This window comes from Anser brachyrhynchus, assembly GCF_964034855.1.
Source record: "Anser brachyrhynchus genome assembly, chromosome: 5".
In the NCBI taxonomy this organism is placed as follows: Eukaryota; Metazoa; Chordata; class Aves; order Anseriformes; family Anatidae; genus Anser; species Anser brachyrhynchus.
Window position 1 is genome coordinate 55,479,353 of NC_137699.1, and position 70,229 is coordinate 55,549,581.

Genomic DNA, 70,229 nt, shown 5'->3' on the forward strand with positions numbered 1-70,229 from the left:
GTGCTTAATTTACAGTGAGGGAGATTCTGACAAAACCAAGCAGAGATTTTTGTTGGTAGAAGCAGGAAAGAACTGGAGCCCTGAGCTGAGGCACATGGGTCTCTGCCTCTGGACATTTAAGAAGAGGTAGTTCAAGTACCTTGAGAAACAGCACAGGTATGTCACCCAAAATAACAAGCTGTCACTGCCCCTTCCAGCCCAGCTTTCTGTGATTTTGATGGTGGGTGTCAGTTTTCTCCAACAGCTCAGGAAATTACGACTTTTAAAAATAGCTCCCGAAAGGCTCTGAGCTTCCTGAAGACACCCAGACCTTCTCTCTTTCTGAACGCCTTTCCCACTGCCTCGTATTTCCACTGGCTTCAGTGAAACGAGGGTTTGCCGGCTGCGGCTCTTGGACCACATCAATGACTGCTCACATCGAACGTTTCATTTCCCTCCCAGCCACACTGGGAGGCTCTGGAGTGAACAGCTATTTTTAAAGCCACCATCCTGCCACACGGAACATTTGCTCGGCAGTAGAGAGTGTGCTCGAAGAAATAATGACTGCCTTTTTATCCAAAGACTATTATAGCTAATGTTTAAAGTTCACTAAAAAACATGTTTCTGTATATTTGTATGGAAGGTATATTTAAGGCAAACCTCCCTCAAACTCCACTCAGTAAGCAAAGAGCACACAGCAATACTCCACTCTTGACATTTTAAAAAGCCCTCTGATGTTCTTTTCTTCCCTTAACAATGGGGCCAATTTTCCCTCTCCTGGCTGCCAGCCTGCCCTAGCTTTTTCTTTTAGCACCTCTCGAGATTAACTTGACCTCACCTTTAAGCACGCTATTCTCCAGGACACCAAACTCAGACGGGGTGGGAGGTGTTGCTGATGGAGCGATGAAAGATCAGACATTAGCGTAGCCGTGAGGATATTATCAGCACTCACCGCTTCCTCTAACGAGGACCCAGCAACATCCTGGGCCATTAATATTGATCATAGGTGTCCCCTGTGTCTGTAGGTTCTCCAAGGAGCTGCTCAGAGAGTCAAGCTGAGAGTACAGGAAACTAAAGATAGCAACTGAAGCCAGGAAAGAAAATGAGCAGGGCTTTATGTTTGTTCCTGTTGACATGGGGCTGCAGATCTTTGATGCTTTCTGGCCATTGTTCTCCATGAAGGACTGACTGACTGCAGTACAGACACCTGTGGTTTGGAGGGGGAAGCAAACGTACCAGGATAAGTTTAAACCCCTACTCAGCCATCACCTTCATGATGCAGCTTGGTTTCTTGCTGTTTTTCTGCTGACCTTACAGAGACAGATGTCGACTGCTGCTGCCACACACACCTCTGCTCCAGACCGGAGGCAGCCTCCTCTCACAGCTGGAAAACAAGCGGTTTTGTCACTTAGAGGTTTAAACACCACCAGGAAGAAAAAATATGAACCTCTCCCTGGTAAAAATAGAAAAGCCATCAACACAGAGGAGCCGAAGGCTGTGTGTGTGTCTGCTGGAGGAGGCCCAGTCCCAGTTCACAGCCGCGGGGCCTACACTGTCAGGCTGTCTCACGTCTGAGAGACAGCTGCCATGGCTGTCTCACTGGAGGCCAGGTCTGCTACAGGCTTGTTGCTGTCCCAGAGCACCTGGGTGATGGACCAGGTGGTGGGCTTTGAGACCAGGGAGAGGGAAGAAGAAGCAAACAGCCATGCTCTACCCATAACAGTAAAGCACTGCAATTAGGTCCCTTGCTCATTAGCAGGCCCGACCGCACCTAAACATTGGCTTCTAAAAAATGTGATATAGCCCTTCAGCTGGTGAAAGGCTTCTCCTTCACCTTCCCCATGAGTGAAGCCCTCCAGTTATGTCTGCACCACCAACCCAACTGGGGTAACTGTCTCCAGAGGCTCTGTAGCCCCCAGCCTGTCTGCTTGGGCCATGCCTGCAGTTGACAGACAAATCACTTTTAAGTGGGGGGCTGATTTTACCTGCAATCCCCATTATTAAATACCTCAACTCCTCCAAAGTGCGTGTTACACTAGAACAGAAAAGGGCATTCAGAATAAAATCCATTGCGCATAAAAACAGATACCTACCATGGAAAAAACAGCCCTAAATTCCTCTAAACAGGCAAGCCCTGAGCATGCCAGTGAGCTCAGAAAATAGCACTTTTGTGAGGTGTTGGCCTGAAAGCAGATCCAGCCCATATTCGCTAGACAGAAACAACTTTTTGGCCTGGAGGAGAAAGACTCTGCACCCTGTTAGCAAGCAGCCAGCACACTTCTGAAGCTGCTCTCCTAAAGATAATTAGCAGCTCCCACCTTCGTTAGGCTCTGGCAAACAGGTTATCCACTTTTGCAAACACCCCGGCCCTTCTGGAGAATAACCTTGGGGCATCTTCTGCAGACACATGCTACGGCGTGTTCATAGCAGGCTGCTTCGTCACCACCAAGCACAGAAAAACACAAACCCAGCATGTTAACGAAGCTGTAAGTGTGCTTACTGCTGTACCTGAGAGTCTGTGCAGTGCTGTTGAATGTGCCCCACGCGTTGCCCCAGGGCCTGGCGCTGGCGCTTTCCGGCTCCCCTGCAGCACAGGCCATGGCCCCGAGCAACCACCCTGCCTTACCTAAATCCTGCTTTACCTAAATATGCTCCTACTCACTTATTTCACATGCCACGACTGATTCTCATGTGTGGCATGTGCTTATCCCATGTAACCCGTGCAGCTACTTCTGCTCCCTGAGATGGTCATGGATGGTGGGCCGAGCTTTTGTTCACTGGTGCTCCGCTGCTTTGGCTGCTATCTCATCCACATCATCTCCCAGGTTTGTCAAGCCCAATGGCCTGAGTATGATGCTGTTGACGTCCTTCCATGTTGTTGTAGATCCCTGTGTCCTCATTACTTCTTTTTCACACAGCACTAATGAGTCCCACAAGGATACATGCACAGAAAACTCACCTCTTCACCTTTTCGAGGCTGGGACCCAGCAGGGTAGGCACTGTGCACAAGGCAGCACTGGTTTAGAGACTTGTTGGCTTCGTGGGCCAACTATGGCTAAAAAACTAGAAGGCATGAGCTGACATAAGCTGGATTCTCAGAGTGCAAGCATCAGGAGTGAGCACAAATAAACCAGGTTTCACCACATCCTCAAGGCCAGAGATGGAGGCAGATCTACAGGGCGGGCATGATTTCCTCCAGCCACAAACAGTTTCTGGAGCAGATGTAGGGTTTAGATTTTTTTTTCTTTTTCTTATTCTAAATTTTCTGCTGTAATCACAAGCCCTGTAATTTTGGCTTAAGGCTGTGGGCTACTTGTGGTATAAAACGAAGCAGGAGGAACGCCCAGGCTGATGGTGATGGGGGGGGTTAAGGGGGGGGGGGGATGAAACACTCTTAGTAAGTGCCAGGAAGAGACGTGAGCATGTCTGCCTGTCAGCTTCAAAGTGAGTCAAACAAGCAGGGAAAAGCAGCAAAGCACACTGCTTCATCTGGTCCTGCAACAGAGGACATGTCAGCAGTGGATTAAGGTGTAACCATCTCCTTTCTAGAGGATATTGTTCAAATACCTGGAAGCAAAAAACTCCTCCGGGGTTCTTACTCCTTCCTTGTGTCCTGGATTCACCTTTCAAGCCCAGGTTCATTTAATCCTGCTCCGTGAGCTAGAACAGCTAGATTGCAACCTATATCCCGTCTGTCTCCCAAACATTTTAAAGCTTGAATAAACACCCAGGATCCTAGTAAAGTGCAGTACGCCGTCGCACCATGGACAAAACACCCAACTCTCCTCCCAGTGCTGGCTCTCTCCTACAGTGAGCTTTTACTGCACAGGTAATGTGTGTAAGAGCTGGCAGCAAGCTGTGGCCAGGTCTCTCCTGCCCACCTGCATGTGCAGCCACCCCATTTCTCGACAAGTCTTTTCCAGCATGAGCCACTCCAGCTCCTGAAGAGCCTCATTTTTGCTTCCAGGAGAGAAGTACAGGCAGTTTGTGCAGCTGCTGGCAGCGCAGTCAGAGCTGGGCCATGAAGCGACTCCATGCCCGGCTCTGCAGAAGAAGACAGGAAGAGGTGGGAGGGAAGACCTAGGGAAGGACAGAAGACAAGTCTAGAAGTCACAGCTGTACCTTTCCTATACCACGCACCCCGCTCTCACAAACTGCTCAAGATTCAAATGTAAAAGCAGACCAACTTGTTCAGACTCAGTAGTCTCGCAGATGCTGAGAAGGCACAAACCCTAGAGAGACCCAGCAAATCTACACAGGATGTGTGGTGTGGGGTAACGTTACACTGTGGGCAACGGCAGAGACATGCTGGGGGGAGATTTGAACAATGAGACATTTGCGGCTTGGTGAATCGTCTCTATTTCCAGTAGACTGAGCCAACACTGCACTCCACAGAGCTCAAATTAGGGCTGTACAAATACCTGTTTTTTTTTTTTTTCAGCTTTGATCCCAAATCAAAATATTTAAAAAAATCAGAATCAGAGCAATCTGCAAAAATCATTTTTGTTATTCTTTTGAGCAACATAGACTGGTTTGAGCCACCCATTCTTCTTCACTTGAGTGACACTACACTGAGAAATACTCACTTATGGACACATTCATTTTGGGACACTGGAAAAAAAAAAAAGAAAGGCTGTCTTCTCATCTGCTGCAAATAACTGTGGGAGCATCCCCTCCTTGAGCTCTTCATGGCACGTGGCCGGTGTCCTGGCCTCTTGGCCACATCAAGGTTTTTCCACCATGCAGATCAGAGTCAGGATCACTAAAGCCAGGGCTAAACTCACAAGTACATGGGAGGTAATGGAAATCTTGGAGGGAGACCACAGAAATGGAGAAATCAAGACTGGGCCCATGCCTGGAAGGAGGCCCTAATCTCACTAATCCAAAGACTGATGGGATTTGTATGGACTTGACCCAGGAGTTGCTGCAGGGTGATCGTATGGGAGTCTGTGGTGTGAGGAGGTCAGCACTGGGCCACCTAGGGAAGAGAGTTTGTCAGTAGTGGGCAGTTAACCAAACATCTGCTTTGTAGCAAATGCCCTATTTTAAAATCTCAAGAATGGATCAGATTTCAGTCAAAATTTTGAGTAAAATTTTTAAGAAAGATTTTTAGGACATTCATTTTGGTATTAAAAAAAATAAAAATTGAGTGCAAGGTTTTCTGAACCACCGTGCATCCTCAGCAATTCCATTCTAGTGATATCAGTTAGACTAGTAAAATAATATCTTTTCAAAAATATCCCTGACAAAAATTCAAATTTTCTGGTGGAAAATTGTCTATTATCATTTTTTTCAGCTTGGCATAGTGACGTGAACTATTTGCTGTTCTACATGATGAATGTACAGCACAAGTGGGGACACATGACAAATGCATGCATATGGCCTAGTCAACAGAAGAATATTAGTTAGAAGAGGAAAAAGCAGATACAAATTTTATTTGCATTATCCGGAATTGTAGTTATTTTCATGGTGTAATAGGAAGCTAACAATCTGATTTTTTTGAATTAAAACCAAAATTGGTATTTCAGAAAGCATCCTTTAACTGGCGTGCTTTAGAATCTGTTTCAAACTCCTGCAAATTGTAATTGAGTTTTCACTTCCTCTGCAGATCCACAAGTGTCCTCAGGATGGGAGAAGCCACGCTGGTACTCAAATGCCCCAAGGAAGCAGGGAAGAAGGAAAACAAACAAACAAACAAAACCAAACACCACACACTAGAAAAAGGAAAACTCTCCTTACCTGACTGGCTTTCAGTTCTAGTTATGCTGAAGGCTGAAACTAGAAAAATAAACATTGACCTCTTTCACAAAGCTCTTTAAGGTCTCTCAAGGAGGAAAAAAGCCCTATTAAATCTATTTTCACTGTTTCCAGAGCAGCATAATTTCTGTCTCATCAGCAGGCCCTTATGCAAGTCTTGCTTCAGGTGGAGTTTCACAGCTGTGTCACTTAGGAGCTGAGAAGGACCGGTATCTTCCCCTCTCACCATTCAAGTGACATCAGTGGTCACTTAAGGCTTTTTCTTCCAAACACCACCAGGTTCTGGTGTGGCAGCATGGTGTGGGGAGGACAAACACCTCACTCCTTTCCCCTAAAGCATTTCTGGTCCCTTTGCATAAGACCACTTAGGACCTTTCTTAATTACAGGCACATCATCTCCTCTTCTCCCAGGCGTTGCTTGGGACAGCTTTTAGTGTCCATGCACCTTCTCCCTGGGCACCGAAACGCCTTCCTGGCTGTGACTTGCCTCTCCCGGGACCCCCACCTCACCCTGCATGGACCTGGTCCATCGTTTGCTGTGCCTGGGACCACCGAAGGGCTGGGGCCACCACAGCTCCTGGTGCCGCTCCCCTTCCTGACACGGGCAGCATGTTGCGAACGTCTTTATATCAGGAGTCCCCCACGCGCGGCAGCAGCTCAGCCTGAATTACGGATAATTTCAAATTACAGAGGGAAGAAAAACATTTAGCAAAATTATGTAACTGAAGTTCAAAAATAGTCTATTGCCATCTGGTTGTGCTATTTTGAAGACCAAAAACCCTCAAGTCTTTTTCAAGCTAACTACACTGTTTGCAAACTCAGCCAATTTTTTTTTTTTTTATGAAACCTTGAATTTCACAAGCTTGATTTACCTCAGGAATTATTTGAACCAGCTTTGCTTGTGCACAAGTCATACGGCTTTGTTCTACTTCTGCCATGCATATTTTAAAAGGCCCATCACATTCCTGTGAAAGTGTGCACACAATGTCAGGAGACCAAAGAAAAGCAAAGTAATAAAAAGAACAAAAAAGAAAAAAAGGAAAAAAAGAAAAAAAGAAAAAGATAAAATAAATAAAATAAAATAAACCCAAACACTATGGATTAATCTTCTACTCAGACTGAATTTGTCGGACTTTGCACCTGAAGTTATTTGTGCACTAATGATTTAGGTGGATAGCTAAATGTGCAGAGTAGAAACATCTTCACAGCCTAATTTTTGGAAGAAATTTTTTCACCAACCTGTGGTCATAAGGCACAAGCCACCATATGGGCAACCTGCTCCCATGCACAGAAGGGCTCTGGGTCACGAGCATTAGAAACCCAGCAGCTGAGGTCCCCAGCCGGGTATCAGGAGAGAGCTAGAGAAGTGTACTGCCTTTGAGCCTAATTACATAAGGTTAATTTTTTTCTAATTTGCTGCCTCTATATAGACTGGCATTCGCATCTATTGCCTGCCCTGATGCTTTGCAGTCCTGGCACATTTTCACCCTTCTCTTCCAAGGCAGGGAAATGGGGCAGTCTCCCAGCACAGACCCTCAGCACCTCTAGAGATATCACCTGCCTCCGCTGAAGCCCACAGGCACCCAAATGTAGAGGGAAACCTGGGGCGAGGCAAAGCCTGGGATCGCCCCCTTTACCTCCAGGTGCCTGGCTGAGGCGCTCCTGCAGGAAGCGTGGTCATGGAGCTGCGCTCACAACTGAAGGCAAACATTGAAAGCGCATTATTTAATAGCTCTATTATACTCTTACTCTCTTGGAAGGAGCCATTAGCCAATAGTCAGGAATTCATAAGGTTGTTTCTTCACTGGAAAAACTGAGAATCTAATTCAGATGTGTCCCAGGTGCAATTCTGTTTATTTACAGTGAATGAGTACAAAGCCCAGCTTTGTCAAGCATGGAAGAACAAAACAGGCAACAGCAACAACAAAAGAGCAGATTTCTTTCCTCCTGTTTGCCAGAGGTGCTGTTTTCCAAGGCAATTTACAGTTGCCTGAAGGGGGGGGGGGGTGCTGCCACCCTGCCTCCCCCCATCCTCAGTCCCCAGCTGGATGCTCCTACCCCCTTCTGTGGGAGGTGTAGGATCTGATTGGGCTACCAGGATGTCCATGGAGGAGGTGGAAAGGATGCCAGGTTGCCACGGAAATATCAGTTTCAGCTGCCTGGTGCTGCACCCCATCAGCAGGTCTGGCTGCTTCCAAGCACCCCTAGCCCTGATGGGCAGCAGAAGCACCTCATCTGCTTTCTGCCTTTCTCAGCCACACCAGGCTAGGACCAATTAATCCCTCTCACCTGGTGCTTGCAGTCCCAAAGAAAAACCCTGCCACTCACCGCTGCCCTGCACCAGGTTCTCACCAGCCTGGGCTCGATCCCTGCTGTGCCTGATGCTCCTCTTGGCCACCTGCCGACAGCACCCACCTGCGCCCACCTTCCAGGGGGGACAACGGTGCTCAGTGCATTTGTCACCCTCCCCAGCTGGTGACTAAGGATGACAGACCCACTCTACTACAAATCCTGCAGCATGGCATTTTTTCAGCCTCATTTTCCACATCTCAGCAGTCCAGCACCCTGCTCGCCACGTCCTTGTCACTCCTGCTCGGGGAGCCAGCTCTCTGCAGCAGCCTGCCAGGTTGTTTGCTCCTTGGGCCGTCACAGCTAATTGGGAGGCTCAATAAAGTATAAGCATTTCGAATTAATCTTCTGAAGACCCATTAGTTAGCCTCTGTCAACACTGAATTTCACTTGAGTCTTACTTGGAGCCTCGCTAACCTAAGCGCAGAGCTCAGCTGGCTCCGTCCTCGCCCTCCCTTGGAGGTCACCGATCGATGATGAATGCGAGCCACTGCGGCACTCGCTCTCCCTCTTCTGTCATCCCGAACAGCAGCCGCCTGTGCTGGCCGCCTGCCCTGGCTTGCTGCACACCCGTCCCCATCGTCCCGGGGCAGCTCTGCTCACCGTCCTCATCGGCCTCTTGTACGGGGCAGGTTAGTCAGGGTGGGTCAGGAAAGCAGTGCTTAGAGAATTGGAGGCTTGGCACGTTGTGCTGCTCCAAACAAAATCACGCTGAGGTCAGCTAACAGGTCCAGATGAAAAAAGAAAAAAAAAAGAAAAAAGTACTTAAAAAATCTTTACATCAGCATTTCTGACAAAAAGCATCTAAATGGCATTTTCAGTTTGAAATTGCTTGTTTCTTTTGTGTGTGTGTTCAAAAAAGAAAGTCACCAGGGGAAGGAGCACACGGCCAGCCAGAAGTTTCCCTCCCTCCTTCTGTCTCCATACCATGCAGGCTTCGCAGTTCATTGCCCTGCTAGAGGGAAGGGGAGAATCTGAGCTACCCATTTAGAAAACATACGATCAAAACCTGACCAGGCACTTGGGTGCAAGTGCTCCACCACCAGCTGTGGCTCCTGAATTTGTCAGGGAGTTTTTCCTGCAGTCCAGGGCAGGATTTCCCCTAAAACCAGCAGCTCTGTGACAAACCCTCATCCCACTGCTGGCAGAGCAGGCGTTTGCACCCCCCCGTGGAAAATCCCCACCATAACCAGGTGTCCGACTGCCTGGGTCCAGCTTCTCTCAGAAGCTCTTCTAGCTCTATCTGCCTTTAAAGGCAGGATTTTGGTTTAGAAGGGAATTACATTTTCTTTCTGATTTCAGGCTGGATCTCGTGCACATCAGCTGTGCGCTCCTGACCAATTGCTTCCCTCTGTAAGGCACCATCATCGCTTCCACTGGTAATTAGGATGGATGAGAGGCAGTTAACAGTGCAAAGGTTAATGGCAACGCAATTCACAGTACAGCACGGGCAGCGCAATGGCAAGTGGACTCATGTAGGCACGTGCTCGTCTGTCAGCTCCCCCACCGAGCACCCCTCCCTGGCGAAGGTCTGTGGGTGTGCGATGCCATCTTCCCTTAACCACCCTGGGAGGCACTCAGCAGGGTGCCCCAGCCAGAGCCCTACCTGCCCTGCACCCCCTCAGCACCCCGAGGGGCTGAGCTGCCCCTGGAGGGACCTCTCTCTTAACCAGCTGTACAAAGAAAGCCTTGAGACCCTGTTTTGGTGCCTAATATTAGGTGGGGTGATCCCAGCCATACACAAGGCTCAGTTTCCCATCTTTCCTCACTACCCCCTTCTCCCCCCCCCAGGTAGGTAGGACAAAGGAGGAAACCTTAGCACATGGGGGCTGGATAAAGCATCCAAACAGCAGCTGCAGTGCCAAACGCAGGTAATGCAATCTCCCTGCTCCCACCCACTCCCTGCTTTACGCACCAGAGAACTGTGTAAGCTCTCAGCCATCAGCACAGCGTGCCCCCACACCCCCTCATCTTACCGTCCACCACGGCCTCCCCCTCTCTCTCTCCAGAAGCTTTCAGAAGCACTGGCTTTCATGAAACCCCCTCCCACACAATGAGCCTTGCCCCCACTTTTCACTTCTGGATGAGGATCGTTCTGTTTGGCTGCACTGACACAACCAACCTACTTTCTTCAACCTAATGTACCAAGGGGCTCCAGCACTGGGCTCCTTTTGTGAGCTACCCATCTCCCAGCATCTACATCTGCAAGCTGTCAAGGCTTTCTTTGCAAGCCACAGAAAATATTAAATAGGATGGGGGCAATGTTCCAGTTCTGGAGGACTTTATAACGTAGTTACCAGAATGATTTCCAGAGAACATTGAGCTCAGAAAGGCAGCAGCCACCACCTACTCTGTAACCTCCGACCTGCAAACCGGAGCTTTGGAGAACATCTGTGGAGAGAGGCTATTTCACCCACCTTCACCAAGAGGCACAAGAGTCCTACCCTGGTGTAAGCTGTTAATAATTGGGAGAAATTTTGCCTGTGCTTTCTAAAGTAGCAAAATTTCTGGAGAGATCTGCTTGTTCAGCCTGAAAGCCTTGGATTGGGATACAGGATATCCTGAGACAGTCTTGGGAAACGTGGCATGTTCAGCAGGTTGCACCACTGGTCATGGGAAAGTTGCAGGAGAAGTCAGGCTTGAAACAGGTTTCACATGGTGGGACCATGGGCTCGCAAATGGTATTTTGGGGAAAAAATAAAGTAAGAAAGGGGAAGAGCAGAAAATACTGATATTTCATTTTCTAGCAGTAGGAGCACTGTGATGTGGGCACATGCCCAGTTCATGGACACGCCAGGACTGCATTCCCTTGCTCACCACATGCTGAAGCTTTCATTTTGCTTTGCAGCATAGGAAGAGAAACTCTCATGGTGGTTTGATGGACTCATTTCTTTAAGAGTTACCTGGAAGAACTTGTATTTCTCAACCATCAGCCCAACTACAGTGGCAGTGGCCCTCTAAGGGGACAGTCACAATAAGGAGATTAGAAGGCTAATCCATTGGTGTGCATCACAGGTTTCTCACACAAAAAAAAAAGCCTCTTATGACATCCTTCAGAATGTATAGAGATGGAAACCAAGGAAGAGGTGAGCCTACCTACCACACAAAACTGCTTTGAGTTGTCTGGGACCATCCACCCAGATTTGGCTGAGCAGTGCCAGTTATGCAGCCTGAGATGCCAGAGCTGCTGTTCTTCTGTGGCTGCCAAAGGCTGGAAAGAGGTCATCTTGGAGGTAAAGCATCCTGTTGAAAAATGAGCTCTTGGAGGTCCTCTGTGCCGGTATTGATATTACCTGCATGTCAGTGTGGGCAGGATTTAACTTTTCCCTCATGACAAGAAGGAAGAAAGTCTGGCTGCTGTCAGTAGTTCAGAGATTGCAGTGAAGTTTCCCAGATGGTCAGCAGGCTTAAGGGAAAAGAGTTTCTAAACAATAAAAAATAAGCAAAGTAGGCTCTAGTATTCCCACTTCCCTTCCACCAGCTCTAACATGGTGTGTGTACAACCTGCTCCTCTAAGAGTGCCCGGTGACCCTGGCGCAGCCATCGCCCCACGCCAGCCAGGAGCTAATTGCACAGGGCTCCTTCAATTGTCCCAGACTGGACCTCGCCCACAGGTTGGCCAAAAGCCCAGGCATGGAGCCTGCTCTGTTTTCTTTGTGCTGACTTGGCCCACAGAGGGGTGAGAAGCCCATTTTCCAAGGCCTCGCACAGCCTGTTTTGCTCCAACACAGCCTCTCCCCAGTGCTGGCAGGTGACCACGGAGCAGACGCCCTCTGCCTGCCACCTCCTGGGCAAAGCCTTGGGAAGCCTGGCCATGCTCTGCTTTGGAGAAAAGCTTCCACACCTACAAATTGCATGAGAAGCAGTTAATGACCGAAGAAATGATAACTGCAAGGGAGACACAATGTCCTTACTGTGAGCTGATGGCATCACCAGACAGTTTGTTCCGAGCTGTCAAAGACAAGATCGCATTTGCTGCCAAATGCTCAGGGGCTTGGGAAAGTCCTTTTTTTTTTGGGTGCCTGCCTTGTGGAACAGGATCATATCGGAGATGGCCTTGATATTACTCCTGCCACAGAGACATAGCGAGGTCGGTGGGCAGAGCACGCGGCAGAGGGCCTTGGTTGCCCCTGCGAGAGGAGATGATCAGGAAATATGGGAAGGGAGGCAAGTTGGACTCCTGCCCTGTTCTGATTCTTTGTGTATGAGAGGCTGGATGTGTTTTGTTTTCTGCTTTTTCTTATACAAAAAATACCAAACATCAAGTTGTGTTTTGGCAGAGGTCTACGCGGAAGATCTAGAGAAGCAGAGTGGGAGGTTTTGCAGCTTCTAGTGAAAGGGGGAAAGGAGGAGGTGTTGAACTGCAAAGATTTTTCTCTTCCAACTGTTGGTTAGGAATGGAGTTAGATAAATGTTAGCTAAATACAGACTGCTTAAAACATTTTGTAGGAAAAGCAATTCTACTCGAAATTCGTCAGCTTTTACTTGCACTGTCATAATACTATTAGTTCTCCGGTGAAGAAAAAACAAACAGGGTAGACAAGACATGAATTGCTAATGTAAAAAAGAAAAAAAAAGATTTTTTTTTTTTTTTTTTACCATTCTCACACAACAAAGAAGTTGACTGAGTGCCCATTTCTCCTTAGCTTTCTACATTCTTTGCTATTTCTTCCTCTTGCCATAGGAGAAAGGAACACATGTGACTTACCCTTACAGGGCAGCCTCACCATCCACATACGGGCAGCACACAGGACCATGGGGATTTCTGGCCCTGACATTGACAGGCATCTGGGAGATTCAAGCATACAGTCCTATCAGAACTGGTTTCTCAGCTCTAGAAATGGAGAGGAGGATTGGAGCCTCTTAGATGGAAGAACAAGAAAGTAATGAACCTTCGAGGCAACCTGGCTGGAGGAAGAGGTCCCTGTGTTTGAGGGACACCATGCAAGAAAAGACCAGAAATAGATGCAAGACTCTTGACGTGGATTATGCTGTTGAAAATCATCCAGCATTATCCCTAAACAAAAAGGGTGCAATGAAGAAGATAGAGACAGGTGCTACTATGTCCTCAGAGACATCGTTACAGCAAGGTCGTAATAAAATACAACACCTCTCACAAGGAAGGTGACTGTGCAAGTACAGATAAGCATGAAATAAGGAACATCACTGGGCCACAAGGAATTGCTTTGTGAATTAAAAATAAAGACAGGAACTTTGCCAACAAATCATTTTATGTTAAAAAAGATAATTCTTACCCTTTTCCCCAAGAAATGTTAGAAGTGAAACATATTACCAGATGAAGTTTCTCATAATTATAAAGAGCTTGTGAGCATACAAGGCCTCTCAAGATAATATTGCCAGGAATGCAAATATTCCCCCCTCCTCCCTTCCCAAGTAATTTTATTAAAAAGACAAGCAAGCAAAACCCTTCTAGCACATGCAAAAAAACTTGAACTTCAGCCCCCAAACCACTTATCCACGTAGGAACCAGTTCTTGGTAACGTATGCCAGGCACACACATGTGAATACTGCAGAGTCTTATGATTTCCTGAAGACAGGAGGTAAAAGGCAAAAATTATGTCAAAATAACATAGGAGAAGCCCTCGTGAAAATAAGCAGGCTGCTCCGAATGTCCTCACTATTAATAGATAGGAGAAAAAACACTGATGAAAATGTGCATCCAACTGAACCTGTAAGAGATCAACTTGAGAAGGGCTGAGCATTATTGACAGGTTTGCCCAGGAGCGTGAGGTGGCAAGCACAAAAAGCTACGTGAGAGCTCTTCCAGACCTCAGAGACCTACAAGTGAACCGGCTGCAACTGCAGTGACTCAATCAAAACTGACACAGAAATAACTCTCTAGCTGTGAGGGACAAAGCAAATATTACTTAGACCTTTTACTTATTATGTTGAATAGATGTCACTTGAAACAAAACTCACTTTTGTCAGCACAAAGATGGAATTCGGTATTATTCACAACCTTAGAGGGTTTCAAAGCAATTTCCAGCACAGAGAAACATACCAGGATAAAATTCCTTCTACTTTCTTCCAGCAGCTCTGTAAAGAAAGTTTCAGAACATTAATACATCTCCACAGCTGAGCCTGGGAAAGGAATCTAACCCTAAATATGGGAAAAATATGTTCAAATTTTTCTCTGTACAGAGATTTAAGCTACTATAACAACTGTGATGGAAACATGCAGTTGCCTGTTTCAAGGCAATTTTTCTTGCAAAACAGCAGAGCCCACAGCACTGTCAAGAACAGGCTTTCAGTGCAACTTGGGTTTTGTTCTATTCTTGCATTGACTGTGTTTTCCACGTCATTTAAACAAATGGAAGAACAGCAACTATCATGTGTCGTTATTACATTAGCTTTTAGGAAGTCTTTGACAGGGCAGATGGAGACTTTCCATGGTAGATATTCTCCAGCTTTAGAGCAAACTGGGTCACACTGAAGGTCCATCTAGTCCTACGTCCTGGCTCCAACAGCGGATGCTCAGGGGAAGAGCACAGGAACAGAGCATGCATACAGTGATTTCTTTTCCCCACCAGATATACTTTCCTCATTCCCTGCTCCAAACATCTGTGGATCAACATCTCCTTGAGCCAGAACACCATCTTTGTAATTAACTGGCATCAATGGAATTTAATTTTCCGTGGCTATCTACTCACTCTGTGAACTGTCGTTAACTTCCATCACCTATAACATCCTCTAGCAATGCAATCCACAGCAGAACTGTGTGGCAGGGGAAAAATTCCAGCCTCCTGATAATTACACCTGATGATCTTTAGTTCCTGTACTAATAGAAGGGTATGATCATCCTGCAATTGACTCTTCCACTGCCTCGCATGATTTCATAGACCTCTACATACATCTAGAGAAATCATCCAGCCACCAAATGTGGTCTCCATTCATGAATGAAGGAGTGCTCAGTGCTACCACTGGATATAAAAATCAAATGTTTCTCTTTCTCTGAGCTGGAATCAACACTTCTCTGAAAGAAGTGGTCTTTTTCATGTCCACTAGTTCCAGGTTTGAACTAGGTCTGAACAGGGTCTGGAGAACAAGTCTTACGAGGAGCGGCTGAGGGAGCTGGGCTTGTTCAGCCTGGAGAAGAGGAGGCTCAGGGGCGACCTTATCGCTCTCTACAGTTACCTTAAAGGAGGCTGTAAAGAGGTGGGGGTTGGTCTGTTCTCCTACGTGCCTGGTGACAGGACGAGGGGGAATGGGCTAAAGTTGCGACAGGGGAGTTTTAGGTTGGATGTTAGGAAGTACTTCTTTACCGAAAGGGTTATTAAGCATTGGAACGGGCTGCCCAGGGAGGTGGTGGAGTCACCATCCCTGGAGGTCTTTAAAAGACGTTTAGATGTAGAGCTTAGCGATATGGTTTAGTGGAGTACTTAGTGTTAGGTCGGAGGTTGGACTCGATGATCTTGAGGTCTCTTCCAACCTAGAAATCTGTGATACTGTGAACTACATGGGCAGTAATCTGGGCTTATCTAATAGCTTCTAACTCCTGAATGATAAACAGGATATAACAGCATGCAGGCAACCTAGGTTAAGCCACTTAGGAGCAAACAGATCTTAAAATCAGGAAAAAAAAAGCCAGTATGTCCTCAGATCTCCTAAAAACAGGATTCCTTGAGGATTTCTGATGCATTTACTTACCTGGGCAGCAACTTTCCTAAATCTGGTGGCTTCATTCTCAGTATAGAGGGCACTTTTTTTTTTTTTGCTAGATCAGCAGAGTCCAGCACCCCCAGGGCACAGCTACAGCTCTTTAGCAATAGTGCAATAGGCATAGGTCAGAGCCTTAGAAGAGAGGTGAGTCTAGCCAACAGCTGTTAAATAGCTTTTATTGAGAATGCCTGCAGCAGATGTTCAGAATAAAATAACAAAAGCTGCTGAGATTTTAGAGTGTGTAAGTACTCCACTGCTGTGCAAACAGCACCAGGGAGAACTGTCATGGGTACACCCTGCAAAAGCTGGATAACAGGACCTCTAAACCAACCCCATTATAGGCAAACCCCAATGAAAATCAGCCCAGTGTGATCCTTACAGCAACAATAGCAGTGGTTTTATAAGGGAACACTTCATTAAAATTAAAAGAATTGGGTCATTACAAAGCTGGCTGGAAGGAACAAGCTCTGCCTGCTGCCCGTGGCAGGTGAGACATGTAAGGATGACAAAAGGGTAGATTGAAACTTACCAGGAGCATCAGGACCAAAAAGATCTCAAATATCACGATCCCCACAGTTTGAACAAAACGCTTAGACACTGCTTTATTTTTCTGGCTTGCTATAGCCTCCTTATTAGATTTTTGGGCTTTGGCATGCCCCAGACCTGTGTCCCATCTCATGACACTCACCAACAGAGATGCTGCAATGAAAAGCATCTCAGCTGTTCACACAGCTGCTTAATCCATATAGTCAGAAAGGCTTCATTTTATTTAAAATCGAAAGGAAACAAACAAAAAACAACAAACAAAAAAACCAACACATTAAGTGTAATCTTAAAAAGACACCTTTCTGAGATTGAAACAGTGCATTAAAGCTACTTTTACTTTGATTTATACTGCATGATACAGCATTGGAAAGGAAAGGGATACAAGTGTTAAAGCAATTTCTACTGGAGACTTATATAACTTCACGGGGTAACATTGCTAGACAACTTCATGCAGTAGTTTACAGACTTGTAAGCTTTTTAATAGCAATCCAAAATTATTGTCTCTTAATATCTCCTGACTTTGGAGGAGCCTTGCCAGTTTTTAATCAGCCAGGAAATCTGTTCCTTGGGCTCATTCACAGAACATTTTGAGCATCTCTGGCAAAATATTGGCTTCAGCAGGAGTAGAAGAGTTTACTCTGAAATAAACTCAGAAGTAAACATATAGACAGCAGTAATGAAAATTCCTGGAAAATTTAGTTTCTGTGGGGACACAAAACAAAAGAGGAGGTCTTGTTTCTCTGCAAACGGTCCCAGAACTGACCAATGAAGAGTTGGTGCAATGGGTCTGCAGCAGCCTGAGCAACACATAAATAAATAGAAAGAAAAATAAAAAGCTGGGTTTTTGTTTGTTTTTACTTCCTGAGGATGTGACCCTACTCTAAAATAAGCACATAGAGCATTTGGGGCAGGGCTTCTTGCTAGCAGCACCGCTGAGCCAGAAGCCTGCTGCGGCCACATCTCTGTTGCTGCTTCCGCAGGTACTTGGTGGGGAGGGAAATAAATGCTGGAGACTCTAGAGCAAAAGCTGCTTGAAGGAAGGCCTCAAAGCCCAGGTATAGAAGCTTGGGGCCCCCTTACATGGTCTGACGTGAAGAACTGACAAGAAGGGCATCAGACCCAACGTGCAGCAGCCGTCACACCACACAAATGCCTCTACAGCCAGCTGGGGAAGAAGGCTCAGGCCTGGCTTTGAAGCACTTCAAAGTTCCAGTAGTGCCAAAACCAAGGGGTGCAAAAACCATAAGTTCTCAGAAAACCAGGAGATTAAAGAGTAAAAGCAAGCTTCCAGCATCTCATCTAATAACTTCAGACCCCTGCAAATTCAGGCTACCGCAGTGAGGGTGCTTCCCATCTCAGGGGGTCCTGCCGCAGCACTGCGCTAACAAGTCTGTGCAGCTCTGATCCCAGCTCAGCCTAGAGTCATCTTCCCACCCCAAGGCCCTCTGCTCCAGCTGCCCTCTCACTCAGAAGATGTTATGAGCGCTGTACGCTTGCACACACCCACATTCAGCTTCAGCGCCCCTTCCCTCCAGCTTTCCTTGCCCCTGCAGGGAAACAGAGAAGCATCACCCACCTGGGAACGAGGGATGACACAGCTCACTTCACCCTAACGCGTTCCCAAAGCACAAATTCAGTGTTTCAGAGATGCCTTCCGGTTGGTTTGCTTTAACAATACCACATACAGCTGTGGAAAAAAACAGCACTCTGGGCTCTGAACCTCTTTAAGGAGTTTTGTTAGCTCACATGCTCCAGCTGGAAGTCATTGACTGATCAGCAATGTTTTCTTATCATTAAGATCAGCTTAGCAAATAGCCTTCAGGATCGCTCAGTGGCACAAAAAGAAAAGTAGGGAAGGGATTTCACCTGCTCCGTATCACTTCTCACCTTCCCAAAATAACAGGGCTTTTGCGAGCCCTTTCCTGTGGGGCCCTGTGCTGCTTGCTGTGGGTTCCCACTGTGCTGTTTCACAGGTTCCCCATGCAATGAGAATAATCCTAGAATAATGATTTCTTGCTGGGAGGAAACGAGGAGGTCTCTTGGCAGGGCTGTTTCACGGGTTACCCACCCAGCAGAAGATCACCCACCACAGATCACACCCTGCATCTCCATCCAGAGGGGTGAAACCTCACTCGCCTCTTGGCTTTGGACACAGCTGGGTTGTCTGTGCCCTGTTCCCTGCCCCCTGTTAGGGAATAACTCAGCAAACAGGGCCAAGCTTCCTTCTGTTCACCTCCCACGCCACTGCTTTGAATGACGGTATGGAGGGACTCTGTTAGCCCCAGACTTTCTTTAGAGAACAGATAAAGCAAGAAGAAAGTTCATGCAACCACTGCTTTTCCCTTTTGAGAGCCCATTTCTCCAGTGCTGGCAGCAAAGATAAAGGGAAATCTACGGGGAAGAGATTTGCGCTGAAGAATATTTCTGAGTCACTGATCAGTGAAGGAAATAAAGGGCCTTGGAGCATCTTGCTCACTTTAAAGAAAGAAAAAGGATCATTGATTTTATTGGGACTCCCCTAGGCAAAACAGCTACCTAAAGTACAACATATTTTTATTGTGCCACTAAGGAATGCGTGCTAACATTTATAAATTTTCCTTTGAGGAGCCTATCACTCAGCTGCTTTAAGTAACTTTGTGTAATACAAAAATCTTTAACCCAGACACTGCTGGCATCTAGAAGATGCCTGCACAGAGAAGGGGGGCGTTTGGGTTGAAAAAGCTGTCACCAGTGAGCCCCCTCCTCACCATGAGGCTCAGCCGCATGGTCCCCAGCTGGTCCCCAGTTTCTCGGTGGGACTGGGAGCTGCAGCGTGGTGGCTCAGGGCTGCTGGAGCCCCCTGTGCTGAGCTTTTGGACCACTGCATCCTCTGCACGGAGCAGCTGTGCTGAGCTAACGGCGGGGTAAAGCTGCCAGAGAGGTAAGCAGCGCAGGAAGATACATCTTACTGCAGCAGCTGACGTGTTGGAAGGAGAGGACAAACCCAGGCCCAGAAGGGCTCTGTCTATTTTCTGTGATTGTGGTCATTTTTCTCACAAGGATGGAGCCTGCGGAGGCTGCGGAGAGCACGGAGAGCTGCTGTCCGATCTGCTGGGCACTGCTGAGCTGCACTCCATTACACTGCTGCTGCAACAGGAGAACTCACTTGTCAGGCCACACGGTCATTAAAAGCTGTCTTTTGAAATACTTTTTTTTTTCCTGTAGACTGAAGGAAAGATTCTCTGTCTCTTTCAGTACAGGAATTAAAGGCAGGAAATAAAGATTGCAGCACCCACCTTCAAAAGAAGCAAAAGAAAGTGGTTCTTCAGACACCAGGTGACTGTGTGGGACTCCTCGCTGCATGTTTTGGATGCATTCAAGAGGAGCCTGGAGAAGTTCCTGGAAAAGAAACCTGCTGGGGATTGCTGCATGCTCGCTACAAGCCCGGTTTAGCTCAGGAAGCCCCCGAGCAGAAAATGGTTGGAGGCTGGAGAAGTGTCTGATGCTTTCTTCTTGCTCTCCTCTCTGCACATCCCTTCATGATGGCTCTCAGGGACAGGATGCTCGCTAGATGGACCCATGGTCAGATCCTCCATAGCCACATTTATGCTCCTTTAAAACAAGCCACACTGATCCAAATCATCTTTGCACCAGCATGACAGTGTCTGTTCATTGGGACCAAAATAAACTACGTGGGACCCGTGTAAAGGAAAGGCTGAGGAATGCAGGAATTTAAAACAAGCAGCGAGCAGAGAAGCCAGCTCCCCAGAGCAGCCATGCCACGGAAAGCAACGTTTTCCTGTGATTCTGTGATTCTCTGCATGATCCCTGGCCACCCCTTTGCCCCTGCACCCCGGTGGGGATGGCTGCAGCTGGCCAGCTCCTGGACCAGGAAGGACGCTGTCCCAGGAGGAGACCCATCTGCGGGGACATAGGAATGGAGATAGGAAAGGACCAGATGCTGCTGAGGCTGAGGGCCTGCTGTCCCCTCCTGATGGGAGCCCTGTGTGTGTGCACGGTGCCTTTCTCACCCGTTTCTCTCGGAGCAGCAGCCCGGGTGGAGGAGCAGGGAGCGGGCGGATGCACAGAGTCCAACCGTACAGCCAATCCCAGCCATAAACACTGACAAAATACAGCTTCAGGATGCTTTTTCCCCCCCATGTTTTGTTAATAGCAGCATCAGCAAGTTTCTACTGCTGTCCCATGCGCTGCCCTGCAGAGCCAAGCTCTCCTGGCCCCCCGAGGCAGCAGAGCACTGTGCCCATGTGGAGGCACAAAGGGAGCATGGTGTTTGAGCATGGGCACATCAGGGACAGCTTGCTCGGTCCTCAGACCTTTGATCCTCCCTCAAGATCTTTCAGAAAACCCAAGGAACAGCAGTGATTAACACAAACCACTGCCTGGACATGATCAATCGAGTCGTGCTGACCTGAAGGGTGTAGCGGAGGAAGCCAGCCACCGCTCACCCCAGTGTCAGAGCGGCACAGGTCTGTCCCTGCGCAGTGGTGAGTCCCACCAAGGCCACCGAGCGTGAGAAAAGCACAAAATCCAGCCAGCAACAGGCAGTCAGTCACAAGAAAGCATCTTCCTGGGGGCTGTTGACATTATTATTCTAGATCAAGAAGCAAATCCTACGTGTTAGTTACTTAGTAGATGAAGTTACCATGCCAACTCATATACTACCCTTTTTTTTTTTATTATTATTATTGCAAGAGTAGGCAGCGCTCCCTTGAGATTTCACAAAAGGGGAGGAAAAATGTCAAAGTGCCAAGAATATAATGGAATTTCTAGTCTCAGCCCTCTTCCCCATAGATCTGTTTTTCAGCACACATCCCTCTCCTTCTCATGGCAGCAGCGAGGCTAAGCCAAGAGACTCCCCGAATGGTAATTTAGAGGCCAGCCCACTGTATTGTGGTGCTACACTTCAGCAAGGCACAGCTCTCTGCCCCCGCTTTGCACCGTTTTCAGGGAACTAATGCAAAGAACTGGTGCCAAATGATTGCACAGCCTTCCCCCAGCCTCTCCTCAACTTCTCCGCACTTCTTCCTTCCTTCAGTCTCTTTCCTGTCTTTCCATTTGTCTTCTTTTCCTCTGCTGGAAAGATTCTTCTTTCTGCCATTCACCTTCATTTTCTTCTCTTTTGTCTTTACTTGTTTTCCCTCTCAGAATGGATTATGTTTCAGAGCTGAAAGCCTGCCCGAATTTCATGAACTTTGCTTTCTCCCTTGGGATTAAGAGCCCCCAGCTCCAGGAAGCGTGGTGCTGCAGCCTCTCCTGGGGAGATGGGGCTGTGAAGGATGTCAGGATGGAGAGGGACTGCGGGAAGAGGCTGCGGGGCAGAGGGCTGGCCCCACTGCCCTCTGTGATGGTTGTGTCCCTGGGGGCCCCTCCGCAGCCAGACCTGCGTGCCAGCCAAACATCGCCTTGGCTTACTCCTGCCGTGGGACTGGAATACAATGGGGATTTGTGGTGGGATGGGGGCAGGGCAGTGCCAAGGCAGGTGCCGGCAGTGGATGGCTCCCTCTTCCCATCCCCAGGACATCAGGTGGCTCCGTGTCCACCCTGTGTGTGCAGGAGATGCCACCACAGCCAGGATGGGGACCCTGTGTGACGAGGATGCTGGTGGTTGCTTCCTACACATCTGGGAACCTGCGTATGGGTTTGTTTGCTGAGGATCATGGTTCATGAGAGGTTATGGAAGAAAAGAAGAAAGGTGTATTGAGTGAAATGCAGCCACTGCTGGCACGGCCTCCTGGCACCAGCCCGTGCGTGCTTGGCACAGCGCTCGGCTGGAGCAGCGCAGGAGCCACTTGTGCCCGTACACCCGATGGCTGGTGGTGTCAGCACTGCCGCTTGTTTGGGTGACACAGGTCCTCACCAGGGTGGCGAGGGGGTGAGGACAGCTGGGGGAAGCTGTGTGCCTGCAGGGGAGCAGTGGGAGGACATGGCCCCAGCTGCTCGCTGCTCTGGCAGCCGCGGTGAGCAGGGAGCACTGCCACCACCTTCCCGTCTTGCTCCAAAACTCACACCCCTGGCTGCAAGAAGATGCTCTGCTCCAGGATTTACTTACCTTCATCCTCCAGAACCCCAAACATTTCACGCAGACCTTTGTACCAAGCAGAGGTTCTCCTAGGACTCACCTTGCAGCTTTTTACCCCGCTTATTCGTCCACAGCCCTGGTCAGCTAGGGTCAAGGCTGTGATATGGGTTGTGACTCAGCAGCTGGCCATGGCCAGCACCAAACAGGATACATTAATTTGTCCTGGTCAACATCCAAGGCCAGGTCCTTTTTCTTATCTTGCTAACAATCTTGGCTGCTGACCATTGTATTCAAACGCCACCAGGCGCGGTGCAGCCAGGCCACCCAGAGGTGCTCCTCGGCTTTCCACGGACAAAATTATATTCTAATTTATTAAGTTCTAATATCATGAGATGTATGTTGAGGCTTGGCTTTTTGTGATCAGCTTTCCCACATCCACTTGACCTTTGCTGTTACCAGCAGACCCCACAACACATGCAAGTCCGAATTAACAACCCATAACGGGGCTTCTTCAAAGTGCCTGGTGGCCACCAGCTCTGCTCCCCCTGGGGCTGGTGGGTGTGCAATAAATACACAGTGATTTCACACCAGAGTACAAGGAAAGTTTTAAAAGTATCAGCCTCAAGCAGGAGCAATCCTTAGGCATCGCTGAGTTTGCGCATGGGAACGAGGACTGTCCCCACACAGAATGCTGCTGGATGGAGGGATCGGAGGCGATTTGAGGAATTACACAAGCACTATTACTGGCTTGCACATAATGACCTGAATCACAGCCTGGGGGTGGGCTGGGGTTATTTTCACCCCCTCACCGTGCCCCAGCGTGGTGGGTTGGAAAATACAAGGCAATGTGTAGCAAATCTGAAACCGAACTGCCCCTGCACTGAGTAACTCGGAGCCATCGCAGCTGAAGAAGGGGGTGAATTGTGTTTTGGAGTACGGTCTTGAAAAGAAAACAACAAAAGCCCAGAAAAGTTTAATGCGGAAATTTGAACAGGCTTGCTGGCTGTATTCTTTCACTCTGATCAAAGTCAATAAAACACTAGAAAGAAGTGCTTAATAGGTCAAAGAAGAGGAAACGACTGATGTTCCTCTGTGATGTGGTGCAAAGATAATTACCACCAAGCCAAACACACTTCAGCATCAGTTTAGCAGATGAAGCCAGAGAGAAAATTAAAATGCAGGAGGCAAAATGCGCAATAGCCACAGAAGCAATACAAATTTGGCTTCGTTGTTTATCCCTTGATTCTTTAGCAGGCTGGGGACGAAATTTGTGTTTGGATTTGAAATGAGAGCTCTCGGTCTGATTGCTACTTTGCAGTCAGAGAGGGGGAGGATTTATACACCTTTCCCCCTCAGTGTCATGTTCTCTCATCCTCATTCTCCCCTTCCAACTAAAGGACTCCCAAATGGCTGATTAGAAAACAAGGAATGCAGAAAGATGGAGGAATGTCCTTGGAGCTTAGTTAATTCAAACATATCCAAGTTTGCTTTTCTGGAGAAATGCTAGAAATGGCCTAAAATGCAGGTTTCTCTCTAAGGGAGGGCTGAAGTCTGAGTCAGCTGGAGCTGCTTGGTAACAGCACCTATAGATTCCTGCAAAACCCTGGCTTTTTTGGTGCAGAGCAGCAAACCAAGAGATGCAGAGTGGGAATGCCACTTTGTGTGCTGCTGCTGGGACAGCACCCCGTGGGGAGGTGATCCTCACCACCCCAACCTGATCGCAGACGGGGGCTGGATTCTCCAAATAGCTTCAGCCGGGGAAAAAACAATTGCGTTTTAGGGCTGGGCTTGGTGAAGTTGTCTCCTGCATTTTAATCGTCTCTCCGGCTTCATCATTGCCCGTCACCTCCTGCCCTCCACTTCTGCCTACAGGTAGCTGAGAGCAGAACAGAGATGCGCAGGAAGATCAGCCAACATTTCACATATAATATTATTATTATTTTTATTTTTTTTAAGAACAAATGAAAATTTTCAATCTGATTGAGTCACAAATGGATTTTTCTCCCAAATTTCTAGCTGGGCAGCCAGGCGAGTGGGCTGCCACATGATGTGGTGCCCACCTGCCATCGGCGCTGTGGCTCCCTGCAGGGAAAGGTGTCCCTCCAGGAAGGGACGGCGCTCAGAGCCACCCAGAGCTGGGGCAGGCTCCATGGAAACAGGCAGAAAACTCAGCTCACTCCCGTCTGCTGATTTCACCGTTAATTATTTTTCTTTCCCTTCCCTTTCTGCCCCTGCAGCAGCGGTGGGAAGCCCATCTGGTGATGGCTGCGTCGAGAAGCAGTGAGGGTCCCAGACCTCGCCCTGGTGAGAGGTCCTTACGCCTGAGGACTGGGATGGCAGCAGGGTCTGCTCCGGGCTGGCAGGACACAGGGACATGGGCAGATGGCCCTCTGAGACCTCCACCCTGCCTCTGTGAGTGCTGGGTTCCTCCCCTCCTGGCTGGGCTGAGAGGAAAGCTGGGTCTTCAGTCTGCGCCATCGTTCACTTCCATGCCTGCAACATTTGCTGGGCAGGGCCAGCCTGAGTTTCAGACCCAGCAGTAGGTGATTTCTCACCAACATGACTCAGAGAGTAAAATAAAAACGACTGTGTGCTTTAATCCTCCTCAGCTCGCCAGCACTAGAGCCTTGCAGAAGGAATGAGAGAGGGAAACACTAGAGGAGGATGAAACCTCTGCAAGGCTTCGTAGGAAGGGAGCAAATCTGCTTACCCCATGTACGTGCACACGTGTGAACACACCTGCATGTCCATGCAGACATGTTAAATTACAGCAGGCTTTGGGGTGACACAGTGGCAGTCCCAGGGAGGGGACACCCCGCCCGGCCACCCCACCAGGGCATCCCTCCTCCCAGCTCCCTCCTCTGCAGGCTTTTGTTGGCACATGGACACACACGACTGATGGTTACATCCAGTTTTTGATTATTTACACCAAAGCTTTTACAAGCTTTTTTTTTTTTTTTTTTGGTTACATCAAGCTTTTTGGTTTTTCCTTATCCCCTGGGGAAAGCCGATACATGGGCTTTCTTAAAGGGCTGCGTGGAGCTTGCAAATGTCACTGGGAACTGGGTTTTGTGCGGCAGCACCAAAACACCTGGGTATCCGTCATGGTACGGCAGCAGAAATTTCACCAGTGCTGCTGTGCCAGGATGGGTCTGCAGCCCCCACATCGCTGGAGGAAGGCAGGACCAGGGATGCAGAGGCAGGACCAGGGATGCAAGGACAGGTTTGCCAGAGGGTTTGCAGAATGCCTGCCATCCGAGTGATGCCAGAGGAACCGTCCTGCTGCCTGTGCTGGTTTTGCACCCTGGGGACACGGGCAGGAGGGGCAAAATCCACCAGTGTGTCCACGATTCATTGTGTCCCTGTCAGTGCTTTAAATCAAATTAAACTCTGCGAAAGAAAGAAAGCTGCATTTCTATAGCAGCACCTGTTATGCTACTGCAATTGGAGTTCCTTTACAGCCCTGCACATTAGGAGGTTTCAAAATACGGCTGTATAAATACCCTCTGAGTATAAAAGCCAAAATGCCAGCCAGCCAGTCCTCCTGGGGAAGGCTGTGGGCACACACAGCCAACAGACGCCGCTCGGGGCCGGGATCCCTGGGGTACTGGGGCTGCACGCCCGAGCTGCTTGGTGCAGAGGGGGCACTGAGCGGGGTGCAAGCGAGAGCCATTCCCACCGACCTCCCCAGGAGCTGCTCCAGGGGTCCCAGCATCTTTTTCTACAGGTCTCCAGTTTTCCATGGGGATTACACATTAACAGAAATGAAGGACGAACCAGCAGGGCTTGTTTGTAATAGCATAATTAAACGGACTCTGGTCAGCCAACAGCTCTGCGGGGACAGCCCCGCACCAAGGAGCCCCTGCAGGCGCTCCGTGCCACAACAGATCGGAGCAGTTTCAGAAGGTTTGTGGATTTAGGGTTTATGGAGTCATTGATATGTGAATTAAGCACTGACTGACTGAGACTAACACTTCAAAAGGAGTCATTATGATCTCTATAGAAATATAATGATTCCAGTGACAACATCTTCAATGAGACTTCAGAAACACTTATTAAAAAAAAAAAAAAAGTACAGAAATATATATTTAAATAAAGCACTCCTTCTCAGTTGTTCCCAGGCACAAAGGTAAGGAAAATCCATCCTTCCAGAGGTTCAGCCCTGGGGATACAAAAGCTATTAACCAGGCACGGGTAAAATTTTGGAGCACGGTGGGCTGGAGGTGCAGTGAGGCAGACCTTTGCAAGGGAGAAGAACAAGCTCTTCCCAGCACTGACATTCCCATCCCCTGTGGCAGAGGCAGCACCAAGCCCCCAGCTCAGCCCTTGGCCTTCCTGATACGTTTGCAGCACCCAGCGTGGGGCTGTGGCGGCGTGGTAGGGGCCTGTGCTCCAGCAGTGGTTTGCTCTTTGCCCCCTAAATGAGCTATGGAGTGCTCTAATTCTGCTTGAGCTGCTAGGGAAGGCTTTATTCCTGCTCAGACTGTGGTCATCTCGAAGGAGAAGCTCTCTGGAGCCAAGCACGGGGCTGGTCCTTTGCTGATGGACCAGGCTCCGTCCCACAGAAGCCCCAGCTTTTCCCAGTGCTGTCAAGCCAGTATTTTTGCAAACCTCTAGGGCAGGTTGTGAAGGCAAGCACAACCACTGCAATAAATCAGCAGGTCAAATTAAAGCACAAATTAAAGGACAGCAGCTTCTTCCTGGGGGCGATAAGCTGTGGCACTGCAATCCCGAGGCTGCTCCAAGGCTCAGGGGCTCTGCCGCTGGCCTCGCACGCTGATGCCCCCCCGGCAGAGGCTGAACAGCTCATGCTGGGCTTTTCAGCTTGAGGGTCGGCCCTCCCACATCTCCCCACACGCCCTGCGATCAGGAAGAAAAGTACTGCAGGTGGAGCAATATATTTCAGGAGGCGATACCCACACAGGCGCGTGCAGCCTCTGTGCGTGCCTTTGCCTCATCCATCACCGCCGAGGCTGCAAAAAACACCCCGGGCTGCAACAAGTCTCCTCTGCTGGCACCCCTCTCTGCGGGGAAAGGTGACCTCCTCCCAGGGCAGCTGCCCCGCCACACACTGCGGGCCAGGGACTCGGCAGCACCTGATGGGATTTTTTTCATTATTTGTGCAGGACTGGCTTCAATTACATTATCTTTTATCTTCTGGGATTGCAGCGTTGCCTGTGCTTGGATTTCCCAGGGCAGCATCTCTGCTCACACCCGAGGCTGGCTGCGAGCCCTGGTGCTTACCATGACTCCTGCAGTGGGTTGGGGCTTCTTTTTTTCCCAAGTTCCAGCTCTGGGAGGAAGCCGATGGGATAAAGCCATGAGCTTTCCCTCCTGAATAACTCCACACTTCCAGGGAGAAGCGCAGCAATGTGACCTGTGAGTCTGGGAGCCTTAAAAAGCAGAGGGAAGGGAAATGTAGGAAGTGTTTCTAGTTTTCAACATCGTTTCTTAAGGAACTGAGGCTTCCATACGCTTGTAAGCTGTATTTTATGTCTAAATGTGTCTTCACACTTGCTCTCCCACCTCCAATATCGTTTGTGCCTTTTAGCCTCTTTAAGGGAAATTTGACCCTGCTTTGGGTACAGTCCTTAAACCCAGATTGAGCCAAAGCAAGGACAAAACAAACCTGGGGGCCAGGGCATCGGGCACACATACCTGGGCAGAGAGCTGCAAGCTCCAGCAGAGGAGGAGGAGGAGGGAGAGGGACCCTGTGACTCCTCTTCAGCTGTGGTGCTGGAGCAAGAGGATCCCGGGGCACCCTAAAGGGCTCAGTGCAGCCAGGGCAGGAGCCCCCACCTGAATCACTGCTCAGACACGCTTCCAAACCTCTGTTCCTCTCCAGCTCTGCTTATGGTCGCCTGTATGCACCTGAAACTTTGCAGAACTCTTTGAAAGAGCCACGTGGAGAAGCATGAGTGGGTAAAGGAGGACTTTGCTGCTGCAAGACTCAAAGCTCACCAAGGGTAAAAGGATTGGGGTTGTACCACTTGGACAGGGCACTCAGGAACGCCAGCAAATGGGAGATTCCTGCAGCTTCAGTTGGGCACATTTCTTGGACGCGTTGGCACATTAGCACCTGAAGAAACTCCAAATGCTATGGATGGGAGGGAAAAGGGTGTTACAGCAGTCATGCGTGAGGTGACCAGACCTCTTGTGCTGGCCCCACTCTGCTAATAAACACCAAGGGAAGGGCTTCAGGTGCATGGTCAGTGAAGTTCCCCCCAGCTACAGAGCCCTGACCTGAGCTGTGCTGGAAGAAGGGATGAAGCAGCACATGGGGAGGAGCTGACCTCGCATTTTGGGGAGATTTTGGTGCTGTTGGCAGGCACAAAGGGCTCTGCTTGTGATCCTGTATGGGATCTCCCCCTGGGAGAGGGCGGCGCAGCCAAGGTGCGGGCACAGGAGCCCAGGGGTAGTGGGGATGCAAGAGCACTTGCCTGGGAACCAGGGAGAAACGGGTTGGACTTGAGCACGGATTCACCTCGAGGAGGCAAAAAGAAAAATCGCTTTTCTCTCCGACTGAACAAATCGGATGGGTAATCAGGCTGGGTCGCCATGGAAACCCCCGAGGCCGGCTCGGTTGTCACTTTTTGCGATGGCACCATACTTTGCGAGGGGAGAGCCAGAAGTGCTCGAGAGCCTGTGAAGTGGGAGCTCGGGCTGTGCGTGCAAAGCCTTGCAGGGAGCACACAGAGAGCCTTCGCTCTGCCCCAGTCCTGCGCTGGCTCCCTCCTCTGCCACCGTTTCCAGAAATATCCAGGTATTTAGGGACACCGTGCTCGGATGTCATTTCCTAAGCTTTACTTCGTGCCTAGATTTCCCCCACCACCTCTGCATCCCCATCAGCCGGGCATCGGGACCTCAGCACCTCCTCACCATTAGCACCCAGTACTAATTGGGCTGATCTTTGTAAGGTAGAGTGAAAACACTATAAATTTAAATACCATATATACCATGTATATATACCATATATAGATATATATACACCATATATATATGCACCATATATAAATACCATATATATATATACACACCATATACAATATATATATATATACCGTTTATATAAATACCACTGCATGGTGCATTAGGAATCAGAAAAAAAGAGCCAGGTTCACACAGCCAAGCAGCTGAGAACAAACCTGGTTTTCCATTAAAGCCAGGCTGCAAATCTCTCCTTGACCCATAGTTTACAAGAATTGGCTACTGAATTGCAGCAATCGCTTGCCACAAAATCCCACAGCCCTGCGGCACCTGGTGCTGTCACCTGAATTTACTGGGCTCTCTCTTCCTTATTTCCCAACCCTTTTTTGCCTGTTTTTCTGTTTTCTTCTCCCTGTTGACTCGTCCTGATGGGAAGGTCCCAGCCTCGCCTGGTCCACCAGGCTGGCAGCACCCACGCTCAGGTTAATCCGTTCTCACCGTTGTGCCTGGGGGCCGGGAAGGAAACCAGGCTGGTGCTGCTGGGTGGAAGGTAATTTCACAAAGCTTCCTCCAGATGGCAAAATCTTGTTGGGAACACGCGTTCCTGCTGATGGCAGGGCTGAACAACCAGGACGCCACGTGGCCGCTGCTGTGCCAGGGGGTGGCTCAGCAGAGGCTGAGCAGGAGACATCCCAAAGCACTGCTGGACATCCTCTGTATTTTCTTTCCTTTCCCAGTTCACTTTGAGCTAAGAGCACGGCTGTGGGTTAGCCTCAGGGGGCTGGGAGGGAAGGAATAGCCTCACAAGGTCGCGACGATGCCTGGCAGGGCTGGCCCACAGCTCTCTGGGGACAGCTGGGATGTGGTGCTCATGGCACCAAGGACCACAAGGGTTTTAGTGCAAAGTCCTCTGAATGCTCACCAATGTTTCTCGGCCGAGAAAAACATCCTGCTGATAAAGAAGGGCTGCTAAGTGTGGCTTGTAAGGGAGCAGGACTTCTTGAAGACTTCACTCTCCAGGGGCTAGGGAGAGTAGGAAGGGTTACATGTATTACAGCACTACCCAGCTTCACCATTTCATCAAACTTCATGACAATGAGCACTTTTGTTCTTTGAAGACCCTTCCTGGCACAGGGAGACCTTGAGATTTCCTTTTTAAAGAAAATGACCCCTCACAGATAGCTTGAGGGTTATTACCCTTCAGCAAAATCGAAGGAAAATGGCAAACAAATCCATAACACTGTAAATTTTTAAAATCTCACGAGCTTCTGGGGCAGACTTGGAGTCAGTGCTGCCCTGAGGGCATGCCCAGGAGCAGCCAGCAGCGGTCAGAGCATCGCAGAGAGCCGTGGGGAGCAGGCTGACCTAAAACAAGGCTGCTGATCTCCCCAGGGCTGGGTTCAGCAGCAGCCCTGCAGGTCCTGCTGCTGGATGTGTTTTGGGGTAGCTGGCAGCTCCTGGGGAGGTCCTGCCCCACAAAGAGGGGCTGCACGCTGGTGGGAGCAAACCTGCCTGTGCAAAGCGGCACCCTGTAAGAGCCTGGCAGGGTAAGAAATCACCAACCTGGATGAAAAGATGTGTGGACTCTGTGTCAGAAGGGGCTTTCCACACTCGGGCATGCGCTGTTCAAACAGCTGCCTCCCTTTGTCCCCATGGTCACCGTGCCAGAGCAGAAGTGTCGCCCCTCGCAGCTTTCCCCAGCACAGCAGGACCACCTCCTGCTTACACGGGGCTTCGAAGGGGCTGAGGACGAAAAGCTCAGTGCTGGGCTGTGCGGATGAGGTTAGGAGTTCACCTCCACCGCTCAGTGGCAAGCCCCGAGGCTGTTTAATGCAGCTGAAAACCCCAGACACCCTCACGTCCTTGTCGCGTCATGTTGAGCTCCCTCTGACGTGCCCAAATGCTGCCGGGAAGGAAGAACCAGTGCCAGCATCCCCATGGAAATAAGGGCCCACGGCAAGGCAGGAGCAGGGGGCGAACCTAGAAATATATAACCAAGGGTCACAGCACTCCCGGGCCCTCACCCACGCCTGTCAATCATTACTTGGGGCCGACTGTGACCTCCAGAAATGGGCCAGAACAAGGCGAAATGGGCAGCCGTGCCCACGCACCAGCTTTTGAGCCCTCGCACCCCAACCCCACGGGGTTTCGCCCCGCTGAGGGCAGGGCCAGGGGCCGGATTCCTGCTCCCCCCCTGCCCCGTTCAATCCCTGTTTCGCCTTCAGCACAGAGGCTGCCTTGCCCTCCCCACCCCTAGGGTAAATATTAACCCGGGAGGATTTCTGCCCCTTCCTTTCCTTCTCTTCTTAATTCCCATCAAATGAAAGTGAAACAGTGAAAGCCTGAGTCTCTCCCGGGGAGCAAGCAGGTGAAGCTGACGGAGGCTCTGGGCAGGAGGGGCCAGGACTTCCTACCACCTCCAGGAGCCCTTCTGCAGAGGGCAGAGCCCGATGGAGAGAGGCGCCGTGCCCGCAGGGAGCCCCCCGGCCACGCAGGCAGGTGGAGGCAGATGAGCCCGCCCTGACAGCCAGCCCGTCCATCCACACGTCCCCTGCACGGAGCCGTGGACTGCATCCAGGTTGTCCCAGCGGAGAGGATCGGTGCCGGGGTGTGTATCCCTCCCTTCCCTTGCCCATGGGTTTGCTCTAGGTCCCGCTGCCCTGTCTCCCTGCCCTTCCACTGCTGCTGGTCCACGACGCAGGGTGTGAGCCAGGAATTCAGTTCCTTTCCCGCTGAACCCCTGGGAACGGGGTACACCCCCTCCCTCCCTTCTTCCCTCCCCTGACCAAACATTTCCTCCGAAGGAGGATCAAGGCAGGGTCCAAGCCCCGCTGTGCCAGGAGCTCAGCCCGCCCGCGGGAAGATGCAGACCTTGCAGCTCATAACCTGGGCAATAATTGCGCACAAGGGAGTGGAAATCTGGCCAGGCTAGGATCAGGAAGGGCTGAGAAGTATTTTCAGAGTCCCAGCAGGTCTGTTCTCTGTAATCGTATTTCAATCTCTGGCTCCTGTGAGCTTGACAGACCTGAGACAGGCCAAGGTGACCTCAAAGCATAGCTGCTTCTAATGATTTAAACTGATTGCTTGAGTCTGCTCCGGGGGAACGTGGCATTTCCCATCCTCAGACCTGCAGTGCACAACGTCCCCGTGGCCTGGCCGTGCTGGCTGGTGACCTGGTGGCAGACGGGGATGGAAAGGAGGACACAGCCTCCCCCACCGCCCCTTCCCAGGCAGCCCTCAGCGGGCAGAGAGGAGCTGGTCTGTCTGCTGCAGGGTGGGAGCCAAGCAAGTGCAGGGGTGCCACTGCTGCCCAGGAGCGCTTGCAGGGGTATTTCTGCTGAGATCTGGGTGCCCTGGGCTCCTGGAGGCACAGCACCCCAGATCACCCCCCTCAGCTCAAGCAGGAGCTCGGCTGAGATACCCAGCCTCCGCACCACGGGAGGCAGATGAGTGATGTGAACCTTCAGGGCATCGTACAGCCTCCTGTGCTGTAACCATGACGATCTGGGGAGGCGAGCTTGCGGTGGTTGGGATGGAAGGGGCAGGAGCAGAGAGGGGAGATCCACTCAGCCCCCTTCCCCAGGGCAGCGCGTCGCCCTGGGCACCCCCAGCAGCAGCCAGCTGGGGCTCCAGCAGGGCAGGAGCAGCTGCACGGCCCACACTTGCCACATCCACGTCGGAAAGTGGGAATACCCCACTGAGACACAGCCTACGGGGCTGGAAATCCACCTGGAAGAGGGGAAGTGAAAACATGCCTTGTTACCAGCTGAAATGGTATGCCTAGCAGCTTTCAGCATCCTTGGCATTCAGCGATTGCTTGGTGCTGGAGGAATAGCTGCCACGTGCCTGATCTAAGGAGTTAGCTGGAGCCTTGCAGGGCTACAAGCAGGCCAGCACGTGCACAATGTGGGTAGAGAGACTGTTTTGGTGGTGACAGGCTAGAACCACTTTCCGTGTCCTTGAATCAGGTATGGACCAGATTTTCCAGTCCAGGACAAACGTCGGAAACATCACTAGGCCGCTAGGCCACTAGGATCCTCTCATCTCACTCTGTGGTTTTGTGTATTTCAGTGAATACTCCCTACTTTTTGGAAAACCTGTTGTTGAAAGACAAGATGAGTATAAAAATGAAATTGAGTCCAACAACAGAATCAGCTGGTTCTGAACCAGCCTCTCCAACAAAGAGTGAAGGGAAGGAGATGGAGGTCACTCCAGAACTGGGCAGCCCGACTTTGCACGAGGAGAACATAGGACTCTTTGAAAGAGGTCTTAAAACAATGCTAAGCATCCGGAAATCCAAACAAAACCTGAAGAAAGAGAAAGAACAGGAAGGCACTGGCACTTTGAGGAAAAAAAGACTTTCTTTTCTGTCCTCCAAGAGCTATGAAGAGAAAAAAACCACAGTCCCTAACGATTTGGAGGAGGTCGTTGATACAATAGAAACGGAGCCCATTGAAGGAAAGCCTCTTTCAGGTAAGAAGCAAAATATATGTAACCTTCAAGCAACTTACACTTTGCAAGTCTTGGGCCCTACAGAGATGCTAAAGAAAGAGGTACCCCATTATGGGGTAGGGATAACCATTGCCCCTTGCACAAACTCATCGGGGCAGGTCACCTGCAGCCTCCACTGTGCTGTGATAACCTTACCAACCACCTTTGTAGGATCAGTGCACCAACCCGTTGGTTCACGTGTCAGTGGCCATAGCACGCACCACACATATCAGTCACCAATCTGCCGAGCACGGTTTGGGAACTGCTTGTCTGACAGCATCTACAAGCACAGTGTGGGCTCTTCCTACACTGTTGCCTGCGTTGCACTTTTGGATAATTTCTGCTCGTCAGCTCTCAGACTGATGATCCCCAGCCTGCACTCGATTGGTTACTGCAAGGCTTTGATAAATAGTCCCATTAAGTAAAGTCCTAAAATAAAATATTTGGATGAGAGGCACATGTGGCTGGCCATGAGAAATGCAGTGAGTCAGCCACATTCGCAGACCCCAGATTTTCCACTCTCGCTGAATGCAGAGCACTTCAGCAATAAGTGCTGTTGGTTAGTCCAGTTGGGGCTGGGAGGAAAGGCTCCTTCCTCTGTGATGGGAAAAAAGATGGTTTGGATGTGGTCTGGGCTGGCACCTCCACCTTGGTTCTCAATCTTACAGCTTTGCAAAGGGACTTTCACAGAGGTTTTTGCTCCCTTATGCTGACTTTCCATCTATTCTCACAACTGTGGTGCTGCAAGCGTGTGCTTGGTTTGTTTTCCCCAGGCTGGTTTCTCTTATGCATTTTGTCAGCATTACATAGACAGGTCTTGGTCAAATTTTGATTCCCCGAGCGTGGATAGACTGCAATGACTTTTATCTTTTGCACTGTTCTCTTCCACATTTCCAAGGCAGAGATACATCAGTACATCCAGAAGATAGACTGAGGTGGGTCAACACAGGTTGACCTTTCCTCAGCCTAAATTTCTAGAAATAAATTCTTGTCCTACCACATCAGATACCACGGGTATCAGACAGAAGGGCTGCAGTTGTCTCACTGCTATAGCGTGCTCTGCAGTGCCATGGAGTTATTTACTGCTTTGCTCTGATACATGGTGGGGCTGGTGAGCTGGATCCGGGCCCATCTCATAAGCTGTGCCAGTCTGTTCCCGAAGGGTCACAGAGGAGGTGTTACAGGAAATGTTACCCTGCAAAAACCCTTTCAAGTCCTGCAATCCACACGTTGAGGAACTGCACAAATAAGACCCGTCCTGTGCCCAATAACTCGTGATTGGCCTGGACTAGAGCAGCTCTGTCAGAAACGCGTCCCATCCTGAGATAAATATGGAAAGTGATGGAGACTCCACCATGTGCACCATTAAGCTGCATAATGGTTAATTGCCTTTCAATTGTCTTCCTCCAATTACCAGCTGGCTGATCTTGTATTGCTAAATTAAAGATCCATTTAGCACCCAACATCACCTCCCTGAATAATTATCCTAGATGGTGATTAAATGGTGTTTTCTCACTTTGATAAACAGAACAAAATGTATTCCTCTAGTCTCTCTCTGCAAGAACTTGTGCAAACACAGGTTTTATATTAATTTATATAGAAGAAGCTAAGTTAATTGGCACAATCTTCCTTCTGAGTCCAGAAGCAGCAGCAGCTCCATACAGGCACTCAGAGCTCCATGTACTGTAAGCAGCAGTTGGGTTATTCGGTGTGTTCTGTCTTCATGCAGATAGCTCCACACTGTGCGGGTTATTTGGTGCATTTGGTATAAAATCTGTGTGCAGAAAGGCCCTGGGGTGTAAATTATGGATTATGAGCCAGTCCTTCATCTCTTCTTTGAGTGCTCTTCAATTTCTCCATCTCACTTTATACGTGCGCACAGCAAAAGCAGTGGCCGCACATGCCTAAATAAAAGCATTTCCCTCCTCCTCTCTCAAATTTGCCTTGTGCCCAGTATCTCGGTGGGATCTCCTGTGCAGAGCACCTGTTGTGATGTTGGAGGCGGTGGGGGCTTCCCATGGCCTCTCCGCAGTGCTCTTGGATCTCCCCAGCCCACGGCCAGCACCTCTTGCGTTGCTGGCAGATGGGTCGTGGCCCTTGCTCAGGTAAGCTTTTCAAAAATAAATGGAAAACCCAAAAGCCCTCAGGCACTTTGGGGCAACCAGTATTTGATGTTTTTCCTCCAGCCTCAGCCAACACCAGCCAGCACTGGTAGCAGCTTCCAAAAGCCAAAGAGATGTGGAACAGCCTGAGCTGCAGGAGGACGCACCCACACGCCGGGATGCCCCTCTCAAAGCACACAGCCTCCCCAGGCCACCCAGGGACAGCAGTGCTCACCTCTAGGGAAACAAACGCTGCTGGTGGGAGGCAGAGGAGATCTATCCCTGGCCAGGTCCCCCCTGCACTGCTCCAGGAGGGCAATCTCTGCATACCAGGCATACTCTGCTGTTTCTCATCTCCTCCTGCTGGCTCCCCTGGAGCTGCATTCCTGCCACTCCTCGGGCTTCCTGGGGCACAGGCTGCCGTTCTGTTCCCACCTCTTCCTCCTTCCCAAGCCCTCCCATGGCCCCTTTATGCCATGCTGACTGTTGCAAGGAGGTGCCTGGGCACCATCCCAGCGACCCTTCTCCCTCCCTGCTCAGAGGGTTATTGCAGATTGCAAAAAACATACAGCTGAGATTGCGGCTTCTGGCCCTCTGATCCCATTTTATTTTGAGTGGCTGAAGACCACAGGTATTGACAGAATATCTAAAAGTCTGGAAAGGGTAAGGGGCATCTCTCAGAAGCCATCTGCTGTGTAATGCACAGGCTGGAAAAGTCAGCGAGCCGCAGATGGGCCGGTCTCTGGCTTGTTACCTCGGTCCCTGTGTCTCAAGGAGTCCTCGCAATGCAAATCACGAGCGACAAGCTCTGCAGGATGTGTTAGCATTTCGCTCAGCTCTCAGAAACGCAGGAGGCAGTTTAGCCATGATGTCAGTCAGGGTTGTCTCTCAGGAAAACCTAGATATTGTGGAAGACACAAAATCAGGACAGGAGGGGAGGCCGGGGTTAGCCCAAGGTTACATCTTAACTGAGATATTCCCAAAATATCAGGAGCTTCCCCCAGGACAGGGTCTTGATATGCTGGGAAACAAGAGTGCCTCTGCTAGCAGGATTGCTGGGAGGGTGTATCAAGAACTGTCCCCACTGCCAGTCCCACTTCGGCTCCAAATCAGCAGAGGGGCAGAGCCTGAGGTGGTCTTATACACCCTGAGATCGCAGTGCCCCCTGTGCAGCCTCGTTAGCCACTGCTTGCGGTTCTCCTGCAGGGCTATGATGAGTTTTTTTGGCATTTCCCATGTCTGAAACCAGTGGTTTAGAGATATTTGACTGACTTTGCAATCACTGTGAAGTGATTCTTTCCTCTCGAGGAGGGAGCAGTCCCACCGCTGGGATCTGGTTCCCCAGAGCAGTCCTGCTCGTCTTCCTCTGGGATATCCCATTTTGCTAGTCGCCTGTCCGTCGCCTAACACCTGCTTCATCCTGAACCCTTCCCCCCTTCTTTCTGCAGTAATGGAGATAAATGAGCTTATTCAGAATCAGAAACTTCTGGAAGCATTTGCAAGCATCAAGTACATGGAAGACGAGACGATAGCCGAGCGGGATGCGGACAAATACAAGGACAACCCCCAGGAGTTTGTGAGGAAAACCAAGGACGTGGATTTGCTTTACAACTCCATCAAGAGCATGATCCAGTCCATCGTGGTGGGAACGCTGGAGCATCCCACTGTCGAGGAGGCCACACTGGCCTCCCTGGTGACTTTAATTGCCCGTGAAGAGGCAGCGCACCCCAACGCGGGCAGTGCTCCTGGGTTGGACTTGCTCGGCTCCCCCAGAAGGTGGAGGGAGGAGTGGAGGGAAGCTATCAACGAGAGCGCCAGAAAGAGAGTCCTGAGGGTACCCATGGCCTCTAAGGAAGAAGAGAGCTCCTGGCTTGACCTCCACTTGTGTTTCCTCCAGAAACACCTGAGCGAAGACTTGCTGAAGATCAAGTTGTCAGTAAAAAAGTGCTACCCAGAGGAGTACCAGGTGTGTGACATCTACGTGGAGGCTTTCCACAAGGCCATTGCCTCGCACTTGCAGGATCTCTCCCAGCAGGTGCTGGAGTTCAACGAGCTCTACTCCTTGCTCGACTGGGTGGCCAACACCTACCGCAGGTAAGCTGCTGCCATCACCCCTGCCTCAGCCTCCCCGGAGAGCAGCAGGGCAGCGGGGCTGCTTCAAAACCACATAGCTGTTTTCAGTTTCCTGAGCAAGCAGAGAGATAATTGCTTGTACAGTAGAACCAGATAACTGATCTACCAAAGACGGGGACAAAGGTTTGTGGATAAAACGCTCGCTGCTTTTCGCAGAGCTCTGTTTCCCTGCTTCCCCCTCCCTCTCCAAGTCGCTGGTCTCACAGAGCAGGAAGCTCCCCCTTGCAGCTCTGATAAACCTCCTCCCTTTCTGGAAATGTTTTGCCACGTCCAGCAGCTGCTCGGTGACTTTTCCAGGCACAGGGAGGGACCTGCGGGGGAGCTCGGCCTTCTTCCTGTTTAATTAAAACTGTGATGCATTTGGAAGCACTCCACCTCACCCCTATGCTCTGGGGTCATGTTCATCTTGAGGAGGTGCCAAGATATCACTGTGTGGAATTAGACACATTCAAACAAAGGCTGTGGCTCAGATGTGTCCACTAGTTGGATGGGAGGCCCATGATTTGGGGAACTCTTAAAGGTCCCTGTACTTCAGTGGTGACTAAAATATTCTGGGAGCTGCATAGACATATCAAACACAGTCCTTAGGGCACCCTGGGTTTGTGGGGTAAAGGCAGGAATTCTTTACAAGAGCAGTAAAAGCTGTGCTGTTGGACATTGCCTCCTTTTAAAGCCGGAGGAGATATCTAGGACAGGTACCCACAGAAGTTCACGGCATTGCATGTCCTCAGTTGTTCACTGGCCCAGACCACAGCCCATCAGCCCAGGCTCAGAGAGTCACCGACACACCAGTGTCTGCTTCCAGCTGGTCACCAGGAATGGCCCTAACCAGGTGCCTGGGGGTGGGACAAGCACAAACCAATGGGCACACCTCAAACAAATGAAAAGGGGAGTAAAGGCAGGACCCCTGCCTTTTTGTGTCAGTGAACAAAACCGGACAGTGAGGGAAGAGAGGTGGAGCAGGGCAAGCAGCAGTGGCACTTAGCCAGAGCACCCCTACCCTACAGGAGGTTTTGTCTCAGGAATGTTTGCACCGCAGGTGGTCTTTGCTTTGAATAGCCCTCAGCAGATTTCTTTTCTGAACTTTCCCATTTGCTCCTAAAACCCCATTTATGATGTGTGACCCCTTCAGCAGCAGGGCACTGGCTGAGCAGCACTATGGCAGGATCACTATGGGAACGACGCTTGCAGGAGTGGGGGAAGAAAAGAGCATCAGCAGCCAGGTTCTGCACCCCAGAAAAGTGCCCTCCTCATATTTTTCCATCTTGCTGTGAAAAGGCTTGTTGAGAGCTTGCGGAAGATTTGGGCATTGCTTGCAGTCACTTTGCTGTGTTGGATAGTTCCCATTTACTTTCTCATTCTAAAGGAACTCCATCCTCTTTTGGGGCCCATCCCAAAACAGGAGAAATTGCCTGGCCCAAGCTCATTATCGTTGCTACAGTTCAAATAAATGGAAAAAAAGAAAGAAGGCTATGGGAACCCTTTCTGGTGGTCAAGCAAGTAACAGGCAGTGTATAGGGCGCTGCCTTTGCACCTCTCTTATTTGTTAAACGGGTGACTGCTTGCAATTTATGCCCCACATTAATCGAGTTCCTGAATATTTTCTTCCTTCTCCCCACATTCATCACGGTGAAAGATGCAAAGCCTCTGTGGTCTGCTGGCAGGTCGCAGGGGCAGCACATTCAGCTGTAGGGGCTCATAGCAGGCTTCTTGCCATGCAGGCAGGAAGGCAGGCGCTGCCTCCCGCTCATCAGCTGGCCCTGCTGATGCCAATCCAGATGAAAGCGAGCGGCCAAGCCACGTGCCAGCTGGGCACACTTTGGACTCAGAAACCATAGCTCAATGTCCACCCACCGCCGCCTTATGCGGAAGACACGTGGTACTGAGATTGCCCACATCCTGGGCATGCGAGGGCTTTCCAGAGGCTGCCCTTTGCCGCCAGCCCTGCTCTGCCACCTCCCCTTGGTTTTGGTCACATACGGGGAAAAATGACAGGCTGGCATCTGCTGTGATGGGACGCCGGGGACATCAGCTGCAGCACACAGCGGGCTGCTGCAGGAATCACCCCAAAAGGCACTGCACAAGCTCATAGTCAAATGAATCAGCTTCATGTTGTTTATTTTAAAAAAAGTAAATTCTCATAGCACTGTTCGTGTCCAAACAACTCAGAAGTCTCATGATTTCTAAGGTGGGCTGGAACCTTAGATCATTTTGATTTTGAATAATTAGGATTTTGAATAGTGAGGGAAGATTTTCTTGTTAAAGCTTGAAAACAAGCATCACAATTTAAGCTCTAAGTATATTTCTCATGGCTTAATAACTACGCAGCTCATGCCCCATGAATATTCCATTGGTTTACTCATGCTCTGAAGCAGCGTCATTTGTTCATTTAATCTTTCCAGTGAACTCTTTCTTGGTCACCCTGATCTCAAACCAGAAGTTAAGACAGAAAACCTGTCCCTGCTGCTCACGCCGGCGGATTGGGACAGACTGAAAAATGACTACATCACTTCTGTGAAGGTAGGATTTGAGACCTTGTCCTCATGGGCCTCTCAGGAGGGGATGGGGACTCCGGCCTCCCAGGCAGATGTTTCTCCTTGCTGTATGATGGTGTGGTGTCCCCTCAGCACCACACAGAAAAACCTTTTAATAAAAAGCAAAAAAGTCCTTAAGACCAATGCCGGGACCAAAGCAAGCCACCTAAACATTAGGGCAGAGCCTGGATGATGGCAGGCACATGGGTCCAGCGTGATGGTACCAGACCCACAGAGCATGGTGGGGGCACACCACAAATTCGTGGCTGTGCTTCATCAGATGAAAAGCATTGCCAAGCCAGACGTACAGAAATGTCCGCTGCTGCTTTTACGGCATGTGAGTTCCCCCAGCACCGCTGAAACACAAGGGGTGCTACAGGCAACTCTGGGCACGTTGCCACCAGGAGAGGTCCCTGTGGTCCAGCGCCTTCTAGGAAGCTCCTTGGTGGGCTCAGACATCTTCTTGCAAACCATTTTTAAAACGTTTTTCATTCCAGCAATTTCTCCAGGTGAGCTCAAGGTACCCAGATAGATAAGATCAATATTGTTCCACCGTGCTGGCAAGGGCTGTTTTGTTTCACCAGCAGCAACCCTGAGTTATCAGCCAGGGCTGACCACTTACACAAGTGCCGTGCAGCCAGAAAGGACCGGTCTGGTCATTCATCCTGACCTTGTGCACAGCACATGCTGGAGGAGGACTTTGCAACGAGCTGTAAAACAGCTGACTGAGCTGCGGCTATGGCAGGCAGTCTGTGTTTGGTCAAGAAAATACCGCTGCCCTAAGTAAATGATCTGGAGGATCACATACCTTTCCTGCAGAGGAACAGCACGCATTTCCCTGCCAGGGGAGCTGTTGCCCCTCAGTTTGGAAGTACCCTGTGCCCGGGGTTTTTCTTCCCAGTTTTACCAGAGCACATTGACAGGATCTGGAGCAAGACCTTTGAGTCCCCTTATCTTTTTGCCCTGCACATGTGCATCTCACGTGTGCCAATTAAGCAAAACGTCATTATGCCAGCTCTGCGCTTGCAGCTTTGGGTGAGAAAAGGTGCTGGGAGCCCTCATTTGCCTCCTGCAAAAGCAGTCATGGGGGGAGCCCAGAGGGAGGAAGAAGCCCTGGGGGAGCACAGGGCTCGGGACAGCCTTGCACTACGTCAATCCCCTCCGTCACCAGTGCCCTGGTGGGGGATGAGGTCCTGTGAACCCCCAGCTCTGCCCATCCCCACATCCCCACCGGCTGCTTCACCTGTGCTTGCCTTTATCCCCTGAGCTGCGTGCTTCCTTCCTACGTTTAACATTTAGGGGAAAATCAAGAGCTATTTCGGAAACATCCTGAGACTGGAGGTGACGGAGAAGTGGGAGAAGGAGGTTCACCCAGAGGTGGAGGACAACCTGTACCACTCCTCGCTCTCCTTCGACATACAAACGGTACTTGGCGAGCTCGGGCAGGGCGCTGGGTGCTCCGGGGCTCCCGGGGGAGCGGAGCCAGTGCCCCCCGGCACTGCCTCCTGCCGTAACGTGTGCGAGTCACGCGCCCGCAGAACTCATTGCAGCCGAAAACGCCGCTTATTACAACTTTTAGCTCTACGGCTTGCCTCCTAGCTGCAAATTAAACCCGCTGTCAATTGTGTCAGCGGCATAATAGGCAGCTGATTTGAAAGTTCTTAAACCTCTTTGATTGGAAAGAAGAAAGAGGGGGCAAAGAAAGGTGGAAAGAAAAGGGTTGGTAGAAAAGCCCCTGCACTGAAAGGGCGACTTTGTCCCGCGGCTGCGGCAGCCGCGCAGGGGCCATAGGCAGTGACAGCCACTCCAATTTAAACAGCACGAGAAAACAAAAGCTCCTGCTAGCGTTAGGGACCACGGGGTAATAAATCCAGGAGGGGCTGGGATTCATTCTCCTTGCTTTTCAAAGGGTTGAGTCATTTCAATTAAATAACACCTTAAAATAAAGAGAGAGTGAAAGAGAGAGAACGAAAGGCAGCAAGAAAATGAAAGACTTTTGCCTGCTGCCGTGACTCATTTCCACGGCAGACTGCTGCACGCTGTTCGGTCACCGGGAAGGCAGCTCTGAGCTGGATCAGAGGGGGAAAAATGATCAGAAAGCACCCGAGCAGGGCCACAGCCCAGCTCCAGCGAGGCAGGCGAAGCCGGCGCAGTGGGAATTAGGAAGGGCTGGAGCAGCGGGTGGGCACAGCCTGGCTCCCCTGGGTGCTGTGCTGGGCTTTGGTCCCTGCTGCAACCCCCCCTAAAGGATCCAGGTGGCACCAGGGAGCTGCAGCCCGCACACAAAAACCGGTTTGTGCCTCTCGGCCCGTTATGGATTATTATTTCTGAAACTGCCAGGGGATAATGAAAACTGCCTGGCACCAAGTCGGCTGCTTTCCCCTCTGTTAGGCTAGCTGTTAACATTTTTATTAACCAAAGCTGCATGAGATCCTTGCAAAGGACGTCCCTTCCGTGCCTGTGCCGTTCACTGGAACTTCTTCTTGCCCTTTTCTAGATCATTGGGGAGCACATGAAGATTTCTGGAGCCATCAGCAAAAGCCTGAGAGCGAAAACACTTGAGCTGTGCCTGGCTGAATTGCACGAATTCATACCAAGGTCATCACCACTCTGGGCAGTGCATTCCTTCCAAATGAGTACCAGATTGGTAAAAAAAAATAAAATAAAATAATAATAAAAAAAAAAAGGTCCATGCACTGGGCCAAATGCTGGCACAGAGCAGGCACGGGCCTGTTCCTAGGAGAAATAGAGATCACAATAAGCCCAGTAATGAGCAAGCTGCAAAACAACTGGGAGGGGAGTCATAAACAGACCAAGATGGGACTCTTGTGAGTCCCAAAATCCGAGGCCAGAGCTTCAGCCTGGAAAGGGAGCGTGGTCCCCCCTACCCAGGACCCTTGCCACATTAGACATGAGTGTAGTCCCCAAGTTATGGTCCTGGGGATGCTCCCAGGGAAGGTTTTTGCTGGCAGATGAAGCCACCCCATCCCCTTGGCACAGCTATGCTTGCCCCTCTGCACTGGGGGAGGGAGGGGTGTTTTGGGGGGGCTGCAGCCACTCACCGGAGCAGGGAAGAAAGGACGTTCGGCATGAATCAACTCCAAGCGAGCCTAAAAATAATTTTGCATTAACCTTTGGAGTTTCACACCTCCAGCAGGCGCTGAGTGGGTAGTTTGCTAATAGACGCTTTGCCGGAGCGCGTGTGGGGGAGACCAAGCGCTGCCTGCTTCAATCGTGAACCTGGGGCATGGCAAGCTTTCAAAATATGCTAAAGGCAAGGCTTTCCCTTTTAAACCCTCATCTCCCAGCCACCTCAACTTGTCTCTGGTACCTTGAGTGAGCAGGGCAGTTCAAACCAGCTGTTTGCCTTTGAAGTCTGCCTGCTTTTTTAGAAGAAACGCAGTGCTTACTGATGTTCCTTTCTTTTTACTTTATTTTTTTTTCTTTTTAACAAAATTGATGTAAAGTGCAAGCTGGGGCAGCAAAGGCTCCCAGATGAAAGGGTCACTAAAACTGAAGCTTTTCCTTAAACAAATGCAAGCAGCAAGTGCTGAGGCTGCTCCGAGCAGGTTGCTTTGGACTGCCAAAGAAATGGAGACGTGGCGAGCCCACACGAATCCTGCCCCAGCCCCTTGCATATTATGGGGACCTGGCTGCGGATGGGCTGCCAAAGCCCTAACAGCTGCGGGGTGCGGAAAACAGACCCCCAGCACAGCATGCTGAGAGTAAAGGGGGGCAATGCAGGTGTGCTGCCTCGTTCATGTTCAGCTCCTGTTGGAAAGGGTGCTTCCTAAGCATGATTTACACTGCCCCAAAGGACGGAGAAAGGATGGGGCAGATCGACCTGCATATCCCAGCTGCAGAGAATCCTTCAGAAGGAAAAGTCAGGAATTGCACCCAGGAGCTCTCATGTGCAGAGATCCTTGGAATCGCTCCAAATCTGCACTGCTTACGCATTCAGGCAAGCGCACCCCAAACCAGTAATTATCTGCTATGTATTCCCCTCTCACGCACTTGCATGTTAAGACAACTGAATAAAAAAAATGTCCGCATACACAGAGGAAAGAGATGGGGCCAGCAAGGAGCGTGTGTTGACACCCTGTGCACACCCAGCACGCGTACTCCTCGCCTGGCTCAGCCCCGATCCCACCGAGGATAGCATCCCTTGCGTTTCTCCTGCAGGTTCGGGGAGGAGTTCATGGAGTGGAACGCAGCCCGCGACAGCCCCGTGTTCGTGCCCTACTTCGCTGCCTACATCAACAGCTTCCACCACCTGGTGTAAGTCCTCCGTCCCCCCATCATGTAGCCAGGGCATCACAGGGTGGCGAAGGACCAAGCGGTGCCTGCCAAGGGATGGGGTCAGCAGAAAAGGGTGTCCTTGGGTATCGCAGGGTCAGGCTGGAGCTACGGCAGGGGTGCAGGTGGATCAGGGGGACCTTGGCTAAGAGCAGGGCAGAGCTCCTTTGTCAGCCTTCATGCAGCCGGGGTGCCTCGGGGTGCTCCAGCTCTATGACCTCGCTGGCCAGCCCCACCAGCACGGGGTGCGGTGCCTCTCGCCCTTCCTTCACCTCACGGGGGGGATGTTCCCTAAGAGATGCAGGCACAGCTCCTTCGGGCAGGAGAGGCAGAGCACGGATACCCGACGCTTGCCTGTTCGGCTCATTTTCAGCATTTTATCCTCGGAGGAGGATGGCGGGGAGGAGGCTGGCTTTGATTTTGTTTTAATTCTTGCGTTAAGCAGCCTAACCCCAGCAAGGCGCCCTGAGGCTGGAGGAACCCCCCCGGCAGCCCGCAGTACGGCCGGCCGGCTCCAGGCGGCGCCCAGCCCTCGGCCCTGCCTCCCCCGGGCTGGGAGGGGTGGGATGGGGTGGGGTGGGGTGGGATGGGGTGGGATGGGATGGGATGGGATGGGGTGGGATGGGGTGGGATGGGATGGGATGGGATGGGGTGGGATGGGGTGGGGTGGGATGGGGTGGGATGGGATGGGGTGGGATGGGGTGGGGTGGGATGGGGTGGGATGGGGTGGGATGGGATGGGATGGGATGGGATGGGATGGGATGGGATGGGAGATGTGGGGTGGGGTGGGATGGGATGGGATGGGATGGGATGGGATGGGATGGGATGGGATGGGATGGGATGGGATGGGGTGGGGTGGGATGGGATGGGGTGGGGTGGGATGGGATGGGATGGGGTGGGATGGGATGGGAGATGTGGGGTGGGGTGGGATGGGATGGGATGGGGTGGGATGGGATGGGATGGGATGGGATGGGATGGGATGGGATGGGGTGGGATGGGATGGGATGGGATGGGATGGGATGGGATGGGATGGGGTGGGATGGGATGGGATGGGATGGGATGGGATGGGAGATGTGGGGTTCGGGGCCGGCAGGTGACGGGCTGGCTTCGTGCCTGCATCGGGGGCAGTGCCGATGAGGAGACACCGGGCAGAGCTTGGCTGTAGGGAGGATATAAAATTCAGGCGCTTAGCTTTAGTTACGGAGCTGAGCCCCCGGCTTGGGGAGAGGGGTTTGCTGTTAAGTCTTTTGTAGTCGACTTTTCAGCTGGGAGAGGGCCAGGCCATTTCTCTGCAGGGTGGGAACAGACGTGAGTGTGCAAACACCCCTCGTCTGCACGGTGCTTCCCAGGGAAATACTCTCTCATCGTCAACTTTTCCTTTTCCTCAGGAAAGGTGATACAGGGTAGGGGTTTCCCAATAAAGCCCTTCTATATCTGCTTCTGAAACCCCAAAGCTTCATGGAGAAGCATTAGTGGGAGTACCGCCGGGAAGGACCCCTGGAAGCACAAGCTCCAGCCCGGGCCGCCTGGGCCCCAGCACAGCAAGAACCAGGGGCACAAATGCTCAGTCACTGGGTCCTCAGAGAAGGGGACTCCCATCCCCTCAATTCGGCTGGTTTACCATGCAAACTCATGATCCAATGCAGGGGATCACGAGCAGTTTTTCAGGGCCGCCTCAGTTCCCATAGAGAGCGTCACAGCAGGACAACGATGTAAAGCGAGGAGAAAGGCAGGGGCTCACCATGCCCCCAGAGCCAACACATATCATTGAAAATCTCATTTACCTCTCAGAACTTGTGCCTTCTTCCTCATCAGACAGCGTGAAGCCTCCCAAAATGACACACTTTCCCTCGAAACCTCCGCAGGTTTCACCCCCTGTAATTCCCCGTCCCAGTCCCTGCGTGGGGTGAGTCAGCCTGGCCCCGCACGGGGAGCTCGGCCACTCTTCCACCGGGACCCTCGGCGCTCGCTCAGGTAACTGGAGATCATTTATCAGAAGCATTGCTCAAGTGAAAAGGAAAAGGCCCGAGCGATGGCTCCACATGTTTGAACAGCTCTCATCTGATGAGGAAATAGGTGATTTTCGAGTACAGTTATCCATTTGTGATTAATTTTCAGATTGTGCAAAAAGATCCATTATTCTGACCCATGAAGTGTTTCCAAGAGGAAGTGCAGGAGTTACGAAAGTTAAAAAAATGCCGAAGATGCTGATCTGACTAAAAGGCTGAAGGCAATGTAATGGGTTATACTTTAACATTAAAGCCCTGGTGTTTCACATTCTTTTTAGGTCAGGCTTGGAAACAGTGTTTAAAGTCAACACTGAAGAACTGCAAAAGATTTTGGTGTCTCTGACAAGGAACTTCCGAAACATGTTTCTAAATAAATTGAGAACAAAAACACAGGTAAGAGGATCTCGGCCACACTATTCCCCCTACATAAAGAGTATGTGCAGAAGCTGAGGGCCTTTGCCCTTTCATTGTTTGTCCAACTGGACCTCATTGTGCAGCAAACGATGCTACGGTCTCTCCAAAGTGTGTCATGCCTGACTTGTACAAATCCTCCTTTACCCAGAGCAACCCTTCCAGTATCCTGGAAGCTTTTCACTATGACTGTATATATTTGTTCAGTACAAGAGCAACCAAAAGAAAAGGGTGTTTAGTGGCTTTCGGCTTTTGGGGCAAAGCAGAGTGGGAACTTTACCCATAGTGAAGCACCGGGGAAGTCAGCTGGGCAACACCAACAGGGCATTTTTCCTTCTATCAGGACATCAGAATTTGTCAGGACTTTGTCTTACACTTACTTATTCATAGATCTGTTATCATGGTCTGTTATCAACCTCTGCCTAAAAGATGTATCACAGCCCCTTCAGACAGGACAGGATATTTTCTGGTTGGCGTGATTTTTCCAGTCTGTTTCCATGGTGAAGAAAAAAATGATTCTTTCATCATGAAGATGATGGAGCTCTGGTTTCTGCTGCTCTGGGCTAACTTGTGTTAAGAGGCCTAAAAAGCAAGGTGCTGCGATGCAGTTTGTGCTTCCCGGCTGCTGTAGATGGGGCTTTCTGCTCTCAGCTGGTTGGGGGTCCACTGGCTCTGGCTGGAATAACAAGAGAGATTGGGGAAATTAAGCCTTTAGTGCCACCACTTCCCACTCATCTTAATTCACTTTCCGAATCACCAAGTGTAACTTTCAGAAACCAAGGCAGTCACACACCAAGAGCCCTCCTCTGACTGAAGATAAGCCTGTCTGGCCAAGGGGACTTTCCAGTGACTGCAGGGTTTATGTCGGAGCCTTAGGGACAGGCGAGGAAGGAGACAAGCCAAGGCATTGTGCAAGAGAGCTCAAATGAGAGCTCAAATTTGCTCTCTCAAAAGAGAGCAAATGCCGTGAGAACTGAGAGTGCCAGGGCACAGCACTTCTGAGCAGCCTTTCAGCACGCTGGGAGCACAGCAGGAGGGCACGAGTCAGGAAATAATTGGGAAGAAGATTGCCAGCAGGAAGTCTGAAGACAGAGATCCTGAGAGCTAAGTGGAGAAAAGCACAAAGGGGACGTGCCAGGGAAGGGGTATTTGAACTTGGCCCATTGGGGACTTTATGGGTACCACCAGAAGCCACTAGCAGCCATGGCTCACTGTGGAGGCACGTTAACTCTAGGGCATCATCATGCATCAGCCAGTCTGCATATTCCTGGTGACATCAGCGAGCTGGTTTTCTTTCAGCCACTCCTCAAGAAAATCCTGACCAAGGACTGGATTTTGGCAACGGAAAAGCCGGACTCACTGGCTGCAGCGGTCTCGCAGTTCTCCAAGCACCTGCAGCACACAAGGCAGCCCCTGGGGCAGGTACTGGCTCATCCCACACTGGGCACAGCAATGCTGGGGAGTCCTGCTTTCTCTTGCAGGCTGTAGTCCGACCTGCAGCCTTCTTCCCAGCAGCGGGGGCTGCTTAGAGCTGTGGGAACTGCTGATACGGGGCACCTTGGCGATCAACATTCATGTGAGAATGTGCGATATCTTTCCTTTCTATGGTTTAAATATGGGAACTGATTTCTTTAAAGAGGAACAAAAAACATTGGTGAATATTAGCACTGACCACTGTAACTCCATGGCTTATATGCCTTCATATGTCCCTTTCACATCTGTGCAGTTGTGAAATAAATGTAACAACAGCTCTACATTTAAAATCTGCAAGCATCATCCAAAACTACTTTTAAAACAATCCTAAATAGCTCCCATTGCTACAGAGGAGCCAAATTGCCAACATATGACCATGGTCATTTCAGAGTGAAGAGTATTTCCATGGCATTCCCATGGGCACTGCCTTAGCTTTCAGCCAAGGGCAGGGCTGTGAGCATCTTCTGTATCCCCTCAGCTGCTGCTGAAGACCCAGGGGTTCCCCTGCCTTCTCTCATTGCCTTGCACAGGAACCACGGAAAAAACATGAGGTTTGCATTTTTTTTAAACAGGAGCTTCTACGTCATGTTCATAAGTACATGGTGAGGGAATACATTGTTCAGGTGATCAAACCCAGGAGGAAGATGAACAGGGAGACACGGCAGCACGTAAGCGAAAGGATGAACCAGGAGGCCAAAATCCTTAATAACGTGCTCGTCGACCAGGTACGTCAGCTCTCTCCTGGCATCCCCTGCCTGCCCGTTTCCCAGAGGCACCATGTCCCTGCTTGCCCCCAGGGGACCAAGACACCAAGACATCAGGCTCTCATGGAGGGCAAGCCCCACGAAATGTAAAAGAGCTTAAACCAGAGCAAACAAGGTGGTCGCTGCAGGTCAGCACTGTGGACTTCCATCCTGGAGGTGACTCTGAGCTTAGCTCTCAGATCTCAAAGCTTGGCACAGGCAGGTTCTCGTGCTGTAGGACCACACTTATCCTGTGGCACCTTGTTCGTGTTCCCTTAGCCATGGGGTGCCACTTGGGTAGCTCATTGGGGGTGACACCAGCGAGAGTCCATCCCAGCACAGCCTGCATACAAGAGAGCGATGGGGAGAAATTCGTGGCTCTTTGCAAGGTTTGTGGCTAGGCAACATGAGGCTGGGATTTTCAGGGAAACCAAAGTTGAATTCATCGGGTTCTGCAGAAAGTCGGGTGTCTGGGGCTGTTAAATCCCACTGGGGTGGTTTCCTGGCCAAGGCAGGTCCCTCTCAGTGGTGACAAAGACGTTCCCACCAATGTCGCCTTGCACCTCCTTACTTACAGGGCTCTGACTCCGATTGGCTCCTTCCTGCCATACATCACATCGCCGATATCGTTGGGGAGAAGAAAAAAGACAGGATCAAGGAGTACGTCAAGGAACTGAGTCAGGATTACCCGGACATCAGGTAGGAGAAATGGTAGCAGCCAGAGCTGCACACAGCAGCCAAGAGCTGGGCTCCATCCCAAATAGTGGCTGCTCACCCCACACCTTGGCAAAGCTCCTCAGCATCTCTCTCCTGCTGTAGAACTAATTAGAAACCAAGCTGCCAGCAAAAGGGAGAGTCACACATTATTCTTCTTTCTGGTGGCTGTATCCCTTCTCTTCTTTCCCCTGTCTGACAGATCTTATAATACACACAAGTTCCCTCAACGTCTTTTCATTTTACCGCCCCAAGCGAATCTTGTTGCACTCCAAATCTCCAGGTTGCTTTTGGCAGCATTTGTGCAGCTCGCCAATTTGCTGCAAACGGTTTGTCTCCTGTTCCCAGACCTCCAAGTGATCTAGACATGGACACAGTTCATCTGCAGGTCCTGAAAGGGCCTCAACGCAACCACTAAGTTTTGGAACAAACCGCAAATTCTTTCTTTTGTACTTTCCATTTGCTGTTCCAAAGCAGCATCTGCAAAATTTAATACTTCTGGAAAAGATAACAAACTCACTAGCACTGTGCATGGATGGGCAGCGGCATATCAGAAGTTACCTCCTCTTCCACAGCTCTTTTAGCAGCTGTTGAGAAGGATTGTTACAGCTAGAAAGAAAATCCATTTCAACAGAGTCATTTCAGAAAAAGAGCCAAAGTGCTTGTACTGGGTTACACTGTTCCTGCTGGATAATGTTTACGCAATCAGTTTAAACCATAAATTTAACAGATTGCTCAAAACACTGAAGTGGGCCCTCAAATATTCAGAAAAAAAAATGACATTAAGTTTATTTCACTCTCCCCAAAACTGAGGGTCAACATTTTTCATAGATAGATTCGACCTGAATGGATCAGGTATGCCTGGAGCTTATCTGAGTGGGGATATTCAGGGAGAGGACTTGAAACAGAAACCTGTTCCTAAGTAATTTCCGTGGTGAACACACCTGTTCTACAAAGAGATGCCTTAATGCCAGTGGACAGAGTATGCTGACAAAGCAGGCAGTGCCTGTTCTGGGAAGGATGGGAAGGTAAATGAGGGCTGGTCAGAATTAGCTATTTGAAAATAATTTTCCAGATAGAAAAGCCATTTACAGGCTTGTGATTTGTGGTATTTTTTCATCATTAGCTTTAGAGCCCTGACAGGTTTTAAGGCTCGTCCTTTTGGTGGATTTATTTCCTGGCTTTCCATTATTGAGCAATATTATTTGTAACAATGAAATTTGGAAAAATGGGCAGAACCAGCCAGATCTTCCTGTTTGTGCCTTTGTTAATTCTTCCCCTGAGCTCTTGAAAAGGTTTCTGATTCCGTGTATACTGAGCTTACTGGAACAGGGTATGTTTCCAGACTCACTTTCCTAGCTGTAATCTAATTAATGCTTGTCAGCTTCCTAAATATTAGCACTTCTATTGCTTAACTCAAAATAATGATTAAATAAAAGGTCTGCAGCCTCCTGGGAATGCTTTCAAAAGACGTCACGTGTGGCAGGAGACAGAGGGGGAAATTCCCCTGAGCACCAGAGGATGCAGACCTCATCCTGGGGGTCCTGGTGGCACCATGCTCGGTCCCCCAGCACGGCGAGGGGACACCTCCCCGGCGCTTTGCCGTGGCACGGTGGTCACTGACCTCTGAGGTGGCTTTGGTCCTTAGGGCTGAGAGGCTTTGCTTGATTTCTGCAGGAAGGAGCACATCCTGGCCATCCTCATGCTGCGGGGCATGGGGTACACCAGGAGAGCGGCGATTTTTCGGCAGAGCTTTCACCGCGCGCCTGAGTGCCCCAACGGCAGGGGTGAAAACACGCTCTTCGATGAAATCGATGTGTCGGCAGTCATCAGCTGCTTCTGAAACATGACCAGCACAGCAGCTAGCATCCTCCCTCCTCCTACGCTGCCTCTCCAGTGTGATCCCAAAGCTGCTACCCCTCCTGGCTCCGCAAACACAACGTTTGAACCGCTGTGGGAAAAGGGCCCTGGGTTCCGAAACCAAAAGCCATGGATGCTCCAAGAGCCTGACCTCCTGCAAGGGCCCCTGGCAGCACTGTCCACCCCGCACTCAATATACGGGTTTTACTGCTAGGAGGCTTGTTTGGTCCAAGTTTGGGTCTCTTTTTGGAGAAGAGGAGAGAACCAAAAGGAGTTCACGCAGGGCTATATTAAGGCTTGGCCTGTGTGACGCCTAATTACACAGCGGCACGAGAGCAACAGCCTCCTTTGTAATTAGTGTCCCTGAGCAACCCGGGAGCAGAGCTTGGGCAGGGATGTGGTAGCACCCAAACCTTACATCCTGCCCCGTGAACAAGCTGCCCACGCTAGCGTGACGCGAGCTGGGTGACGTTGTGACCTGACACCACACACCACCACCTGCCTGAGGAGCACAGCCTTGGAGGGTGACCAGACCCCGCTGCCGACACACACAGTGCGTGGAGCACTGCGCTCCAGGATGGGCCCCGTGTCCCTTGTCCCTTCTGGTGTTTCGGCAGAGTCTCCTCACTGCAAATCTCGTGTCGGACCCAAGACATGTTCATGCCATCACTCCCTCTCTGTGTGGGCAGATGTGCCCGGTCAAACATGCCACGTGGAGCGAGGCTGCGTGTCCTCCTTTCCCCGGGGTAAAAAGGGCCACCCTGCCTGTAGTCTGTTTTCTTGCATGTACAAATGTATTTTATCAAATCTGGTACAATCTGACCGTGGTATGAGCTTCATGTGAGGTGGACAGGAATAGTGCTACAGACGGGATCCTTCCTGGCATGGACCAGCATCACCCCTCTGAGCAGGGTGCACCGACACCGATTTATTCTGCGAAGGACTCAAAGCATTACACACAGCGTCTGCAGGGCAGAATGAAAGAGACAGCCAGAAGCCTACAGCCATACAAATCTGATTTTATTTAATCCAATTTGTCCTTTAGGTTGCCTTCTGCAGGACTTAATCCAAGACTCTGTACGGAGACATGTTTATGATCTATCAATTAATGTGATAAATGTGGACAGGGCATAGCCTTGAGCGCTAATTTGTCTGCTGCAGACACTGGGAGATTAGATCACCAGCACTGAGCCTCTTTCTTTTCCCTTGCTCCTGTTTTCACCTGAATCAACTTCAGCCCATGCGAGCAGCGGGCCTGGTAACAGGCCAAGGGATGTGCTTTGATGGATAAGAGATTCAGAGTGCACCTTTAATTGCAGTCATCACTTGAAAAAAAAAATCCAAGGCAGACTTGCTAACTTTGCAGGAAAGATGAGGTGTTTTTCTAAAGACGGCTTTGAAAATTGGGTATAAATTGTGAGTCTGAGGCAGGAAATCCTGGGAGGAAGTTTCTGCCCTTCATCATTTTTTTACATAGCTCATGACAATTCCTGCAAATCCTCAGCTTTGGGACTCTCTGTGTTTGCTATGGAAGAGAACCGATATATCATTTGTAGAGGTGATACATCATTTGTAGAAGTGATATATCATATCCTAGAAGATGTGCAGAGCTCTTCTGTGGGCGAGTGTCAGCTGTCCATAGCTTCAGAGAAAATATCTTCCTTTATTTGCACATTTACTTGCCCAGTAGGAAAGCTACAGTTCAGTAAGCATCTCCTTGGAGAGAAAGAGGCTTGACTGAGCCCTCTGCGTGTGGGTCACAAGGGAGAGAGCCAGGGAAGAAAGCCCTTTGCAGAGGACATCTAGAGAGGTTTTGTCCACCAGAAGTTTCCCTCTGCCCTGTGTGCCTCTCTGGTCCAAGCACCTCGGGCAAGGCAGCTGTGGCACAGAAACTTTCTCAAGGGCGTTGAGTGTATACAAGATTTTCAACCTTCTTATTTTGCTGGAGGTCTTGCCACAAAGCTGTTGCCTTTCTCAGAATCCAGCTGCTGGCCCTGGGATTAGCTCAGGAACTCGTCTCTCATTTTCTAATAAAGGCAAGTTGCAACCCTAAAGTCTCAGAGAAAAGCCAGGCACTGTGACCTGCACTTTGTCACTGCCTCTCCCGGGACGCTTCTGATGAGCAAGCCGCAGGAGCACAGCCTGCTTCCTCCATGCATTAAACCTGCCAAAGGCTAAATGTTGTTGGGGTGAGCCCATGGTTTGGTATGGTTTGGTTCTGCCCTGTCCCCAAGAGGAGAGGGAGCTGCTGGGCGGACGGGGGGTGGGGGGGGGGGTAGGGGGGGGAATATCCAGGCAGAAGGATGCTCGGTCTGGTCTACGCTTTCTGAAATAAGCTGCTGCTATCCAGCCCTGTTCTGCAAAGCATCCCTTTTTCATTAGGACCATATTTCACATTCCAATAAAACAGAAGAAAGGCCTCCTGGAGCTTTTATTGGGAAATACACTGCTCTTGTATGAAAATGCCAAGGAGCTCAGTTGTTACCCTGCTAAATCCCTCTGTGGTTGCCCTGTGTTTTCCCTGTCAGTCCTCTCCTCACCCCAGTAGGCAGCTGCATTCCCTGCCCTGGGGAGACACAGCTCACTCCAGCCCTGCATGTGCCAAAGGTGAACAAGACTTCCTCAAAAGCATCAGAAGAGACAATCTCTGTCCAGGTTTAGCTTCTCAGGATCTAATGCAGCATTTCAGGCAGAGATCTGGCACACTCACAGCCCTGTGTGGGTGGTGACAAATATTTTTGTTTGGGAGCTCTTTGCTCTTTTGTAATACTATTTGTTTCTGGTTTGGGATGAAAAGAGGTGCCTTCAGTCCTCTCTGTCCCAGGCACCAGAGCCAGCAGCCGGGGTGGCCATCAGGCTGTGGTTTATCACAGGCCAGCCTCCATGAGGCCAGGCTGGGAAAATCCGGCTCCTGCCAAGCAAGGAGGGAATAAACCAAGATAACACGGTGAAAGGTAACGCCTCAACATATTCCAGCAATGCCCTTCAGCGCAGCAGCACCATGATGTTTGACTCCCCGCAGTGTGGTGGTGCCTTTTGGCAAGGAGCTCAGCCGGGTTAACGTATTGAGGATGAGCATCGGGGGGTGGATTGCCATATCACACCCACTTCATACGCAGGGAAATGGAACCCAACACCACCCAGCAAGCATGACCGGGAAGAAAGCATTATTATATCAGGGGTAACTGAAAAGCAAAGTTGTATTAGTTTTAGACTTAATGACTTTGGAAATTCTGTATCTCGGTTCACCAAAGCGCTGGTGTTCGGCAAATATTTATCCTGTGTGTCTTGTAAATTTCTCCAGGAAATCTTGTCATGGATGGATTCACTGCTGCTAAGCCAGTCACCTGGGTTCCCTGTGTGCTGGTGTGACTGAACAACACAGTCTGGGCAGGCTCAGCAGCACCCTGCTCAGCACCACTGTGCGCTTCCATCCCTCGGGACATTTTCAGGCAAGGCTGCTAATGACGACACAAAATTAGCGCTGGGACTGGCACACCTCTCCCCCCAAAAGTGCCAGAGATCAGTCAGATTGCTGTAGCATTTAAAGTATTTACTTTAACAATTACGAGACAGTATTGGGAAAAAGTCAAGGCTGATGTAAACCAATGTGTGGTAAAAATGAGTTACGTTTTAAGGAATAATGACAACAAGTCATAAAGAAAAAAATCCTCTAATCCCATGGCCACATGACTGTGACTACTTGCCGAAAGATACTGAAAAAATGTGGGCTTTGACTCCCTATATTAAACTCTGTCGAAGAGAGCACTGCAAATACCCTCTGATAGGCTTCCGGTGCAGTACCAGATGTTTATATTCATAAATTCATGTAAATTCATTCAAATGTGTTATCCCAGAAAATGAATTTGAAGAAAAAAAAGCAGGAAACCCCCAGAAAAATAAAAAATAAACAAAAATCTGGTGTAGTATTTTTGCCAGCTGGATACATGGCAATTCTCTGGGAGTGGGGAGATGCCATGAGCTCCATCACAAGATGAGGGGTCATGCCTGGGTTCCCAGGACTGCAGGGAGACTGGCATGGAGTGAGAAAAAACTGCCTTTGTGTGAACAGCATTACACAATTACAGATAGAGCAAATCAAGCCTGAAGGCAGAAAAGGGTATTTATGTGACACGCCGAGCCATCCCCCGGCTGCTCGCAGCCCCTGGAAGGGCTTAGGCTGGGAGAAAGATGCTGATCATGAGCAGAAAGCCAAGAAAACTGCATCTGCAAAGAAACACAGGGTTGCTTTACACTTGCAGAGCAGGGGACTTCAACTTTTATCAGTCTATGGACTAAAAAAGTGTTTCCAGGGAAGGCAGAGAGGACAAACACAGCAATCTTCCAACCAGTTAAAAAATGACTCCAAAAGGGAAGGAAGAAGCTGCCTCCATTTTCTGTGGGGATCAGACATGGGGAAAGGACTTTCTGCTACAGCAGAGGAGATCCAGGTTAGAGGCGCCAAAAGCGCTGCTGAGAGGCTGAGGCCAGCGTGGCATCACTGGAATTGGTGGCACTTAGCAGCCGTCGAGGCAGGTGTCTGAGAGAAGAGCCCAGTCCCCACCTTGCTATAGCCTCCTTTAAGGCAACTGTAAAGTACAGTAAGGTCTGCCCTGAGCCTCCTCCAGACCAAACAACCCCGGTTTCCCTCAGCCGCTCCTCACAAGACTTGTGGTCCAGGCCCTTCACCAGCTTCGTAGCCCTGCTCTGGGCACGTTCCAGGGCCTCGATGTCCTTCTTGTAGTGAGGGCCCAAACCTGAACCCAATACTCGAGATGCGGCTTCATCGTCGGTCGTAGCACACGGTGAGCAAAAGCAAGGTAGGGGAGTTTCTCTCGCATGCATGCATCAAGCAGTTTTTTCTGCTGAAGTTCATCACGGGTAATCTAAGGAAAAACAAAGTTGCCAGAACAGTCTGGTGTCCTGAGCAAGGGACAAAATGATGGGGATCATCTCCAGAGGGAGGAAGCTCATGATTTTTATAATACTTTTTCTGAAACCTGGGAAAAAATACTTCCCGAAGGAGCTGTGCTGTGAACAGAAGGTGCCTGAGTAGATAAGTCATGGAATTAATCATCATTAGGGGGAGCAAGGCCAAAAAAAAAAGTGGCTTTTGTCTCCAAAAGCACGTCACTTACACAAATAGACCATCCGCTTCCCTGAGTACAGTGCAAGAACACCTTACACGTGCTTTCATCTGGAGAGCCCTTCAAACCAACAGGCCTTGGGCCCTTCAAAGCACGAGCAAAAGCCCTCGATGCCTCCTTCCCTCGGTGATCTCAAGGCTGAATCCACGCGGTGCTCTTGCTAAGCAGCCATTAGTCACCCTGCAAAACAAAGACCGTCCCCGGGATGATGTGTGTGCTGCCTTCAGCGAGATGCACGGGGAGCAGGAACAGTCCAAGGGCCAGGCTCGATTTGTCTGCAATAAGAAGTTGTTTTTTTTTTTTTTTCCCAGCAAGCTCCATCAAGTAGCAACAGCTCCTACAGATTTGGAAGCCTGTGGCTACCCCGGTCCTACAACTGGATGCACAGCCTGGTGGCATTACATCCCTGCAGCTCTGTTTCACTTGGGAAAAAGAAATCTCTTTTTTTTTTTTTTTTTTTTTTAAACCAAGTTACTTTTTCTCATTTATTCACTACCGTGGTGACATAGCCCCCACCCAGCAGCCCACACTGCGCAGTCCTACCATGGTGTTTCAGGGGAAGGGGGCTGCTGCTTGCCTCCCCGCCTTGAATCTGAACTCTCAGCTTTTGGCCCTGACCCTCAGTTCTGGTGTTCCTGATTTCCATGTAAATGCCTTTTATGAATGATTAAATACTGAAACAACTCAAGGTTGTGTTTCTTGAGCAGAGTAATTAAACAAAAACAAAAAACAAAAAAACTTGTTTTGCTCACAACAGGGCCAGAATACTTGAATAGGTGCCTAGTTTTGCTCTATTAAACTATAGCAGGAGAAAATCTTGAGTTAACAAAACTGTTTACAGATAGGCAGAAAAACTCACAGCAATTTCATTCAGTTTGCCAGAGTTATTTGCAACCCATTACAAATGACAGCTGCTATTTCACCACAATCAGTTAGCCTTGGGCCACAGTATATAGATTCAAACTCCATTGTTTTAGTCATGACACGAAAAAATGAACTGCATTGTTGCTTTTACAGCTCTGTTTCTGGGAAAATGCTTGCATGGGAGGTATTGAGCAGAATCCTCTAAGGAATATTCTTTTCCATAGTAAAAATAAAATAAAATTAAAAAAAAAATGTTTCTAACACTATAAGTAACAGCCCTATTAAGCTCCCATAAGTGAAGCTGCTTCTTCATAGTGCAGACAGAAGCCTGAAAGAGTTAAAAGTGCGTACATGGAGGATACACCTCAATATTGCATCCAAAATACTGCTCTTGCATAGGCATTGGAATATTATTTTCCTTATCCTTCTCCAATATTTGCTAATTTTATTGCACTGGGGAGTGTTAGAAGTACTATGACAACCCCAGCCAGTGCCAAGGTGGTTTAGGAAAGATCCAGGTCTGGCCTCTGCACTGCTGGGACAACTCCCACGAGAGCAAATATGCACAAAGCACCCTACCCACCGCAGCAGCATGGGCTCCTCCGGGCACGTGGGGGTGAAGAAAACCATTACCAATCTGAAGATCTAGCAGTGTTCTTCAGATGTTTTCTGAGGAAACAGGAGTATTTTTTGAAAAGTCGTTGGGAATTTCAGTCCTCAGGAGATGTGCAGACCTCACTCAGGAATATGCCTGTATTTATGAAGAGATGAAGAGCCTTTCTGCCAGTAAACTGGATAGCAAAAACTGCCGATTTCAACAGTGCAGGATTTATTCCTCACTGACTCAGAGGGTTTGAAATGCCAGCTGCTGAGTCCTCACAGCCATTTGGATTTCCCCCGGAAACTTCCCTCTGTGCCACTGGCCAAGCCTGAATTGGCTTGGACATGAGAGGAGATCCCAGCAGGAGAGCGCCTGGGAATAGAAACGGGCAAGCTTTGGGGACACAACAGGAAGCTTAAAACAGAAGAACTCCTTGGTGTCTTCCCTTCGAGACCTCAAAAAGAGGTACTGCTGTTGCAGTTTCTCACGTGTTTCCCCCCCTGTACTTTCCCCCTCGGGGTGACTTTGTGCAAAAAGAGGACCCAAGGCAGCAAGCGATGGGGAGGACAGGCAGCTGGGCTGGGGGCACCCTGCTCAGTCCTACCAGGCCCAGACACGGCGCTGCCACCACCGGAACGGCCAGGCAGGATGCGGTGCCACCCAGTGACCTTTGGGATCAGTGTCCAGTCTCCAACCTAAAATTAGGCACAGCCCTCAGCATCCAGGGAAGAGCAAGGGGCTGAGTGCTTGTGAGGACGAATTTCAACATGAGTGGAAGCATTTCCCCCACAGCCGCCGGCAGCAGGTACTCGAGCAGCTCCGCTGGCATGGCTGAAGGAGCTCTGGCTGCTGCAGAGGGGTTTTGGCACTGCTGGTGAGAAAAACAACGTGCATCTTGCAAGCACACACACTATCTACAGAGATCGCTGTGTGTTATGCTGCTGCCCGTATTCACCGTGGGCATTCGGAAGGTGTCGATAGAGAAGCAGTGTGACATAAAGGAGGAAGTGCGAGCTAGGTAAAAATAAAGAACTGTGGGGTAGGAAGTGCTGGAGTACATTAAAAATGGTGTGATAAAAAAACACAGTGCTTTTCTCTCAGAGGACCTGAGGCTTCCCCAAAGCAGCAGTGTGTCCCACCTTGTCGGTGGTACCAGCAGAGGTGACCCTGGGCTCCTGCAAGCGCCTCGCTGAGCCCATCGCAGACATGAACCTGCGGCTGTGCCCCACAGCGTGCCATGCATCCCCTGAGTGGCGCTGGGCAGCAGGAAACACGTGTTCCCTTTCTGTGCGGAGATGACTGGGCTTCCACAACAGGGAAAGGCACTTCCAGTTTCCTTCAGCCTTCACGCCGGTGAAGGGAAGGAGCTACACCCTTCCTCCCTGCCCGCTGCTGCTCACCAGGTCACCACAGCGCGTGCGTTAAGGGTGCCAGCCGGTCTGAGAGCGGCTCCTTGCACGGGGATTTGCATTTGTCCCAGGCCGAGGGGACACGGACAGCGGACAGGGAATGTGCGGCTGGCAGGGATGTCACGGCGAGCAGGCCCTGCTCCAGCACACTGCTGTGTGCTGTGAGCATGTCAGGGACAGCTGGGCCCTGAAACCTCAGGCACGGACCCCTCCTGCAGCCCCCAGTCAGGGCAGGGAGGCAGGACAACCCCAGAAATGTACACCTGCCCCCCACAGACATTGGGGAAGGTCCCGGGGCAGCCTCAGACGCAGATGCCTCCCCTGCCAGAAATATCACGGCCAAGGTGTCATCGGCCTCAGCTACAGACCGCTCCTCGAGCAGAAATATCAGGGTGGGGATGCAGACCACACCGCATGTAAGCCCCTCCTTCAACAAAGATTTAGGGCATTCCTGTCAGATTTGAATTCCTGGTCCATGACTCAGACACGTAGGATTTTTGGTGCCAGTAGAAACCAAAATCAGGAAAGCTCTGTACAGCTGGTTCAATTCAAACGTGGCTGGAGATGGCAGAACTACCAACTTGTGGCTTGTGTCAGCAGTAACAAAGTTCTCAAAAGGGGGTCACACCTCTGTAGCTGCCAAATCATAGTCCTTCAATACTTCAGAACTACTTTTATTTATTTTTTTAATATTCAGGTGTTACCTTCTAACAGTAAGATGTTTTTACTGGAATTAGCCAACTTGACAGTCTCCTTTAAGTTCAGACTGAGCTATTAGAGCTGTAAGGGAAGAGTCTGCTTCTTGCCTACCGCAAAATATAACCCCCACAAGGAGTTCTTCAGAGAAGGCCACAAGCAAGCTTTAAAGGTAGCAGGAGCCCACCCCTTAGTGTGTTTCTGTGATAATTTTGAAAGAGAAGGAGTGTTATACTTAATTATCAAAAAATACCAATTTTGAGCTCAATCCAAAAACCAGATGTTTCTCTGAATACTGAAGTGAACTTACTGCTGACTTCTGCTTGCTGTGCAAAACCCTTTCCCACAGCTGCCATGGTTAGACAGTGTCCCAAACTGGCTGGAAACACCAGTCTTGTCAGGCTGAAAGTCTTTGGGCTGGTGCTGAAGCAGGACTCTCCCCACCTGGAGGTACTCTCCACTCATGGAAGCTGGCCCCTGGGACATCTAGATGTCCAGATACTGCAGCCAAGGAGGATCTCAGTTCACTGACACACAGAGGAAGCACAAGAGGAAGGAAAGCTTCATCCCAGTGACCTCATGTATTTGTCTGGGAGGAAAAGTCCTGGGCCCACTGTCTTTGCTTACCAATGCTTATGTCTTTTACAGGAAGCGTCATCGCCTACCACAGAACATTTTCTCACAGCAGTTAGTAGCCTGAGACAACCTGCTTTGTTACCCTCACCTCTCAGTTCCTTTGCTCTTTTCCTGCCCTCACAATCTGACCATCCCTGTGCTCCAAGTGGTATTTGGGCATATCACTGCAGATCTTCTGAGCTTGGTTGCTGATGGAGAAAAAGAGCTCGTTTCCATTACTTGCAGTCATCAGTACTGGAGAGAAAGGCACTCCAATCAATCAGAAGCAACATATTTTGGTGAGCACATCATCCAAACAATCCTTTTATGATCTGAGTGGTCTAAGTTAAAATACGCATCAGTCTTCAGAGCTGGAACAATCTCCTCCAGACCTCCCTCTGCTTACCAGCTGCTTTGCCTCAGATGTTGACCAGACACTGCCTTTGGAGCCAAAAAGCGCCTCCAGAGCTTGCTAACCCCCCATGTCCCTCCACTCAGGGCAAGGAGCTGGGGCTCCAGATCTGGGCAAGTCTTCAGAATTCAGACTTTCAGCCCTTTGCTGATCCCAAGCCATATGAACTCCTGAACTGAGCTGGATTGATACGGCCAGTGTGATCTCCTGGCCTTTCACACCACAGTTTAACAAGCATCGCAAATTCTCTCCTGTTAATCCCATCTGCACATGCACCACTTCTATCAAAATATCCCAGAGGGAGCAGAACCAGAAGAGGTATTTCTGACTCACCCAGGTGATGCCCATTCACCCACAGGGCCACTGCCACCCACCTGTATCCAGCCCTCTTGCTACCTTAATATTGAAGCATGCACAGCTGGATTTACTTGGGACAAATTAGCTCAGCTGATGGGAAATCCCAAAGGGAAATTAATAGTTTCCCTGTATGGTAATAAAAGTAATTAAAACAAGCTTGAACAAAATCTCCAATACCATTCATTGTCTAAGTGCATTGAATTAACATGTTCCAGTAAGAAAACTATTACCCTTGTAATGATCTGCTTCTTGACACACCTTTAGCTGGCACAGAAGGATATTGGCTTTCCAGCATGCAGAAAGAGGAAATTCAAATTTCTCTTCAGAATAATGTTCTTATCAGTACTTCTTGTTTATATTCTCTTCATTTTCATAGGCAGAACAAATTATTCATTCTCTAGTGCAAAGGATTCACAGCATTTTTTATTTTTTTTTGGTAGAGACATCCCTTTTGCAGTCTTCTGCCCCTCTAAATTTGGGTGTTATGATTGCTAGTAAGAAAGGCTTTAATGCTCAACAGGGAAGAGGTGAATGATCCCATGTGAGTTCAGTGTTCAAACTTGTGGAAGCAACTGGAAAATGAAATTACAAATCTCTGAAGCACCTCTTGCTTTTAAGAATAGGTTACAGCTGAGAAATTTGTCATGCATATTAATGAAGAGACTGCAAAAGCCAGGAATTCTCAAAACCACAGACTTAAGATAACTTCTTCAACAGCATAAACTATAAATACAGAAAGTGTAGCCCTATGCAATGCATTCTGAGTAGTAGTTACAGAACACATAAAAATTTCCATGCAGTACCAAAATATGTGCAGCCTGGTATAACTTGGTTAGCCATTACACAACTTCATATACATCAATACAAGATGCCTGTCTCGGGAAGCAGACTACACAGACAAGCAGTGCAATGATCCTGCTGATCAGCAGGGGTTTGAAGTGATAGATTTGTTTCGGGTAAATGCAGCATCTGAAGGATGACACCTAAGCTCTGAGTTGTTAATTTAAGGCCCAATTACAAGATGCTTCCCGTTCCCCTGCATGCTGGCAGAATTACCCTGGCCCCACTGAAGTTAATTTACAGTAGCGAAAGATGAGGCCCAGCAACAGACCCCATGATGCGAATCTACTTTTTAGCTCACATAAATTGTTCTGTACAGACATTTATCCAAGGAAACCAAGGGTGCCTGCAGATTTGCAGCAGCTACATTTGCTAACGCAAGCTGAGCATCAGACTCCCTTGGTCTGTCCCGTGTTGCTCGCTGCAGGAGTCTCCTGTGTTAAGCTGGGGGTGAGACACAGGTCTCAGAAGCCAGTAGTGAAGCTTCTGAGCCAGAAGGATGCCCCCGAATATTTAAAGAGAGGTTTTAGCAGGCCTGAGACGTGTCACTGGGTCTCCACTGCAAATCTGCTGCGTAACTGGGGACAGACACCTATGTGTCCTGCAAAGATCACACAACCAAGGGCAGGGAAAGCAACGCAGCCCTGGGGTTCTGCTGTGTCCAGAAGAGCATCCTCTGCCTGCAGACAGCCAGGAGCACCACCTGCACGGCCGTGCCCCGAGCCAGGGGTGTGTGCAACCCTCAGGAACCACATCCTCTGGCCTCCTGCACAAAAAGGTCAGCAGATGCAGCACCAAGCTTGCCTCCAGCTGCACCGTGCTGCCCTGAAAACCAGCTGTAACAGCACATTGCCATCACACACGCAAAGTCACTGCTCTTCAGGACCAAATTTTGCACCGTTTCATCTTTCCCACGATTTTCAATCTGACATGCAAGCCTATGTTTTGGTCCCATGACAATGCCACAGACCGTCAGGCAGGTAACCCAGGCTCAGGCAGTTCCCCTCAGAGGGGATCGATCCCTCTGGCCAGCGCAGCCCACAGGCTGCCCTGAGATGAATCAGTGTTTCCCAGTGACCGGAGATCATGGGTCTGAGTGTGCCCCCTGCTTCTGCTTCCTGTTTTGGTGGATATCGTGGGGGTGGATTTTCTTTCCCTGTTGCTGCGCTTGTTTAGGGGAGGCAGTCGCAGAGGTGAAGGCAGCAGCCCCAGAGGGTGGGCTGCCAAAGTGGCACAGACCAGGAGAAGCATCTGTTGTTTGACACCATGCCCGCTCAGCCCAGAGCTTCCTTCCAGCACAAACGTCAGTCCTCAGCTACATCTTCCACCAGGGTATGCCCCCACACTGGGTTTCCGTAGTTGTCCCCCCTTTACCCCCCTGAAACTGAGTGTGGGTGTCAGCAGCCAGGCTGCTGGGACCGAGGGGAGAGCTCCAGCAACACCATGCAAGCTCATGGCTCACACTCAGCTTTAAGTCTCTGTACCGTTTTTGGCACTTTGCATTAGACCACAGCTGTACATAAACCAGAAATCATCCCAGGTGCAGTAACCAGGTGCTGAGTCTGCTGGCTGCCCCACAGCAGCTTCCCAGGAGAGGAGGGAGGTGACATCAGTAATCCAGCAGTGAGATCAGCCTCTGCAAGAGGCCTATATTTTGATTTGCTGCCTGCAGGGCAGCTGCTTCAGCCAAGATCTCCCCTAAGTGGATGTAGAAGATGCTCCATGTTGAGGTGGGGGACAGCATGGACTTTCTGGATCATCTGCAGTGACTCCCCACAGCCACCCCCCAGCTATGGCAGCATACACGTTTTCCCAGAGCAACAGGCTCACCACACCTCCATGGCCAGGGATGTGGGCTCCTATGAAATCAGGAAGAAAAACCAGGAAAGCAGATGTCTCTTCTGCAAGCAGCAGATACAGGCGGGGTGTGGAAGAAGGTCCGCATCTCCCATTCATAGAATCATAGAATGGTTTGGGTTGAAAGGGACCTGAAAGATCATCTGATTACACCCCCCTGCCATGGGCAGGGACACCTCCCACCAGCCCAGGTTGCCCAAAGCCCCGTCCAGCCTGGCCTTGAGCACCTCCAGGGATGGGGCACCCACAGCTTCTCTGGGCAGCCTGTGCCTTCACCCTCTGAGTGAAGAATTTCTTCCTTATATCTAATCTAAACCTACCCTGTCCCTGCAGGGACTTGCCCCACCACACCGAAGGATCTCAGGAGTTGGTGTCCCGGGCAGGAGGCACTTTGCCGTGCGCGTGATGCAGGTCCCGATGTGCCCAGCTGTGCGCTCCCCTGAGCACCTCATCCTGCCAGCCCACCCAGGGCGATGCCCTGCTGCGGGAGCAGGGATTTCGGAGTAACCTGCCTGCTCCATTCCTAACGCTGAGCTGGGGACCAGCCACGACACATTTACAGCCCCGGTGCCCCGTTCCATCGGGATGCGACGTTACACGGTCCCGACATGGGACAGGTGCCATCACCACCGACCGCCTTTCCTGGCCGGCCGGCCGGCTCCCCCGGCGAGGACTTCTTCCCCAGCCGAGGGGATTTCTCGTTTCCCTTTGGCCCGAGCCCGCTTGGGGAGCGGAGGCTGCGGGCGGAGTTTCCCCGGCTCGGGGCTCCCTGCGAGGCCGGGTCTCCGCCTCCGCGCCCTCCCCTTATAGCCGGGCTGCCCCGGGGCTCCGCAGCCAGCGCCACCGCCGCCCTCGTCGTCCTCGCCGTGGTGCCCGGGAGCCGCAGCAGAGTAAGTCCTCGGGGCCCCCCGTGCCTCCTTCCCCCGCGGGGCCGCCCCCGCTCCCCCCCTCCTGCCTCGCTCCGTGCGGGGCTGGCGGGCGCACGGGCTCTGGTTTGTGCCTGGGGCAGGGGGAGAGGTGAGTGGAAGGTGCTGAAGGGGGGGGGTTCCTCGACGAGGTTACAGGTTTCGGCCCCATCTCGTGATGGCCAGAACGGGGATAAAGTCACGCCGCTGTCCCAGCGAGGGCGGCAGCTCCAGATGCATCCCGGGGCTGGGGAGCGCAGGACTGCGTGTCTGGTGATTGCGTCCTGACAGCTGGGTCCGATTTCTGTTGCTCATCTCCAGACTTCAGGAGGTGAACGCAGGCAGCGAGCAGTGACTCCTTTTAACCTCCTCTCCCCAAAATCCAGACATGGATCTTGGGCACCAAAGCATCCTCAACCCCGATCAGGCACCAGGCTCCATATTCAGCGAGGGACTTCCCACCCCTCCTGCGTTCCTTTCTTTTTAGAAGGATGTGGTTTCCTCCCATGTCACAGGAAAACGATTGGATTATGATTTATTCGCCCCAACCGCACTGGAAAAAAATCCTTTTTGGTGTCTGGACTGTGTTTGGTCGCAGGCAGCCCTCATGCCCTGCTCCCTGCTGGGGTGATGTGCCAAGTTGGCACACTTCTGCATGGCTGTGCTCGCAGCTTTGGGACTAGAAGTGCAAGTGAGGGAAGTGCCAGTGCCCTTAGGACCCACCTTTCCCCTGGGCACTGAAGAGCCAGCCTGAAATTCCCTTTTTTCCTTGGGCAGCCGCCCCACATCACTGCCCCAGCCCCGAGGTGAAGGCTGGGTTCAACCTCAGGGCTAGGATTCTCGGCGCACTTAGTGTAGGATTTCCTCTGGCTGCTGCGAAGTGAGGACGAGGCTTTCTGTGACTGGAGCATGTGGCTGAACTAGAAGGCACGGTCCCTTGCCATCACACCCAAGTTCAGAGCCAAAAACATGAAGAAACAGTCGTTCTCCAAAGTATCCAACTGCCTGCCCCAGCCAAGGGACTTTGGGGTTTGCCACTTCTGATGCAGGGAATGAAACAGGCAGAGCCCTTTGGAGAAACTGGGTTTGAGTTTTGCTAATGCTTCAGTGGCTCTTTCTGTAAAAAGAGGTCTGGAAAGCCAAAGAGTTTGAAAATGATGGTAACAGGGGGTGTTCCAGGAGCTTTCGGTCTGGCCCTGGAGACTTTGTGTGTCCTCTTGGTCTGTTTATCTCTACCAGCAAACCTGGCAAGATCCAAGCGTGGGTGCAGGATTTGGCTTCAGGAATAGCAATATGAAAACAAAATCCTGGACAGCAGCAGCTGGTTTGTCTTTCAGCCGCAGCAGTTTAAAATTATACTGCTGGCATTTGAAGTGAGAAGTAAAAGGAGCAGATTACACTTTCTGGAACCCAAACCCTCCTTTAGAAGTGCCTGAGTAGCTCCGTGTGGCTCTCCCTGTGCTGCTCCCAGGACAGGCGATGGTTTAAAGGCAGTTTAAGGCACCTCACGCCAGGTTTGATGCCCTGCAACCCTCTGTCTGGTCTGCCACTGCTGTACCTCTAGTTTCCTGGGTCCCTTGTCACCCCCAGCTCCCCGGGGACATTGGTGTCCTGGCTCACCTACAGGTGGTGATTTCCCAGGCAAAACCAAGTGGAAGCCCCCAGCTTCACAGTGTCTCTGTTCAGTATCAATACAGCCAACAAAAATGGGTAGAAAAAAAATTGCTATGAAGTCCTCCCAATTTGCAAAGACTGGGGCTGGCGACTCAGTAGACTCTTTGCTTTGATTTTTTGGCAGCTGGTTTAGGTGTCACTGCACAGTCTGAGTACACCCCAGCAGCCACCCAGCTGCCACACTGCAAGGGAAGGTCTGGTCTGCTGCGACTTTCTTGTGTAGGCAGCAGCGATCCCACTTCCAGGGGGAGCAGGGGAGGGAAGGATCGGCTGATGGAAACACAGAACAAACTCTGCTAAATAACTTTGGAGAGGCTGCGGGAGAGTGGGGCTTTCCACTGAAACCAGACATAAATCCCTCTGACCGAGAACGTCAGCAGACAGGAAAGGACTAAAAATCCAAACAGATGCCTGTTCATATGGCAGCAGCTCAGGAAAAAAGCAGTTGAGAAAGAGATCAGCAAAGATTTTGGAATGGCGTTAATTAGCAGATCTCTGCTGGCCTGCCGTGAGCCGCCCCTCGCCAGTGAACTCATCCAAAGTGCAGGGCTTCTGCAGAGGCTGTTTAGTTTGAGGATGGAAATGAGAAAATGGGAACCCGTTGTGCCCAGAGTCCAGATTTTGTCCTTGTGCTTCGTAGCACTGCTCCGGGTGCTGCCTTGGCACCTGCTCATCTCGCTGGCCCTTGCTGCCCACCCTTGACCTGGGGTAGCACAGGATGCTGCGCAGGCTGTGCTGATCTTCTGGTTAGGAATTGTAAAGCTGAATACGCTGTGTCAGAGATAATTGGTGCTGGAAACTCTCCTGCCTCAAACCATATTGCTACAGAACAATAATGATGATGATGATGATAAAATCTATTAATAGTAAATTAACAGTAATGACGAGTTGGGATCTATGTAGAGACAGGATCTTAAACCATTAAATTTCCCAAGACACAATTATGAGCATTGTGCCTAGAAAATGATTCAGCACTTCCCAAAGTACTAGCTGCTGAAATGATTAGGAGACGGCTGCGGTTTTGCCAGGCTTTGGTTTGCGAGCAGAATGTAAGGGTGCAAGAGCAGCCTCGGCCACCTGAGCCACGGCCGAGCCCACGGTGTGGTCTGCTGTGGTGGCCCAGGGAGGATGCTGCTGGAGGGGTGCAAGGAGCAACAGATAGAAGGATGTGTAAAACAGCAGCAGCAGCAAACTGATAAACTCTCGACGAGCACTCGAGATGGACAAATCTTAGTGCTATTGCATTTACAGCCTTCCTCAGATGCTTAGCTACTTCAGCATTCATTAGCTCAAGTGGAAAAAGCACACCCTGAGATGCAAATATTGCCAGCAGTTCTCTCGGTGCCAATGCGCAGCCCCTGGCTGAACACACTGGAGCTGTTTTATCTTTTTCCTAATTCGGCTGTGGGACTGGGAGCAGCAATGTGCCACCACGGCACGCACCGAGCCACCCGCCTCGCTCCGAGCATCACCACGTCCCCGTGCCCAGCCCCTGCAGAGCCCTAATGGGACAAAGTTCTGCTGGCCATTAAAAACCAAGCTCTTAACAAGCTTGATCTTTCCTCCCAAAGACTCTTTTATGTGTACTCTCATTTATGTGGTTTTCTAAGACAAATGGCATTCCTCTTTGTATCCAAGAAGCAGCAAAACCATCCCGAAATCCATTTTTATGATCATCATTCATCAAAACAAAAGGCAGAAGTGACTGCTCCCTGAATGTCACCTTCTGCTATACGAAAGGGAGAGGTACTTCATTTGTTTAGAAAAACAAAAAGTGCTTTGTCCGGAATAATAAGGGCTCAGTTGATTTTTGTGCTTGCACAAACAGGAAGGAAGGAATTTGGCAGGATGAATCTAAACACAGCGTGGTATTGGGAAACGCAGGCTAGGAAAATAGCCTTACAAGAATTAGAAAAGTCCCGAACACTTAAATAGAATCCCTGTGACTGTGAGAGAATTTTAAGATCACCCCATTGTGGCCTTAAAACTGAAGTCACTTTTTTTCCCCATATTTACATCCCAATTCCTCTGCCATTACTCAGTAAGTGTAAGCCAAAATTTGCCTGACGTTTCTTCATGCAGAATTGCTCTGGTTTCCCAGAAAGCCACTTAGAAAAAGCGTTGTTGGAATGTGGGCTGGAGACTCTCAGTCACTGTATTTATTCATAATCAATGCTAATAATAATAAATCTTGTTATAATTTAACCGTGATGTAAACAAATCTAGAGCAGCATACTAAATGTTAGAGGTAAATAAAGTAATGAAATATAAGTATTTAGAAGACACTGTTACGATAACAGATGCATCTGTCGCTAAATTATTTGCAGTGCAGGAGCACCCAGGATCTTGGTGCTGGAGCAGGACTGTGGCAGGAGAGCGTGCTTACACCAGGCTCAGCCACCCCGACCCTGTGTCACGTTCCTCTTCCCCCTCAGCTGGGAGAGGGCTGCTCTGGTCTTTCATTTCGTTGGCACTAGCTTCATGTAACAGCTGTGGAAAAAGTCCAAACTCATTAGTCCCTAGTGTCAGAAACTGACCGCCACCACAATTTCTTTCCGCACAAGCCACGGCTCGTGCTGCACCTCCACGCTTCCACATAACAGATGGGACAGAATTGCTCCCAGGCGTCTGGAGAAACCCAACAAGTTGTGCTGAAGTTGCACCGTTTTGGGATGCTGTAGTCACCCCGAGAGCATTCTGAGTATGAGATCACACAGACAGAGAGCGGGTTTGAAGGGCCTGGATGCATCCCTGAGCTTGCATCTGTCGCTGTAGGGCTGGGGGCGGCAGGCGGAGTGTTGAAACCATACTTCTGGCTGGGATTTTGGG

The 70,229-nt window shown here is 50.2% G+C and overlaps 2 protein-coding genes and 1 long non-coding RNA gene across 6 annotated transcripts in view; 2 read left to right on the top strand and 1 right to left on the bottom strand.

Annotated features, from left to right (window-relative positions):
• Positions 1 to 3,350: 3,350 nt before the first annotated feature.
• Positions 3,351 to 18,003, bottom strand: LOC308195663. Its single transcript, XR_013951703.1, has 4 exons — positions 17,888 to 18,003; positions 14,026 to 14,142; positions 5,719 to 8,806; positions 3,351 to 4,957 (listed from the first exon to the last, which is right to left on the bottom strand). It is a non-coding gene; the product is annotated as an uncharacterized lncRNA (long non-coding RNA).
• An 11,464-nt stretch (positions 18,004 to 29,467) lies between these two features.
• EXOC3L4 (exocyst complex component 3 like 4) lies at positions 29,468 to 54,077 on the top strand. 4 transcript variants are annotated; one of them, XM_080594419.1, is made up of 13 exons: positions 29,879 to 29,973; positions 31,652 to 31,865; positions 33,329 to 33,730; positions 37,299 to 37,944; positions 40,386 to 40,503; positions 41,817 to 41,942; positions 43,015 to 43,115; positions 44,700 to 44,795; positions 47,101 to 47,215; positions 48,533 to 48,655; positions 49,279 to 49,431; positions 50,027 to 50,148; positions 51,841 to 54,077. In XM_080594419.1, the coding sequence occupies exons 3-13, from the start codon at positions 33,373 to 33,375 to the stop codon at positions 52,004 to 52,006; spliced, it is 2,124 nt and encodes a 707-aa protein (XP_080450545.1). In that variant the 5' UTR covers positions 29,879 to 29,973; positions 31,652 to 31,865; positions 33,329 to 33,372; the 3' UTR covers positions 52,007 to 54,077. The 4 variants fall into 4 exon arrangements, with proteins under 4 accessions (XP_080450542.1, XP_080450545.1, XP_080450544.1 ...); XM_080594418.1 differs by having other exon boundaries at positions 29,956 to 29,973; positions 31,585 to 31,865; XM_080594416.1 differs by lacking the exon at positions 31,652 to 31,865 and having other exon boundaries at positions 29,468 to 29,973.
• Positions 54,078 to 65,087: 11,010 nt separating this feature from the next.
• The window catches only part of TNFAIP2 (TNF alpha induced protein 2), an 18,462-nt gene continuing 13,320 nt past the window's right edge, over positions 65,088 to 70,229 (top strand). The window contains exon 1 of the mRNA XM_080594415.1: positions 65,088 to 65,711. Within this exon, the coding sequence (XP_080450541.1) occupies positions 65,430 to 65,711 (282 nt within the window). The 5' untranslated portion in view covers positions 65,088 to 65,429. The remainder of the gene's footprint in view (positions 65,712 to 70,229) is intronic.

What these genes read in the sequence shown, in the direction of transcription:
- EXOC3L4 (XM_080594416.1), top strand. Translation starts at nt 29,832, where the DNA reads ATGGCAAAATCTTGTTGGGAACACGCGTTCCTGCTGATGGCAGGGCTG. An exon ending in TTGCACGAATTCATACCAAG is followed by an intron (nt 43,116 to 44,699) that starts GTCATCACCACT and finishes TTTCTCCTGCAG; the next exon opens with GTTCGGGGAGGAGTTCATGG. An exon ending in CAAGGCAGCCCCTGGGGCAG is followed by an intron (nt 48,656 to 49,278) that starts GTACTGGCTCAT and finishes TTTTTTAAACAG; the next exon opens with GAGCTTCTACGTCATGTTCA.